Here is a 72,089-nt window from a genome sequence, read left to right as displayed (position 1 = left end):
TCAAATGTCAAACGGAAATTTTCGGGGGGGGGGGGGGGTTAACCCCAAAAACCCTCTCCCCCTTTTATACGACTGTGCTATTTTGTAAAAGCTGCAATTAAAATTTTTTTCTCGATTTCATTAGTTATGCTAAAACTAGATTAATAATTTTATTTAATTTTTACTTTTACTCGCAATTTAAAACAAAAGCCTAACCCGTTCTCCATCTCTGTACCTAAGGTACGTTTGAAACAAAAAAGGGCTATCAATTCTATGCATGGGAGGCGAAAAAAAATCAGAAATGCTTGAATAAAAATACTCTGTTCGCATGCAATTTATAATGTACCTTACAAACGCTTTTGTGAGTAGTCAATTTTCTGTCTTCTAATTAATAAATGAAATGTATTGAAAGTTATTCGTAAACACAGAGGAAGATTTAAAGCATTTATGGTGTTCCTCAGTTGTTACAATCAGGGTGAAATCGTTAAAAAAATTTATTTTAACTGCAGCTAGTTTCAATTTTTTTCTTGTCAAAAGTCATATTATAATCAGAAAATAAATAGCACCATGTTGTTTTTGACACAGCAGAAAATTACTCTCAACGAAAGAGTAGGTTTTGGTGTACCATGGTTCAGAAGACAGTTGCATACAAACAATGTCTTTCACTGCTCGCGGGAGTGCCAAATCAGTACAATGCACAGTCATCAACCAAAGGAAGCTGATTTCGAAGGAGTGTTTACCACGAAACCATACGATAGTGTAATGATGAAAAGAAATAACTAAGGAACAATTAAAAGCACATAGCAAAACATGTTTATGGACGTATGAATTTTTTTCCGCGTGTCCCCGTAGTTGAAACATGAACTCAAAGGCTGCCGAAAGTTTAAGAAAAGCTATCAAATGGAGCGAGTTTCAATGAGCATTAAAAGACATCTTTTACGCGCTTTGCAGATGGATGTTCTGCCACATGCAGACGGTGAAGTTGGGTCCTTTCAATTTGTCGCCCAATTCTTTAAATTTGTCGCTTCTTAGCAGTTCGGCAGATATTCAAGACATTTTTTTCCCTCGGTAACTGGAGCCCAAGGGCAAGTAATTTTTGCATCGAAAATGCTTCTATCTGAATATGCGTTTTAATTACTACCTATTTAAACTTTTTTCATTCTTACATTAATCGTGTAGCTCCCTGGTTAGTACTGTAGGAACTGAGAGGATTACTATGTGGGAGTGAAAGTAAGTTCAAGTGATGGATGAGGCAATAAGTAAGCAAAGGTATACTAATTATATTTTTTTCAACCCGTGACATGCACATGTGGCGACAAAAGTGTCCCAAACAGTACGAAGCAGCTTACGTGCTTGTAATTTAAAAATTTTAATCGTAAAAGTAATAAACGTGAACAGTATTAAAAAAATCGTCACTGTTTATGTAATTAGTTCGAATTTCATTAACGACCTACCGCCAGATATACTTCACTTTCTACCCAGCGTGACGCGAGTGCTCATTAATGCCATACATCTCATAGAATCAATTGGATAATTATATACACATGAACAAAAAAATATATCAACTCCAACTTCCCTTACTAATGTTACATTTGTTTAAAAAGCTTCGAACTTTTTTTTTCTTTTGAATATAACGTCTATAACCTCTCCTCTGTATGGCTATTTAACTACAAACTAGCAAAAAAAGGTAGCCGCCCGTAATCATTTTATACTTTCGTTATTTATTTTCAGACACTTTTTTGTGACTTCTTGGTGCGATTTCAAATTTTACCAAGTTAGTGATAATCGTTTTGGGATATCTCGAATAATGTTCTCCGTCTCTGAAAACTGGTTTGTCACTAATGTTTCCCAAAGAGATTGTCTCCAAATGCTAAGATGCTTTTGGTGGCCATAAACTCATGCTAAAAGTTTTCATCCGAAATGTTTCTGAAGTAAATAGTAAAAATTTGGAGACTGAAATTGTTGAAATGATCATTTAGTGCAAGATATGACCGGGAAACCCGAGAAACAATTTCTTGCAGTCATTTGCTTCAAAAACAGACAGTTGGAAAAACTGTTAAGTGCTTCAGTCATTTAATTATTTTTGCAAAACATTTGACGAGATTTCTGGTCGATTGGATAATAATTGTCCAATCAGCGCAAATAAATAAAAAAGCTATTAAATTGCATTATTAAAGTTCCATTGCATTCAAGTTCCAAGTCCATATATTATTTTCCAACGTTATCGAGCGACTACGTTAACGTAACCCTGAAACATTTACCTAACTTGCGGAAATGAAGCAGAGAAAAATATTCTAGAAAATATTTATTGCCTGCCGTACAAAACGTGTTTTTAAAAAAGCAAAAACAAAGAAAAAAAGGTCGCTTAGGAAATATTAATGTACTTGCAAATAGGAATAAGCTATTATACCGTTTAAAGCACAAAATTTTAAAAGCTCTTATAAATTTGGGAAAATGTTACTTCAAGATTTGGCTGGAGACGCCGCTTGACAGTCAGACGAAAAGCAGAAATGATCTACGCAATTTTAGCCATCGACATGGAGTTGAGATGATACACTAAATACTGAAATGGGTTGATAAAAGCCTTCAAACAAGAAACTAAGCAGTTTATAACTCTTAATTCATTTACTAGCTGCATCGCCCGGCTTTGCACGGTCTACCTCGAAAATAAAAGTTGTCAATTTACTTATGTTGATCAATCATGCTTCAGTTTGAGAAAAAGAATACTGTAACATTTCCCGTCAAAATAATCATCCTCAAAGAAAACTGCAAATCAAAAATTCCCGAACAAATTAAACACAACCCTCCGTAAATACAACTAAAATCCTTAAAAAAAAGGAAAATAAAACGCTAAATAAGAGAAATTTTTAGATTAAAACAAAATTATAATTAATGACAGCCGAGAAAAAAATGGGGCAACTTTCTGAAAGCTAATTTAAAATGAGTTCGCGCACGATAGTTTTCCGATATGAAAATGGAGTTCCATTAGGCTTAAAAGTGCTTTTGAATTTCCCGGTGATTTTACAGTTTTTTTTTTTTTATTCGAAAGAAATGCAGGAACGCTATGGGTGTTTTTCGCGAGGTTTCGAATGGCGCCAAAATTTAACTGATCGGATAACTATTTCGGCCAGAAAGAGCCATTTAATGCCATTTTCGGGCTTTAAAATTAAAATTCGAACGGTTCGGTTCTATTTTGGCGTTTGAAAAATCCCGTACGTTCCTTCTCTGGTACTCAAGTACATTTCTGCTAAATTTGGTTGAGATCCGACTTAAACTGTGGACTTATATAGGAAACATACACACACTTAATATGTTCTCTATTTATATGGATTTTTTCAACTTAAACATTTCGAACGGATGCCATCTTCAGCAGAAAAAATAGCGCTTCCGTTGAGCATGATGCAGTGAGAAGCAAAGGGATGTAAGTGGATATTTTCAACTTTTGAGTAAAACTCATTTAAAGCTACGGCCCAAGGTAGGCTTTCATTGAATTTTTCTAAACCAGGCTGTATAGCAGCACCAACCAGGATCACTAGTACTGTCTCTTGCCCCAAGACAGGTTCACCTACCATTTCGATTGGTTATCTCCATTTTTTTTATTATTTTGGCACTTGCATCCCTTTGCAGCTCACTGCCTCAGATAATGTTAAATATTCAAGTACTCTACCTCCAGATAAGGGAATTTGTGAAAATTGTGTTGCAGCTCACCTATGCCTCTTCCCTCCACATGACGGAACGAAAACTACCGTATGTAAATTTCTGAGCATCAAAGGACCTGTGAAAAGTTCGGAAAACAAATCGACGTAAACGTCAGCACGGAGAATAACTACCAACTTGCTAAAAGTAGGTAAAGCTCGGAAAACGGAATAGCTGTAAAATTATTCATTTAAATAAACCTCAGCTTTTTCTTTCCAAATATCATGCTACAGAAGGAAATTTCTCATTTATTATAACTTTTTTGGCGAAAAGAGAACGGAATTTCTGCCGCTGTTTGTACGAACTGATACTCTTTTGGGAAAGTGGCCAAAATTTTGCATTGGTTTCTTAATATTAAAGAACACCATTTTAATTAAAGCATAAAATATTGTACACAATTAAATACAATACAAAAAATTAGAGAAATAGCTATCAGAAGTATTACTTTGGTCCGACTTCTTCACTTTTTTCTCCAGGACGGTGTTCCTCCTTTTTATCTCCTTCATGTCCTTTTTCATTTCTTTATTTTCGTTTTGAAGGGTCATGTTTTCCCCTTCAAGGCTCATCAAGCGGGCGTCCTTCTCCTTTTTGTCGGCTTCTAAATCAACAATGCGGGCACCTGGGGTATTTTCAAAAATTAAAAAATCAGAAAACAGGAATAATTTATATTAAATATACTACTTAAAAGTAAAATAATTGCTCATTTAATATGTCATTGATATTTGAAGGTATGATCAATTAGGCACTTTTGCTTTTTTTGCACTTTCTGTGAAAGGTTATAAAATTTGTGGGTCAATTTTTCAAGTCAGTTACTAGACATTCTATTGATATTAGATGCACAATTTAGTTTAAAAAACGAAACTCAGAACCCTCGTCTGCGTGTTGTATTCTTTTAACAAGGAGCATACTAATTCAAAACTTGATGGTTGTTTGATTTCGAATAAAAAACAATTGCCTTTAAGATATATGGCGAACCGTCAAATTCGTTAGCAGTAGCATAGTAACAGTCTTGCCTAGAAACAGATTTGACCGAAACAGCAAAATACCTTGCAAGGCTTACATGCGAATCTATATCAAATAAATGAAGGAACATTGAAAAATTAAAGGATTATGTCAAAGCAAAATAAAGGTTAGGTATATTTTTCACATAAAATAAGAAAATCCATCCAGAACTAATGGAACCTACTTTCTCATATACCAACAACCTTTTAGTATCGAATCAGTATTCTCTAAACAGCTAACACTGCCAATTAGGTTAACACACCTTTAATATTTTAAGTTGATTTCTACAAAACAAAATATGCTTAGCCCATGATGATATACGAACATACGTAAAAAATGAATAAGCGACAAGTTCAGTAGTGGTCTTCTTAAACAAGGCAGCTGGCAGAATCCATGTCAATTCAACAAGAGGCGTAACATGGTCTCGGATTTTTTGAATTTAACATACGTTAAAATTCATAAAAAAAATTTAAAAAAGCTTTTTTCGCCCAAGAAAATTCCTGGGCCGAGATATAAGCCGCCAAAGATTGCGGTCCTGTCAGGATTTTTCACTTGGCATTTTCGTCAAAATTTTAAAGTCCATTATCTCAGGAACGGTGGAACATATTTTGTTGCTGTTTGTTTCATTTAAAAATATGTTTTTTCTTGTTTAAAAACACATGCAACATTTTGAAATGTGCTTTAGGTTTTTTTTTCACAGTCTTTTGAAAAAAGTTGAAAGTTTTGATTTCTCAAAAATATAAATTTTAAAAATACATTTTTACAGTTTATTAGTACCACTGAGCACTACGTCCCCTGAAAAGCAGAGCTTCCAATTCTTCGTTTAACAGATTTTAAAGTCATTAGAAAGAATGAGGGTTTTTAACTGGAAGGCAGACGGAATTTTACGTGAAGGCAGACCTAAAAATTCAATTTTTTCCCGCAGCAAGTGGCCAGAAAACACTTTTAACTCTGACATATAGCGAAACTTTCATTTTGTGTCGCAATTTTATCCAGGGCATTGAATTTAGTGAGAACAAGATGGCATAGCGTTTTATGATTCTTTCGTCGCTACGCTGAAAGATTGCGTGGGGAAATGCAGCGAATCGGCTGGAAGCTGTTGTATTTTATGAACGTTTATTAAAAGCACAACATAAACAGTCACGAGCCTGAGCAAGAGTCTGCAGTTAAACCTGATATGCTAACCACGTAAAGCACCTTCCTTTTTCAGAATTTAAACATTAACACTATATACACAAACCAAATCAAGTACTTACAGTTCAAACTATTTTACCGTTGCAACATACCTATCTGTTTTTAATAATTCTTTTAAAGGCGCAATAGTTTTAGACATATTAGGAATACATTTTGTTGCGTAATTAGTCATACCTAAAATTCGCTGTAACTCTTTATTAGTGGGTATTTGCAAATTCAATACGGCTTTTACCTGGTCGGGATCAGGTTTCATACCAAACTTATTAAACACATGTCTAAGGTACTTAACCTTATTTACTCTAAATTGCAATTTATTTTTATTAAATTTGATATTTAACTTTTCTAGCTCTTTCAATAACTATTTAAAATCTCATATTTTGTCATTTTCCGCATAAATTAACAAATCATCAAAATATATTAATACACCAGGAATGTCACCAAAGTTAATTTTATTACAATTTTGAAACAGCTCGGGGGCTACGGAAATCCCGAAAGGTAATCGATTAAATTTATAAACACAACCAAATGGAGTACTAAACTGACAAAGTTTACTAGATGCGCTATCAAGTTTTATTTGATAAAACCCATCTTTTAAATCAAGTTCACTATAAACACTTTTATTGCACAACTTAGGTGCAACATTCATCAACAGTCGGTATTAAATGATATTCTCATTTTATTACTTTATTTAAGTCCTGAGGATCTAAACAAACCCTAATAGTACCGTCTGGTTTTTCGACAATTACTAAATTATTTATCCAACCATCTGGATTACTTTACTTACTACACCATCTTTTTCAAACATATTTAACTTATCTTTTAGCTTTAACTTAACTGATTCTGGAACTCTTCTTGTCTTTTAACAAAACCGAATTCCTCACAGCCGGACACCCCAAGTATCGTTAAAGAACTTCGTTCACAATTCACAATAACGAACTCTAAACATTTAACGATATTTCCTACTTTACATTCTAACTTAAAATGACCTATTGGCTTAATTTGACTTCCACCAAATGCCTCCAACATTAAATTAGTAGGTCTAACATAATTAGTACAATTCAAGGAATTAAAAACCATTATTTTGGATAACGTTTACACTAGAACCTGTATCTAACTTACATATCAAAATTTTATTTCCTACTTCTATTTTATGCATCCAACATGAATTACGAGCACCATCATTAAAAACAACATCAACAATGAAATTCTCTTGAATCGAATTCACAGCTTTTGACTTATATTTACAGCATATCCCGAAATGATTTAGTTCCTTACATAAATTGCACCGTTTCCCGTACGCAAAGCACTGTCCTTTTGAAGGTTGCCTGCCACATTTCTTGCACAAATAACTAGAGTCACTCTTTTTACGCAACAAGTCAGATTTTGCCGATTCGTTTATTTCGCAAGGCACCGAGGATTGAAATTTCGTATTTCTTCCTTCTTTTTCTGTACAGTCTTTTCTAGTTAGGAGATTAATGTCTTCTTTCCGTTGTATAATATCAGACTGCTGCTTGCTCAGTTCTGCAGCTCTGCATATCTCTATGGCTTTTTGCAGGGATAAATCAGTTTCTCGCAGCAATCTTTCCTGAATGCTTCTATCAGTTATTCCCAAAACAATATGGTCGCGTAATATACTGTCCGCTAAAGTTCCATATTCACAATGCTTGATTAATTTTAGTAAATCTGTTATAAATTCCTCACATTTCTCATCACGTTCTTGTTTACGACAATTGAAAATGTATCTTTCCACTACAATGATCCGTCTTGGGTTTGCATAATTCTCGAAGGCAGCTAAACATCTTCATATTTACTTTGTTGGACGTCAGTAAGCTGAAATGTATTGAACAATTCCACTGCTTCCTCACCAACGCAATTCAGCAATATTGCGACTTGAATATCGTCACTTTTTTCTCAGCATAGCCTGCGGCTTTCAGAAAATTTCAAAGTTCTGACGAAACCTGCACCATTCTTCGGCCAAATTTCCACCTAAGTTTCAGCTTCTTGATTGTTTTATGGACGACTCTATTGCTTAAACTTAAACAAATTAATTTGTTCTATGCTCGTAAGTTCAAGTACGATGGCCCCATGTTGTATTTTATGAACATTTATTAAAAACACAACATAAACAGTTACAAGCCTGAGCAAGAGTCTGCAGTTAAACCTGATATGCAAATCACATAAAACAGAAGCTGCGTTCTTGTTTTCATAAATAAAACTCCTGGATTAAGTAAAGACTCAAAATTAAAATTTCGCAACATAACTTAAAAGTTTTCTCTGGCCACTTGTTGCGAAATTTGTTTTTGAATTTTCAGGTCTGTCATTACCTAAAGAGTTCCTTAAAAACACTCATTTTTTCAAATGCCTCTAAAATCTGTTTAGCAAAAAAGTGGAAGCTGTCATTTTCATGGAGTGCTCAGTGGTACTAATAAACTGTAAAAAAATTTACATTTTAAATTATTTGATTTTTTTCAACTTTTTTTTCTAAGACTGCGGAAAAAAACTAAAGCACATATTTCAAAATGTTGCAAATGGTTTTTAAACAAAAATTTAAAAAAAAAAATCCTTTCACATAAAACAAACCACTACAAAATATGTTCTATTGTGCAAGATAATATACTTCAAAAATTTTGACGAAAATCCCAAGTGCGAAATCATGACAGGACTGTTATCTTTGGTGGCTTGTATCTCGGATCAGGAATTTGTTTTGGTCAAAAGAAAAAAAACATATTTCTTAATTTATGAATTTTAACATATGTTAAATTCACAAGAAAAATCTGAGACCACGTTACGCCCCTTGTTGCAATGACATGCGTTCTACCAGCTAATATTTTTTCCTACGAAAGATCCTTACTCACGTTTAATTAAAATAGAATCAAAATTTAAAATGCTCATCAAAACAAATAAAGAAATATATTTCGGGTAAAAAGAAAGGCCTTTGATTTTATTTTTCCCTTGTTGCCAAAAAATAATTAAAAAATAAAAATACCACCTAAATAAATTCATGATAAAAAAAGAAGTCTGCACAGTTCTTCCTGTTAAAATATATAGGGCTCCGAATTTCGCTATTTCCCGTTGCTTAGATTAGAAAAATACATCATGTCATTATGTTACAGTAGAGATCAAGGCTACGGAGTCTGAATTAACTGATTTTGTCGTAAAAGAGTAGAGAATCGAAAGTTTTAAATTCCAAGACTCCGAGTCTCGGTCGGTCATTTCCCCCTTGTGGCTCACTTTGTAAACCAAGCAGTATACTGTCAGTCTCTGTCAAGTTGAGCTCCGCTGCCCGACCGATTCAACGATTCCATTACTTGAAAGAGGGGCGAGAAAAAAACGGCTTAAGAACTTGCGGATTTAGTTGGCAGTGTATTCCCATTTAGCGAACAATATTACTATACCAAACTATTAACAAGCGGTACAGGATTTTCTCGCCAATAGAAGGGTTGCAATGGTAGCCCTTCCACGCTCAACAATGCCTCTTCTTACTGATTTCTCTCCCTTGAAAGAAATGGACTTGTTCAATGCCATAGCTCAACTTGTCGGAGCTGAACAGCACATGTTCAGCAAAAACTGCATGAAATATGTTTTAGTTTTTAAGTTATCACGCACATAATTAAAAAATAAAAAACACATTTTAAGAAAAGCGGCTTTTAAAGTATTTTTAAGATAAATTACAAAGTTGTTTTCATTATTCAGGACTGGAAAACAGTTTGTGTTTTTTTTTATTGAGAATTTTGGATAAAGTATCCTAAGTCGTATATTCCATAAATATACATAGTCATCTTCCTCACTTAATAAAAATCATGGACATTATTTTGTTGCAGAAGTTTACTTTCAAAGAAGTATCAATACTAAAGTCAGTTACACTAAGTTAAGAAATTGCTATTCATACCATAGGTGCCCGGTGCCTTAGACCGAAATAAAAAAACCGATCATGAAGCAATTCTAATTGTGCCACTAACAGCAACTCAGTCACAATCCAGTTTGTCTTCCGGTTTCGAAAAGTACTCTTTAGTAACACTTCAAAAAATCTTGGAAGGAGTATGCAGAATCAATAAAGGGTGAATTCAAACCAAATTTCCCTCCAGTGGTAAACTGGACCAGTGAACTGCTCCGTAAAATCTTTAGCTGTAGAAAATTTTATTAATTACCCATACTTTTATCTGGGGATTGTGTTAATATCTTTAAAGCGCCAAAAGTGACTGCTAGATCTTCAGAAAGGGCAACTAATGCTACACATATTTTACTGAAAGAATGGAATGTCACTGAATTTGCTCAAGCAATACACTTGGACACAATGTGCGTAAACACTGGCTTTTTAAATGGTGCCGGTGTTGCACTTAAAAGAATACTTAAACCTAAATTTTCGGCTCGTTTGTCGGAATGGAATAGCTCTCGCAAAAATATTTAGTTCATGTTTTGGTACTTGAATTTTTTAGACAACTCTTCTACAAGATAAAATATTGTAGAGGCTAGTCTACACGGTGTTGCCATACAGGTTAACTAAAACAACTTTTCATTTTCCGTATTTAAGATACAGGAAAAATCGTGGGACATATGTATTATTAATATTTTGAAAATGACTCACCTAAACTATTAATTTTCTCAGTGAATTCTCTGTTGACAATCTGCAAACATTCGCCCAAGTATTGCTTCTTTACGTAATCAGCTATGGAAAGGGGAAAAAAAGGACATTAAAATGGAGAACATGTGAGTAAACATTTTAACAAATTGAAATATAAACGCTTAAGATTTAAAAATAAAACATTTTTTAAAGACATTGTGTGGATGAATATTTAAAAAAGCACTAAGGACAACGTTTCAGTAAAAGCAAAAAATTCTTCAGACAATTGTTGACACGAAATACAATAAACGAGCTTAACTACTTAAAACAGTTTTTTCGGAAAAACGTTTGACTTTTCTTCGAGAGCAACAAAAAAAAAAAAAAAAAATCGTAGGTAGTGTGAATTTTTAACGCTTTCAGTTGTGAGAAGGGGATGACTTTGGAGTGGAGAGTATTACCAAGTGTATGCAAACAAACTGTAAACCATTTCATTACATGTCTATTCTGAATTTTAAGATGTTAAAATCAAATGATCACACTTAATAATATTTGATAACAAAAGTTGATAACGTGATTTACTTTGGGAAATACTGCATGGCTGTATCATTCATTGTCCAGGGACACCCCCGAACTTGAGTGTTTGGGAGAACGGAAGTTCTCAACCTGCCGAATGGAACTAAAACAAAATTTCGAATAATAATTTTTCCGAATGAAAGTCCCGCCGAAATGTTAAAAATTGGCCGAATCGTCCGACAAAATTTGTCTAATAAGGAAATTTTTGGATTTACAGAGTGACCTCCCATCGATGTCTCTATGTCCATGATCCAACAACAATTTTGCCCATCTATTTTTACCAGATTGGAACTAAGACGGGCATTAGAAATAAAATCATGCGGTACGTGAACGCACGTGTCAAACATGGGTAAATTCACTAAGTGGTTAAAGTGCTTCCAAAGAAAACAATGAACCGTTCTAAAGCTCATATTATGAAATTCATAAAGCTCAGGTATATGCATTCGTTAAAAATTCGAACTATTGCAGTGTATTACGTATGTTTCCACTTTGTAATGTGTCACTCGTATTTAAGGAATTGTGTGTAAAATTTAAAAATTCAGGCCTCTTGCAGATCGAAAAAAATTAAGTCGCAAGCTTGAAATTTTACGCTGTAACTTGTGTTAGGAAGTTATAAAATTTTCCCTTACTAAGGCTCGAAGTTCAGTGGAATTTAAAATATTTTGTGAATACTCTCTATTTGGTATTTTTTCTAAAAATCTCAAATTCAAGTACTTTGCCACAGCAGAAGACACTAACTCAGAGTCACGAAATTTTGCACAATGTTAGAGAGTCTCAAATTTTCCGCACTAAGGCTAAGTGCTTTGCGGAATTTCGGCCCACTATCGTACAATAAGCAAGCCTGTACAGTAAATATGTACAACTATTGTCCGTTTTTTAGGAGAAGGAACTTGACTCCTCCCTCGTCACTTGGTATCCGATGATCCTATTTTGCCGTTTTCGGCAGAAGGTATGTTTAGATCACAGCATTTTGTTGTAAAAGTAGCAGTTTTTAAATTGTAAGAATAACTAAAATGACAACACACAAGTGAAGCAAGTTATGTAAAGGACACTAAGACTTTTTTTACGCATTAAAATGCACGCTCAAGTTAAATATGTCTGGTTTCGTCTCCTTTAGAAGCGCGTGGACTGTTTACCGATCACCCCCGCGTAAAATGGAATTCTGCGTTCGAGGAGGCGTGGCGGAGTGCCCTCTCGTAAAAACTGAGAATAGAGTTGCAAAGGAAACTAAAACCAGGATTTTAGGGAAAGATTTAGAAAATTCCAGGGAATTCAAGAATTTAAAGAAAGGAAAACTTTGTTTATGTTAACCCTTTTCTTACAAGATTTATAAATTAAACTTTGTTAACACTGTAGATTAAATAATGTTTTATTAGAAAAAATTTGCCAAATAGACTGCTTATGTTTACACTACACTGAAGATTTTTTCATTGGTTAACAATTCTGATTGCTTTAAATGTTTAATACGTTTATAAACACTTCTAATCTGTATTTAACCATTTAAATTATTTGTTTCTTTAGCACCCTTTAATAATAGCACTGAGATAGTCATATCATTTATAATTATCGCGCCAGCAAGAGTTGCTTAGGAGCAGTAAACTCCCGATTATCGACGGGCGGATTATCCGCCAAACACATGTTCAATTAAAGGAAGACAAACAACGTTAGAAGAAGCACAAATTTGTCACTTCATTTGTCATTGCTTCTTCTAACGTTGTCTTACTTTACTGTTCAGCACAAAGGTATATTTATCTTACATGTTCAATTCTTTTTACGTCGATGATTAGCTGAATCTAGATAAGTGCACACATTTTCAAACAAGTGCAAAATCCATTTTTAGACATTCCAATTTATTTCCTTTCCATGGCATCAAACCTTTACGTATGTGTTATCCATTTGCAAAAAGAGATTTTTATAACATTCAAGGGCAAATTTATCAAAAGGGAACATTCATTTTCTAAAAATGATCAGGAGGTGAGAAAACGAATTAGGGTAAGAGCAAAATAGTTTTATCAACTTCTATGGATACAGAATTCAGCACGAAAGCTCAGCAAATCATAGCCCAGAGTACGAAAGATCTGGAAAAAACAAATAAGGAGATATCTCCGTCTTAATTTTGGATATGCACCTTTTGAACGAAAACCTCAATGTTGAGAATTCCAATTTCACCTAAACCCTAATAATTCACCTTCGCATATTCCTTTATCGAAGTACTGTAGTGGATTAAAATTTGAGGAAATTTGGACATCTGTTCCTTTGGATCTAAAAGTCTTCGTACTACAGATTCTTTCAGGATATGTCCCCTTTTGCTCAAAACAAAACGTGCAGAGGACGGATTTGTTACCTTTTTATCAAAAAGTCACACTTTACCCTTAAATAAAACAGGATTTTCTCCGTTTGGATTTCTTGAGAGTAAGTGATTTGAAAAATGTCATCTGAAAGATTTAGAAAATGCCATAAAATGATTTTTTCTGCAAAGTGGATATGTTCTCTTTTGATAAATTACTCATTTAATACATTTTTATGCAATGGAGTCATTTTTGCTATTGTTTAAATTGATCGGATAGTTATTGAACTTCCTAAAGCCATTGCATGCACTAGCATTGTTTACTTTGCGGACTATCCGCGAATTCGATTATCCGCGGTTACCATGCAACTCGATTCCGCGGATAATCTGGAGTTTATTGTAGGATAATTCCATGGTAACGGGTGTGACGTTCAGACACTTTTTCCTGGTAAATCAACATTTTGAGCACTAAATCAGTTACCAAATACTATCGAAGTATTTTTATCATGTTTAACAATGCATTTGCTTGATTAATCGAGTTGAAGCAAAACTGTAGGACTATTCAATTTTTTCAAAGATTTTTTTAAATCTTATGATGTGTGTGACGCTTGCTAGACATTAGTTTTCACTTGAACTCCTATTTCTAGAAATTACTGTGAGTTTAATTTTTTGTGACTATAGCATTTTCCATTAAAAGACGCTCAAATGGAACTTAACACAAGATATTTATGATGAATTTATTTTTTACTAAACAGGAATTTTTGTGTCGTGACGGGTGTGACAAAATTGGTGACGGGTGTGACACTGTGCAAATCTGCTTTTTGGATGAGCAATTTCTAAAATAATAGTGATCAGTACAGATGACAAACTTGACAGTTGTGAATATAAATTACATTTCATAAAAAAAGGCTAGTACTAAGTGTACATTTCGTTTAGCAGGTCTTTAATGGCTGCTAACGAAATTAGGTCAAGTGTAGCTTTTTTTTGGTACTTGTAATTTATTGCTTTAAATATCACCTTTTGCGGGGGAAAAATCAACAGGGTCATCCGTTAATTTGCTTATCTTTACTGATTTTTTTTTCTTTTTGAAGTTAATATGTAAAACAGTAACAATACTAATAATGTAGTGCTTTGTACTACATTGCCTTTGGTGGTTAGTGAAAAATAAAAGCTACATCAAGTGTTAATATAATCTGACTGGGAGTATGATACAGCATTTGAGTTTCGGTGACAGCTGTCTTTTATAATGCAAACTTTGCAGTCTGTTCAGCTTAAACATCAAAGCTGCTTTCCCTAAAGTTGTCACTTCTCTGAACTTCATTAATTCTAACTTCAGAAGATATTCACTCAGTGTTTGCTTCAATATACAAATCAATTGTCATCTTCACTGCACAATTAAAATAAATGAAAAGCAGTTTGATTTGACTTAACTGAATTTGACAATGTTGACTGAATTTACCCCCCCCCCCCTCCCACACACAAAATACCATTACTGTCGCATTTTATACAAAAAGGTAAAAAAATCTAATCTCATGTCAGTTGAACATCCCGTCATGGAAAAAAGCATTACTTTTATTGTTATATACATCATTTTTGATTGAGCTCCACTGCAATCGGAACATTTTTTCACTTTTCAAGGTAAAGACAATTCCGTTTTCAGATCAGTTACGCTAGGATTTTAAAATGTCCCATGGAGCATTCGTCATGATGCAGTAACTTACTTCCATAAGGGAGCAAATTGCATTATCTTTCAATCATGCACAACTTGTTAATGTGATCATTGGTTAGTGAGACTTTATATTTGATTTTGAGAACCTGAGTCATAATTTTGGCTAAAGTTTACTTGTTTTATGATTCCAGCGTCTCAGATGTTACTTTTTATCTCGTGAAAAAAATTTGACTAAGATATTTTCAAAAAACAGTTACGGAAATGTGCAACTGATTATTAACTTTCATTAAAGCCATTTTATTCCTTTAAAGTGTGAAGAATTAAATAAAAAACTCCCTTAATAACCACTAAATTATTGAAATACAAACTAATTCAAATATGTCATGCTATAAGATTCAGATTTCTTTTTAAACTATAATGCTAATTTGTTAAGAAATAGAATGGTTTAATCTTCTATTTCATTTAGAAAGTTTTTAAAAGCTATTTTAAATGCTGTCACACCTACACCAATGATTTTGTCAAACCTGTCGCAAGCGTTTGTCACACCGGTCACGCAAATTTTCCCAAAGAATAAATATTTGATCAAAGTTAAACATTATACTCCTATTCAGACCTGCAAACACCAGGACTTTGGAAAGTCTTGATTTTCCATGAATGAAATACATTTGCATTTATTAACTTAAGCACTTTTTTTTTGTAACTGTTGTGAAAGCAAGACCTTATAACTTTATTTATACTAAAAATCCAATTAAATATTTTTTTATGAAAAATGTAGTGTTCCAAAATATAGACAAATGTCCCAAATGGTAATATATGTTAAGGTTTTTTTTTTCATGTGATAAATTCGGCGATTTTGTACAATCCCCGGTGACTGTTCACAATCCCCACTAAAATAGGTAAATGTGATAAATTATTGACTATTTATCAATATTTATCACATTTACCGGTTAATTTATACAATCCACCTCGTAATGGGGAACGTAATAAAAGTTGATACTTAGCTTTTTTTTTTATTTGTTCAAATACTTTGCTTTTCTTGAGACGTATCACGGGACGTGGGAGTGTCCCGCCGCCAAAGAAACCAAACGTCAGCAGCCAACAAAAGCAAATCCACCACCAATGACGAAAGAAAATATAAGCGGCCAAGAACGGTTTACACGACAGAAGTTGGGGGTTTTCTGGGTTTTTCACCCCTCTGTATCTCAGCCACATGAAGTTGAATTTCTGTACACTCAATCTCTAGTGGCCCCTGACGCCCGCAAACCAAAATACATTCCCCTGGATCACCAGGGGGAGGAATTTAACTTAGAAAATCTCTGATCAAAAGAGTTCTCTTTCTTTAACAGGGCTACAACATAGACGAAAAAAGGAATTAAGCTGAAATTTCGTACACACATTCCTTGTATCCTACTGATGTGTCTTTTGTGCCATTTGATCCCCCTCCCCCTTCGTTTTTACCCCACAAATCGTACCTTCTCGGGATTCTGCAGCAGCCCCCGAGGGGCTATGATAATTATTTTTTGATCCATATTCTGGGGGGGGGGGGGCATTGAGAACATACAAAAATTCAAGTCCCAGGGACATCGTGTGCCGAAGTAATTAAAGTTTGAAAATCACTAATTTCCCTTAAATTCATATGTACTTTCAATCAGCTTATAGGGTTTGTTAATCTGACTGCATTTGCAAGGGTAAAACAGATTTAAAATCTAACGATTATTCAAAAGTTGTCTTTGGAAATGAAATTTAATCAAGGGTTAATAAAACAGATAAAACTGCTGCAACTAGACGTTAAATCGCGGATAACACAAATTTGCCACAGCGACTGCGCACACACTTAAAACAGAAAAGCTAATGAGCTGAGCTAAGATTATATACAGTTTGTTTATATTTAAGCAGAGAAACATTAATGAATAAGATTAGGATACAGTCCCTTTCGCTCTCCTCCCCCCCCCCCCCCCCCCCAATTTCACCGATACGGAATTTTTCTTCCTGTTTCAGTTTTGATATATTTAAGGGGGAAGAAATTTTAACTGACGGCGAAACAGGGGCAAAACCATGAAAATATTTTGCGTGATAATGTAACTATACGCATACGGATGTGATACATCTAACTTTAGTTGAAAGCAAAATTGTCTGAAAAATTGGCAAAATTGAATGAAATCTTGTTTGGCGGGAAGCTTTTCTAGTTGAGAGCTTCCCGCCAAACAAGATAAATAATTTAAAGGATCCATCCATATTTCTGAGGAGTTGAAGGAGGGAGGAGAATCCAAAGGAAGTAGGTGTGATGAAAGGGAACAGGGAGGATGATAGTTTGGCAGATACTTGGCGGGCAACTAGATATCATGACTTTTTAAGGCTAAGGTTTTCTTGGTTTATGATGAAGGCTTTTTTTCTTTGTGGGGAAGAGTTAAAGGTTTTCCTGGCGGGGAAATTTTTACGACAGGGTTGTTTTTGCTGAGATAGTATATCTACCTGGCGAAGGCTTTTTTTCAGATGCACTTGTCTTCGCATTTTAAGATTTCAATTTAAATTCAATACTTTAACCCCCCCCCCACTAATCCAAAAACTATTAAACTGGATTTTGATTAATCCGGATAGCCATTCAATGTACACTATTAATTAAACGCAATTTAGCGTAATAATGAATCTTTGTTGGCCACATTGTTTTCTTGTTCTGCATTTTTAAAATTTTCTTTTCCGCTTTGTTTTTCTCTCTTTAATTCAAAGCACAATTTTTACTGTGTACAGTAATTCGTTTATGTACATTGGCTCAATTTTACATATGTACATTGGCTCGGTTATTTTGTTTAACCGTACTTTCATTAATTCGCACAACCTGGCTCCCCAATTTGTACAGATTAATGAGGTTCTACTGTATTTCTGATGCGCTCGCAAAACTTTTTTTCGGGATTGTTGCTTTCTCCCTTTTATAGGGTTTCTAATAATGGCCGATATGCTTCAGCGTTTCAATTTCAAGTTTTAGTAACTGTCATGTACTGGAAAAAAAAGTACACAGGTTTTTGTTGACAAAAGAAAACTATGACGGTTCGTTAATAAATGTGAATGTTAGTAAAAGAAAATTATTGGGGAAACAAATAGTGGAAAAAATTCTGAAGGGTATAGAAAACTAAAAAGATGGCGTAATGACAGTTCTTTCAATGTTCAAAGACTAATCTATCCCGTAAACAAGACATTTACAATGTTAAATATTGCGTGTATTTTGAAGAAATATTAACCGTAATTCATGAAGTACATTTATCAGTCGGCCACGGTGGCAGAAACAATATTAAACGAGCCCTTAAGAAGAGGTCCATAAGTAATATTACTAAAGCAGTTTACATTTTTCAATATAATTTACAATACATATTGTACACAAGAAAGTGTTTCATGAAATATCTATTGAAAGTGAAGTAAAAGAGTATTTCTTTTACTCATTTATTTAGTTTGAAACATTACTGTATATTTTAACAGCCATCACGACGTCTTTCTAATTAACTACACATTTTCAGAAAAGAAGAAAAATTTTTTCCCTTCTTTGGAATTAAGTTATTCGAAAAATTCAACGGAATTTATTATATTCCCCATTACGAATCTGCAATTGTAGAGAAATAAAACAGTAGACTTGAACACTTTTGGTTTAATGGTGATTATGTCTTCCGGGATGGCAATATGCAGTACAACCCCACCCCACCGCCTGAACGCTCGAAAAAATAAAAGTTTATGCAAACATTAAGTTCATACAATTGTCAGAAATAAATTTTAATTTTTGTGGTTAATCGAAAATTCCTTTAAGGACAAGTAAAGTTATGGACGCATTTTGTAAAATTGCCCCACGCAATATTATAATCAATTTTCTTTAAAACCGCTTATCCTACCCCTTCTGTAGTGACGCTTCCGATTTTATTTTTTCTGATACATAATCTTTCTAAGATATTTAATTAAAATAAAAGTGTTGACAATATTTTTTGGAATTAAACCCTCGTTACTCTGCAGAATTATTCAAATTCATTACAATCCCATCACGAGTCGGGGATTGTATAAATAAACCGGTAAATATGATAAATATTGAATAATTCATCACATTTACCAAATTTATCGGCAATTGTGTATAATCACCGGTATTTATATACAATCGCCAATTTATCACATTTACCGTAACATATACACAAAATTCTCCTGCGTGAAACCGTAATTTTGGACAAATGAAAGTACTATGTTTTTCTAAAATGCAAATTTGTTATATTACGTTAAATTTAGGCTCAAAAAATTAATAATAAGGTTACTTTTATGAAAATGCTCTTTATAATTTCATAAACCTCATGTTAGTAGCTTTAATTTGATGTATTACTTGTAACGATAAAACGATTTTTAAATTTCAACACTCATGTCCACTTTTTCATGGAATTGCCCTGTAGTCATTTTGGTCATAAACCAAAAATTTTAATTAAAAAAAACTTGTTCGACAACCGCATCTTTAGATTTCAATGTTAATTAGCATGTCCAATACTTAGAACATAGAAGATTCTTTAGCAATGATATCATCGAAAGAATATTACGTAATCGTGTTTTTAAGCCTTTAATCAACGTGAAACACAAAAATTTATTTACGCCCAAAATTCACCAAAGTTCGTGGCAGATTCCTCAAAATTACTGGGGCTATTCCTGTTGCTCAAAAACTAGGTTTTTTACACTTCTACAAACAAATGAGGCAATTAGAAGCAAAGGGGTTACTGGTTTATACTGGTTATCTCCAAATTTTTTATTTTGCCACTTACATCCCTTTGCTTCTCATTGCCTCAAATGATAAAAACGCAAAAAGGAAAAAAAAGGAGTAATTTGCCTCTTGCTTGCTAACTGATAATACTGTCGTGGGTGAGTAAACGGTAGTATCCATTCAGATTTCAAGACATTTGAAGAAACGCGTTTCGGATTTAGTGCTAACAATATGGAAATGACATTTTTGGATTTTTTTTTCTATAGAGGCAACCAAATAAGCATGCTAGTACATCAAACTCAAGCGCAATACATGAAAAAATGCAAAAAAATAGTAAATTAAAACCTGCAGTTACTGCTGTTTTGGCGCCCACTGCAGAACAAATCTTATCTTAAAAGACCGTAACACACGCTGTAATAAAAAAAACATGAACAACGCAGAGAGAAATGCCCGCAATGTAAGACAAGATAAATACAAAATTTTTAATTCTAAAAAACTGAATTTTAAATTAATCAAAATTGATATGAAAAACAAATTCTAAATAAATCAATTTCACTGTTTTTGTTATAAGAAATTCGTTAGTTAGGATTTCAAGAATATTTCACAAATAACGTATCTCAGAGTTTCAATTTATATAAATTACCAATTCAAGCACTGTCCAATCCCATTAAAATTTTATAATAGAAAAAAGAAATAACTTTTAAAAGAGAACAATTTTACTTGCGGTAGTAGATAATCTTTATTACTAAAAAGTGGATTTTATTTTTCTTCAAGAATTTAATTTTCAGAAACTATTTGTTCCCTTCGAATGGCAATAATTCACGTGACTAGTGATTACCAATCATAAAGCGAATCAAATTAATGTAAAACTACCGCAAAGTGAAATATATAAGCAATCGTGACTGCATAAAAAATGTTTTTCGACCGATTTTACGCCATTCTACTCTGAGTGTTTTCGGAACTTGATACAAAGCTTTTTTTTTTAATGACAGAAAGTTAACCTACGGAAATTATAGGTGTTCTAATAAGAAACTAGTATGTTGTGGCCATCACGAAACTTTCTTCTATATTTTTCCTTTTTCTGATCCCTCCCCATGCTTGACGAGGAAGCAATATTCCTAACAGAAACAAAATTACACATGCAAAAACTTGACGACCATCCCAATGTCTGAATTATTGTAAAAACAAAACAAAGAGCGAAAATTGAAAGTTACTTTAAAAGCCTTACTTGAATTAATTACAAATATTTTATTTATTAAAAAACATAAGATGGCAACAGTTAAAAATTTTAAATCATTGAGATAATATTTCCGATCATTTCCATACAATTAAAATCACGAGAAATACGCAGACGACAATCTATTACGATTTATCTTTCTTATTGTTGCATTAATAAAACTATTTTTATTCGCAAAAAAAAAAAAAAAAAATCAACACCTCTTGGAGCGATTGGAGTCAAAATTGAACCAAAGCCTGTTTACGTATGGATTCACATATATTCCAAATTTCAACCAGAACGTAGCATTACTTCTTGAGATAGGGCACTCACAATGGAAAAAAAGAACGGGCGATTGCGCTACCCCCTTTTTAGCTGTTGACACCAAAATAAAATCAGCTCTTATACCCACTAAGGGCTACTTGTCAAAAAAATTTTGTTTGATTCCGTTCGTTATTTCTTGAGATACAGCAGTCACAATTGACGACAAAAAACGTTCTATAGCTCTACCCCCCTTTGAGTTATTGACACCAAAATTGAATCAGCACCTGCTTCTGTTAGTGGCAACATATGGACCAAATTTTGTTTGATTCCGCAAGTTACTTCCTGAGGAATAGCAAGCACGCGTAACTCAAAAAACGTCCCATTGCTCCACCCCCCTTGGAGGAATTCGCGCCAAAAACTAATGGGCACAAGTTCACATACGGGCACATATGTGTACCAAATTTCGTTCGATTTCATGCGGTAGTTTTTGCTGTAGAGCGGCCACAAAAAACTGGTCACACACAGACGTGACACACATACATACACACACACATACATACACACACACACATACATACATACACACACACACACAGACAGACAGACAGACATTTTCCAAAAATAGTCGAAATGGACTCAGCACACCTCAAAACGTTCGAATCCGTCAAAATTCGAAATTCGAAAATTTGCACGAATCCAATACTTTCTTCTATATATTATATATAGAAGAAAGTAAAAAGTAAAACAACAAAAGATTCAAGAAAACCAAAAGCACATTTAACAGTACCTGTATGTAAATAAGTAATAATAGGAAGTTTTTCAATGAATTGGTTGCTGCCTTTGCAGCAACTTCAGTGAACAAACTAGAATTATTTTCGTATATACAAGCACAACTACAGAGCAGTACTCGAATTCTTAAATGCCTTGATACGCATTAGGGGACTTTGCTTTGAAGGGTTTTTCAGCAAAATGTAATACACGCCAGAAGTTGCCAATCCTCATAGACATTACGGATAAAACTTTTCAAATCTAATAATACCTTCTGTGAAAAGTACAACTTCATAACTTGAAATTTTGAGCAAAAACCGAAATGTTGACTAAATCTAGCTACTGTAAAAATTTTATAACTTTGCCAAATGCAAAATGTCAACTGCGATGAAATTTGATATTCAAATTTCTAGAGGTCAGTCAAGTGTTCTTAAAGAGAGAAAAATGCCTCCTGTGGTGCTTGAAATGGGGTATCATTTCAGTATAAACTTTTTTATATTTTGATACTTGGATTATAAGCGTAATCAGGGTAAACGGTCAGTTTTGTTAATAAGCATGACTTAATTGACATTTAGGTTTGAACACCAAACTTTCTCACAGTTGATATCCTCTATGTCAAAAATACAACCTGTAACTAAAACTAGTTAAAATGTGTAGTAAAGATACGCCAATTTATTGGCAGTACCGTTAAGTCGGCCACATGATCATGACATGACCCATTTGAAGTTTGAACACTAAATTTCCTTACAGTTAATATCTCTTAACGCAAAAGTACAACCTGTTACTAAAGTTAGTGAACATTTGTAGTAAGAATGCGCCAATTAATCGGCAGTGCCGATGAATCGACCACTTTGCCGATTATTCGGTGGAAAACATTTAACTTTCTTCAGGTCTACCTTCAACAAGATATTTATAATTTTGTTAACAATAAATTCCAGCATTTTTAAACTCGATTGCAAAAAAAACAATCTTTTTTTTTAAACCGACCTAATTTTGCATAACAACCAGAGGAAAAAATATTTTTTATTGAAATTCTTTTACGTATCTCTTTAGCAAGAGATATATTTAAAAATTTATTAACTACGGATAAATTATATTTTCTGTAACATAAGTACAATATGTAGCATAAAAAATACTAACAAAATACAAAACAAACAGTCCATAAAACTGGATTTATATCGAAAATTAATCCTCATAGCTGACATTCACCTAACATTATTGTGAATGATTAAATCCAGTACTTTTAAGTTGTATTGCAAAAATATGAGCATTTCATCATTGTCAAGGAATAAACTTATTTCTAGTTAGTTCTTATAAATGTCCTTCATACTCTAAACAATCTTTCAGTTTCCACAGATTATGCAGGGTTGCTGATGAATTTCATCGCTATTTATTAAGATGTGGCACTTTATATCATGAATTATCTTTCCATTATTGGAAGGCTTTACTAAACTTTTATACACGTTTCAGACAGGCGTACTTTAGTAAGAGTTGAAGAATAATTTAAAAAACAAACTTGATAGCAACGCTTTTGTGCAGCGATACAATAAGAAATGGGAACATTTGAAACAGACTGATGAAACCGATTCGCTTACCCATATTTACAGCCATTCTTGAGTAATAATCCAAAACTTGAAAACACCAAAACTCATTCGAAAATTGGACAAACAGAGCGTCTTCCAGTAAGCGGAATGAGGATTCGTTCCAAAAAGCTAAGTTGGAAACCTTGCAATTCAGTTGCTGAGTGGTTTCAATGCTGGGAGCTCATTAGAATAAGGACTGAAATCAAGAAGGTGCTTTCGCCGGTTGATAGGACATAGAATTTGGAAACTGTCATTCTGATAATAGGGTGTTTATAAACTGACCCGTTATTTAGGGGGTTCAAGAGGGGGGCAATTGATCGGGCCTAAAGTCTTACACTGCTAAAGGAAATTTCTTCAAAAAAACTCCTTCAGATTAAACCATAACTATTTTATATAATTTTGATCCTTATATTTTTTTTTTTTACAACGTTAATGCGGGTGAACCTTTCGTATTTAGCGAAGATTTTGGAGTTTATTCAACTGTAACAGAATTCGATCGGGTAGAATACGAACAAATGTTTTTACCATTCGCGCAACCTGAAATGTTCTTTGTGACGGGCCAAGCGACAGAAAGCGCTTAATCTGACAGCTGCCTGACCGCAGTCGAGCAGGTCTTGTATTCGATTCCCATCGGTGCGCATGGTGTTAGTACTTTCTGTAACATGTGCAACAGTCACTTAATTTCATTTTTCTTTTATAAGCACTCCTGTATCAGCGTTGATTGTTACCCTAAACTTACGATCCATTGCGGTATTCCTAGTTATTAGGACAAAATAATTTAATAAAAAGTTCAGAATTAAAAATGATTTGATGGGAAATAAAAGCGTGTTTGCGTCACCGGTTAGGGAAGATGTTAGTGCAGATGGGGGGGGGGGATGGCAGTTCTGTGGTTGAAGATGTGTTTTCTAAGCGAGAAACTGTGGGTTCCTTCCAATGTATACTAAATCCTTCATGTGAATTGTCTTGAGAATAAACTTTGGAGAAACGTTAGACTGGGGGCGGACTTTCGGAGGCATAAGCTTCTCCGTTGAGAACAACCTAAGACGTGAATTAGTGCTATTAAATCAAAAAGTACAGAAAGAGACAATAACTACTAAGGGCTATAATAAACTGTCCTGCAATGGTTTTAACAAGTCATAAGATTCTTTAGATAGTTAGATATAACTCATGAATTTGATAAATTAAACTAAGCTTCAAATTTTAGTTTTATTCTTTGCTTTAAATCAACCGACTTAGAAATGATTTTCAATCAGATAATGTCAAGTGGTGATAATTCTACAGTATAACCGCACAGATGACCTGTCACATAATCAAATGAATAACTTTGTGAACTCACCCACATTTGGGCACTTGTGTTTATTCACTCTTTCAGGATTTTAAATCGTCTCTTAACCTATAAATGTACCCTGCTTGGAAAAGATTGATTGAGGTACCGTAGACACGTTTAACGCATCGTACTGTTTGTTATGCGTGATACGTTTGGAATAGTTTTAAAAAATATGATTTTTTGGAAGACTTTAAAAAAAATTCCATTTTTTGGAAACTGTTATTTTTGTTATTCCTGGCAGATTTTAAAAGTTAGAAATCTCAGTACCTTTTTACTTACTTTTTTGAGAATTTATTTTTAGCAAACGTTGACACAAAGCGATGTTCCACATATCAATTAAATGATTCACTGCTATATTCATCAATTATCAATTCAGTGCTCACTCGGTTTTCGGAAAGAAAAAAATCTTGCTATAAAAATCCGTTGATAGAGAAAGCAACTGATACCATGTGGAAAGGCTGTGGTATGAACAGGTTAACTTGGCGAAGTAGAAAGATTCTACCAACCTGTTCCATACAGCAGAGGTTCTCAAACTTGTGAGCACTGCCCCCCCCCCCCCCCCACTCCGCTCAACAGACGGGGTCATGATCGGAATTTGAAACTGAAGTTGATTTGAATAGATGAAACTAAGTATTACATGAAAATTGGGACAATTTCGCACAGACATTTTACTTATTGCTACACTTTACGGTTTTTTTTTTCTTTAATGAAACATAGAACACATTAAATCAACGAATCATAAAACTATTCCAAAACATTTGAAGCATATTTGGGATGTAAGCATATAATACCTGTCACTTACATAACATTAAAGGCCGAATACAACGTTCAGCTCGATATTATGCCTTTAGATTCAAATGCTGAAAATTCAGATGCTCACAGCTCAAAAGAAGTCAATAATGTTAAAAACATCACAACTGACTGCAAACTTGAGCAAATAATAGTTACCTTTATTCTTTTACTTTTTCTTTTATATGTTCATGAATCTCTTGAGATTCTTGACACCCCTCCCCCCCCCCCCTGGCTGCGAAAAGGGGCGTCTTAATGGGAGGTGAACTTCCGAAAATTACCTTATTCCTAAAATTTTGTCTGACGATACTGCAAAATTACCATCATTTGGTGAAACTTGGAAATCCATTCGGCAAATTTAGAATTCCCGCTACCTCCTCAAAACAATAATTGATTCGGAGCACCCTTGGTTGAGAACTGCCCCTATATAGGGTGATCGAAACATGTGCTCTTTTGTTAGTTGTAATGGAAGTTTTTTCCCTACTTAGCTAATACAGTAAAACCCCTCGAATGCGGACACTAACGGGACATTTTTTTTGGTCCGCAGAACAGGGGTTTAATAATGTTATTTGCCTTGGAATCGGGGAATTAAAAATTGACCGCAGTAGAGGAATATTCGCATTTGAGCGGTGTCCGTTAGGAGGGGTTTTACTGTAATTATCAACTGACACCACTGCCTTTCCATGGGATATCAGTTGCTTTTGCTTATATCTGCATGGAACATGAAAACAAGTTGTTTTTCTTTCCTGAAACTAAGACTCATTATTACATAACTTCTTTCCTGTTTTCAAATGCTTCTTCTGATTTTTGTATTTAAAAAAAATGAAAACATGTTTCAAATACTTTGTTGTGGGAAGATAAATTGCAGTATCTGCAAAAGTGAAATTTTGAGACAGTTGAAGGAAGACCTTTTATATAATCCATACTAACGATAGAAAAATGTTGGAATTTCACGCCCCCCCCCCCCCCCACCTTTTTTTAACTTTATTTTCAGGAAAAACCGAATGAGCAAGTTTATACAATAAAGCTTAAGTCCAATAGATTATAAAAATGCAAAAAATTTAAAAAATTGCACTTTACCTTCCCACGGCTGTACAATGCTTTACAAAATTTTAAAGACGGTGAAAAAAAAAAACATTTTCAGCATAAAGAATTGCTTGTTCACTGCATGTTTTTGTCAAGCCCGTCATTTAAAATTTTTCCAGGGGGGGCGCAAAGGGTAAAGGTACGTAATCTGTACATTTTGCACGGTAAAAAAAGCAATTCTATTATGTTTTTAAAATCGAAAGGGGGGGGGGGGCGATCGGCCAAATGACGGGCCTGGTTTTTGTTTCAAAATTGAATTTACCTAGCTCTTCGTAATAGTTCCTAATGCCTTTTTTTGTTCAGTGTATTTTTTTTCAATTTTTTTCTGTTCGCTGCAATGGTTATGTGATATCTTTTGCTTTTAGGAACAGTGTAATTTTTTTCATAACTTCCTTGATTGGTGTAACTTCAAAAAAAAAAACATGATAATATTCACCATATACTAGAAACCTTTAAGCTACTGTAGATTTACCAGCCACAGTTTTTCAATTGCTACGAAAATATTTCAGGTTTTCCTCTGGGAGGAATCACAAAAGGGAGTGATTGAAATAATTCAAAAACTGCAATCTCAGTTACAGACTTGCAACAACAGTAAAACCGAAAAAACTACAACAAGAATTAAGAGTACAAGAACTATTGGCAACTGTTTTTGCGACACCATGAACGGCAAAACTAATTTTTTACGTTGTAGATGGGTGTATATAAGGTAAGTAATTTCGTTTTATGTCCCCAAAGAAAAATTCATCTGTTTCATTTAATATTCATTATTTCACTAGTTGCCGTTATGTTTGAGTTTGTAAAGATGAAGACCGGAAGATTTTTTAATTTTTTTTTCTGTGTCATAGGCAGCAGGGGAAATTGCTGCCAGGGGAGTGACACTATGGCCGAATTATCTATGTTATTCTCTTGGATATTTTCCCCTTTTCCTTACTTATCTGGTATAGTTCCGCTTTTCTTTCTCTTCTAAGTCAGAATTTTTATCCGCATCATTTTTAATTTTTTTGGAAAAGTAATATTTCAGCTTAACGCTTTTTCCCAATCTATCTCTCGCTGTTTTCTTCTTTTTAATGTCCGTCATGATACATGAGTTGGAATGAGCAGTTAGAACAATAAATAAATAAATAAATAAAGCTTCATAATCTTAACATAAATATGTATTCCCAGTGGCGCAAAAAACGCCGTAAGAGTGATGTCAGAGAAGAGACAAAATCACGCATAACCTGTCAAAACAACATCACGCAATCTTTTTACTAGAACTTAAACGTAATCCATGATATCTACCCACAATAAACATTTCATTGCAAAAACTTACATTTGTGTAACGATAAAATGTAAAAACATATACAGTCGAACCTCCATATATCGAACTTCCATGTATCGAAATTTTCTATATATCGAAATCCCAGCAAATTTCAATGTTCATTACATAGAAAAATTGTTTCTATGTATCGAAAATATCTCTCTATATCGAAATTTTTTTCGAGGCATTCGTAGATTTTTTTTTCTCCATTTTTAACTGTTTGTCCCATGAAAACTGAAGGTGAGGGGAGAAAATGATGTTCACTAAAGGTTACTACGAAACTCAAATGGAATCTGGGATTGAGGGTGTGTAGATAGGGCGTTGTTCCGTTCTGGAGTTCTTACATTCCCTCAAGTTTATTTCAAATCTCAGTTGTAACCGGTAACATTGTAAAATCAGTTTCAAGTTATCCTTTTTGTCTGTTGATTATCATTCCTCGTCTTTTTAGCTGCAGTAAAAATCATTCAAGTGAAGCAGATTGGTCTTTTACTTTTCTCTCGATTACATTGTCAAAACGAAAATCCCCTCATGTTGTGGATCAAGTTGAATTGCTGTAAAATGAAGATGTAGGAAAGCGCAAAAATGTCATTTCTGTTAATTTTTTCATTATTAATTTTCATTTAATCCGATGCTTGTATAAATTAGAAATAGGGTTTCATACACAAAAATTAGCTTTAATTTTAATGTTTTAGGCGTTTTATAGGATAAAATAAGATCGTTTCTATATATCGAAATTTCTATATATCGAATTTTTTTCCGGCAATTTGCTACTTCGATATGTAGAGGTCCGACTGTACATACCAGGGGAAATACTGCAACGACTTTAGCAAGCACGCTTCGTGAAACTTATAATGATGATCTTGAGTGAAACACGCATACGAGTCACTGTTTTTCTATTTATACTGCTGCCCCCCCCCCCCCCCTTTTTTTCCATTTAACTTCATGGGCAACTTACTCGCGCTAGTGGTTTGAAATTGAACTGAAAATTATCTTTGAAGAGTACATGGTAGGAGCAACGCAGCGCTTGCAGATTATTACTAAATCAATGAGTTTCGAAAGAACGTACTTTCTTTATTCATCTTGCATGAAGCAAGTAAGCAATAGTTAACAAAAAAAGGGGGGGGGGGAACGAAAAGCGTCCAGCCCACGGATTCTGTTGAGTTTTGCCGTCTTGAATTCAAATTATGTTCTTTGCAATCACGAATTGCGATAGGACCCAACTCGTTGGGTTTCTTGTTTCTGCAAATGGCTCCTATGGAATCATAATTGTTAAAAACCATAATTTGAATCAGTGGCCTTCGAAAAGCGGTGGTCCCCGGGTCTGGACCCCTCCCTTTAATCCTTAAACTTAAATTGATTTATGCTTTTCATCATATGTTCTATTCTATAAATGTATGACCACCGATTTTAATATAAAATCAAAATATGTTTGCTTCATCTTGCATTTTCAAGTATCAGTAGGTTTTTTTTAGGATGGACACGCCCGTGAGGAATTTATTGCTACGTGTCTGATTCGAGAATTCAGGTCGTCAAAATTCAAATAATGTTTTTTGCCTCAAGGGGAGGGGGGGGGGCATTATTGCGTCAAGTCGAGAGGTTCGTCCCATAAAGCAACCACGTTACCATAACCCTGCCCGTCTTCTTGTCAATGTATCCCATAACTGTGGCTGCAGTTTCATCTATTTTTTCCCCTCAGACGTGTCATATGTTTCAAATTTCTATGCTCCATGGATAGTAATAAAATATTATGGTTTTTGATTGAAAAAAACGAGCGGATGTGTGCATCACATGACTTCCTTTTACTCCAATTTAATGTCATTTTTAGATTATTGGCAATTTTTAATGTGATTCAATTGTTTACTCTCTAAATGTCATCAACAATGGACAAGTTGAAACCAAATTAAAAAAAATATAAAAAAAAATAAAAATAAAAAAAGAAAAGAAAAAAAAAACGTCAAATTTGTCACCAAGTTGGCGACAAAGCTTGGCGAAAAAAAGACTAGCGATATATTGCCAAGTGTCCGACAAATTATTTCACAACTCGAGTTTACATCGAAATTAACAATGATTTCCCCAAAAAAAAGGGGCAAAAGACCCCCTTAGGAACATCCGAATGCAACCAAGATGGAAAAGTGCACAAGTAGACCCCACTAGGAGTATTCGTACCAAATTTCAACTTTCTAGGACACACCGTTTTTTAGTTATGCGAGATACATACACACATACGCACATACATACACTGTAAAAAATCTCGGAAAACTCTCTGAATATACAAAAAAGTTTTCCGTAATACACAGATTCGTACGCCCTCCGCAGTTTTCTGCTATAATCAGAAACGTTTCCCGTTTAGCAAGAAAGTAAGAGTCGACGCATGCGCAGATTACACGGCAATTTTATAGTCCAGCAGCAAATCTAAACTGAAACTTTCGAAAGCACGCAATGAAAACAAGTGCTGACTCATGTATGCGAAGTAACACTCATCAAGGGGATTAGTAGAAGTTTTGTTCCTCGCATGAATTCACTGAAGATAATTTTAAAGTCTTATATTTTCTTGCATATGTATCGTCATGAGATTGAATTTGAAGCTATGTCACTTATTTTTAAGTACGAAGTGCAAATTCTCGACGCATGCTCGCGGAAGGAATACAAACTGAAATTAAAAACCAAATAACTGCCGAGAGGACGCCATCTAAATTCATTGCGTCGCATAACTTGTGTAGGTAATTCACTTTTTTCTTGGATACTTTTCTTCTTTCTACCAAATGGGTAATTTTTGTTGGCAGAATTTTATTCTGTCATAAAAATCACCTTTTTGGTGACCAAAGCCTGCAAAAGACCACCACCGACGAATAGGTAAGTCGCTTTGCAACTCTATTACTTTAAAGAGATTTAGTTCATGTAAAAAAATTTAAATAAGTGTTATTGTGTACTTTGTTTTTATGTGTCAATCTCAGTTAATATTTGGCTGAACATTTATGTATCAAGCATTATGAATTAAATGTTATAATATGCAAATTGTCAGGTTTGATAGTTCGTCTTTAAGGTTATTCTCTTGTAAACAGTGTAGCTAGATTGTATGAAGTAAAAAAAAAACTATCTCTTGCAATTAGGAACATAGTGCTTCAGTATTATCTAAATGACGATATCTCTTTAAATATTTGCATTAGCGAAACGCTTTAAATTAGTTAAATGTGTATTAATTTATTTAACAAATAAATACATGTATGTATTTAAAAGTGTCTTCATTTTCTTCGTTTTACGAGCCCCAATTTTACCAAAAGCAAAAAAAAAAAAAAAAAAAAAAAAAAGACTTAATAAAATAATTTTGTATTTTTACACCATATTAAAGTATTTGACTTATAATTAATATGATACTTTGATTTATAATGTATATGATGTTGCTTTTTCGAGGGGGGGGGGTGCTTCATAGCATTTTATGGGTGCACCATCACTCTTATGGTGGGGGGGGGTATTCTCGTATATATGAAATGGAATAATCATGTAATAGAGTTCAATGTTTTAATAAATAAAATATATAATGCATTTTGCGCACACTGTAAAAAGAAAATCAGTAACCTATTTTGAATAAGTATTTATATTTGTGATGAGCTGGAAAGGGCAAGAACAGAAGAATATACCCGAATGGTTCCAGCAGGGGGACTTGGTGTCATATTTAAATTCATCAATTTCTCTGTTGGTACTTTTCGGTACACTTTGTTCGTCAGAGAAATTGATTTGAGGTGAACGAATTCCGGAACGCGAAGGGTAGGTAAGTCCTGTCAAATTTTATCCGAAGATAAAAGCTATCAAGTTTGATACAAGATATGTTTTTAAGTTTTGCATTAAAAATACAATATGTTGATAGTTTTGTCTTGAAAATATTGAGAGAAAAACTGAAGTTTAAGATTGTTTAACAAACAATCCCCACTTTTCAGAAGGTACCCCCCACTCCAATTCCCCGACGATTTTGTGATTAGGAGTGAAACTAGTAGATTATTTCATAATTTTTCAAAAATTTATAACTGTGCATATGTTATGCTGTTAACCATGCTATTTGTCATTAGAAATTCCAAAAAAAAAAAAATCCACGAATGATTCTAAAATTGCTTGTATTATTGCTCTTAGATATGAAAGAATTGAAACTGATATGGTATGCAATACTATAATAAAGAATTATATTTTAGAAAAAATCACGGAAAAAGGATTCCGAAATTCTCGGAAACGTTTTTGAAAATTGTTTGAAGAATTCCGAAATACTCGGAAACGTTTTCGAAACTTTCATGAACCACAGCTGCACGGAATACTCAGAAACATTTCTGGAAATTACGGAAAGAGGATTCCGAAATACTCAGAAACGTTTCTGAAAATTACGGAAAGAGGATTCCGAAATACTCAGATACGTTTCTGGACATTACAGAAAGAGGATTCCGGAATACTCAGACACGTTTCCGGACATTACAGAAAGAGAATTCCGAAATACTCAGAAACGTTTTCGAAAATTTCATGAACCGCAGCTGCACGATATACTCAGAAACGTTTCCGAATTTTTTTACAGTGTACGTACGTACGGACGTCACGAGAAAATTCGTTGTAATTAACTCGGGGGTCGTCAAAATGGATATTTCGGGTGTCTGTTCGTTCCTAGGCATATATCCACGTGTGATCGGGTCAAAAAAAAAAAAAAAAACCTCAACATTCATTCGGGGGTGAGAAAAATGGAAATTAAGGCCGATTTTTGAGTGAAAATTTTTTTGCGAATACAATACTTCCTTTTTTGTAAAAGAAAGTAAAAAAGAAAGAAAGGAAAATTTAAAAAATCCTGCTTTCTTTTGAATTTTGACGTCATGAATTCAAAGTATTTTTTTTGCGCACACAAATTGCGATAAGGATCGTTGAGATGATTGTGACTACTAATGGAATAGAATGGAAATGGCTAAGAAATTTGCACACGTCGTACTATGACTGGTGATTTTCTAGAACGGGTAGTTCGAGGCATATTCCTAAAAAATGAAATAGTGTTAGGATGTGCTAATAAAGATAACGATTTTATATCCAATATTCACCAGTGCACTTATCGTAAAGATTATTTACAGCGAATAACGTTATGTATTTTTATTTCTTTTAAATATTAAATGATGGGAATTAGTAATCTGGAAATGTTGTAATTGGATGAAATTTTTCTTTTTCACATGATGATTTCATCTTTGTTGAGGTTTTTTCCTAAAAGAACGTCAATTTACACCCGCTCCTTTTTTAAAAGTGAAATCTGCTTAAATTAAACCTAGAATGAAACAAACGAGTTGTATCCATGGCGACGAAAATTTGTCCGCTTAATAAATAGTATCAAAACAACGAGTAGGTTGATTCTCGTCGTCATGGCAATCTGAGAAATCAGAACTTCATCAACTTTGGTGAAGTGAGGATACTTAGCAATTTGTGACTGCTAAAAAAAAATATTAATAATAATACTAAAAATTTTAAAAAATGCGTGTTTATATTCGATTATTTACTAAATGTAAATGATTATTAAAAAAATTTGAATGAAAAATATTGATTCAGACGTGATTGCTTTGTTTAAACAGTCAAGCTTGCAACTACAAAGCTGCTTCTTAGTTGAATATAAATTTCAGTATTCGAACTAATTAATATGATTTGGTTCATCCTGCGTTTGGTTTCCCCGCCATCGTTTAGTCATTTTTACAATTTACTGCAAGTTTCGCCGCTTCCACTTTCGCCATCTCTTTCCCTAAGAACTGAAATGAAGTGAATGTAAGACTTTGAGAAGTGGGCTGTGGTTGATTGTTTACCGACTGAGGTCGCATCGTTTGGTGTAGAGATACGAACAATTCCCATCGATGCTGCAGAATGTGTCCAGGGTTTGAGATGAAGGGTAAGCAAATTTTCATTTCTTGATTCTGTTTTTATGATTCAGAAACTCCTTAGATGAACATCAGTTTGATGGATGTGGTCCCTGTAGCAGAAAAAGTGCGGCTTGTGCTATAAATTCTTCATCAAATCTGCAGACTATTTCTTAGTTGGGGGAGAAAAGAAAGCCTTTTTTTTTTTTTTTTTTAAAGAAATAATAACTTTAAATTTCAGCTAAGAAATGCTTGCACCAGGGATATAATCTAGCAGCATGTACTTGTATTGGCATCCTACTTCTAAGCAAGTTTTTGGTGCCAGTACAGACCTGACGACTATTTTAATGTCGGTTTATCTTGTAGATTATTTTTCAGTTTTTGATAGACGTCGCAGACTCTTGGGGGAAAAAGTCCTGCTACTGGGGATGTGGCAATGATACTAATTTTTAATAACAGTCATTTTTCAGAGAAAGTTAGAGCCACTATATGAATTTATTTTACCCATTCATATTTTGACATTTCTCTTACGTTTGTTGTTACCAAACAAAATACCCCTAAAGTGTTTTATAGCTGTCCAAAAGTAAGAAATAATAATTATTAAATCCGCTTAAAATAAATGATTAGCTTGGTTAATCCTCAACTGGTGAGATGAGTCCAGAAGAGTTGGACTTCGGCATTCAGAGTTTCGTATTTTTTTTTTATATATGCAGTGTCGGATTTATCGATAAGCTGAAAAAGCTATAGTTTAGGGCCCTCGCTTTGTTGGGGTACACCCCCCCCCCAACAGAAAAAGGACACGATTCGTTGATAAAAATATGAAAAGGGATCGAAAAAGTTAGTTTAATTTCCAAGTGCTTAAAAATTTGAGAAAATGTAGTGTTACAAAATTTAATTTTAAAATTTCTAACAAAGTGGGGGGGGGGGAGCAAAATATGCCCGTTTAACTCTTTGAGGCAACCTGCTTAAAAACTGCAAAATTCACGATCTTAGAGATCACGATCTGTAAGATATTGCATAAGATATTTTTTGATGCCTCACATTTTCTATATCTTCATATTTATTTAATCCCGAATTCAGTATTTTGAAACTTTATTATTACTTATTTTCACCTTATTTCTACTGTATACTGTTAATATGTATCGCATCAGGAAAAAATATTTAATTGCGTCTATTAATTTTTGGTTTATGCACTACTTGTAATTTAAAAAAAATGTAAAGAAGTCTATAGTTTATTTCATTTTAACAAAAAGGGGTCTATGCAATCGAGTGTTAAAATAACAGAACCGGTAAAGTATAAATAAAATGCTTTAAAAAATTTTAATTGTTTTAGAGTCCTTGAAAATTATTTTAAAAAAGTCTCTGAAACTCCTAGTAAAGTGATTCCATTTCATTTTTTATCAAGTGCTACGAATTACCCACATATCCAGGATGTTACTCCCTCGTAACCTTTTTTCTAAATCTCGACAGATACTATTCCTTTTCTCAAACTAATTTTTTTATTATTGACGATTTTGCATTAAATTCGGTGTTGTGTTTGGATTAGGGAACTGAGGTCACGCGTCGCATACTTGAAACTTTCCCCTGAAAAAGTAAGGAGAAATATAACCGAAATTGTGACATTAAAATAAAGACAAGTCTCTAACTATCATCCCCATTACCTATAAATCATCATTGGAAAGAAGCAAGGACGTCCATATGGGGGGGGAGCAAGTGGGGCTCAAGCAACCCCCCCCCCCCTTTGAAATAAGAACTTCCTTGCTTTTAGTACTTTTTCTTTGCAAAAATGTAGAAAACATTTCTTCTCCAGCAATTAATGAATAAGTTTTTAAAAATGTCAAATTTTAATCACTCTATTCTGTACTGAAATCGCTTTCTATGGGGAAAATATCCTGCTAAATCATAGGGAAAACATCTGAGCCCCCCCCCCCCTTAAAATTTTGCGTATGGGCGTCCTTGGAAAGAAGGACAAGTTATTAATACGAGGAACCCCCAAAAATTCTCATCTTCTTCTTTATCTTTAGTAATAATAAAACTGAATGTCCCTCTGTCTGTACGGATCTCTGTCTGTCGGGATCTCTGTGACGCGCCTAGAGCCTAGACCGGTCGGCCGATTTTTATGAAATTTGGCACAGAATTAATTAATTTGTAGCATGGGTGTGTGCACCTCGAAGCGATTTTTCTAAAATTCGATGTGGTTCTTTTTTTCAATCCAATTTTAAGAACAAAAATATCATAAGATGGACTAGTAAATTACGAAATTATCATAACGTGGAACCGTAACATGGGTACAAGTCAATTGGCGAGAAAACTCACCATACATTATTTGTAAATATACAGGTGAACCAAAAGACCTTTTAATTTTCTATTACGGGCAAAGCCGTACGGGTACCACTAGTAAACAATATTAGCCTCATGGGAAAGAAAAAACTCTTCAGCGTGTAAACAACAATCCCTGTAAACCACAATTAGATTGAGGGCAATGATTCATAAAACCAACGGTTCAGTTAACTTTCGTCAGAATAAAGACAACACTTTTTGAAAAATCCAATTAGAATGGGGACAATAGTTCCCAATATTCTCCTTCAGAAAATACAAATACCTTTCATGACAGTCTTCATCGTAATAAGGAAATCCGTTTCTATGAGCCCCCTGAGAGAATAAGGGTCTCATTTTTCCCAAGAACGTTAACAGTCGGTTGAAAATCTTTACCTAAATAAGGAAAGTAGTTCCAAAAACGACATTCAAAATAAACAAAAATTCCGAACTGATATCAATTATCTAAAAAGTTTTTAGGATTGAAAAAAGGTTGCACCAAAAATAATTTTGAATTGAGACAATATTCCCCGAAGATTCCCTATGGCTAAAAAGACATTAGTTCCTCCAAATCCAACAGCAGCTTCGACTATTCTTAAATAACGTTAAAAGTAAATTTTAGATCCCGATTACATTAAATACAACAGTAATGAAGATTTCAGTTATAAATTCAATATAAAAGTTATAATGATCGATTCTAGGCTGCACAAAAAAATAAATACACGTTAAATAATAATAAAAAATAATCGAAAGGGGAAAATTTTAATTCCCCCATGATCGGAGAAGCCTAAAAACATTTTGTAGTAAGTTACAGTTGAACAGTTTTATCTGTCCATATTTGAGTACACAATTGGAGCTATTCTTTTATTTATGTAACGAAGATAAAATCAGAAATTGACTTATTATTCAGCTAGCTGTCTAGTAATATATTACGAAAAATGTCATCTGATAATTGGAAGTCATTTTATTAAACAAAAGTAAATTAAATGGTATTATTCCTTTAATACATTTTTAATACATCCCCTGTCACAGTTTGTTGGTGTTTAACCATATGTTATTTCATGGCTACGTGTTGACAACTAGAAGTTTTGGATTTTTGATTTTTGAACAGGGAAACGATAAATAAAGTTGAATAACATTCTATATCTGAAATGCGTTTTTCGCTAACGCAACGTTTAAACGTTTATTGATAATTATGCAGAATATTGTTAAGTTATAATTATCAATCTTGAATGTGTTATGACCAAACTCCCCCCCTCCCCTCTTCAAAGAAGGAAAATCCTTGCTATGCTAGTCAATGGGCCACGGCATTCGTTGGTCCAAATCATTGAACACTGCTTAGATGAGCGCGATTGGCGCCAAAAGAGCGATAAAAAATTTCAGTCTTGGTGGCGAATTTGGAAAGGCAAGAAAGGAACGGGTGATAAAAAGGATCGTAAAGTGCTTGAATTCAAAATAAAATTGTTGAAATCAGTGGTTCTCAACCGGAGAAGAGGGGGGGGGGGGGAGACGTGAATGTTTTTTAAAACTAAAATGAAAAATTAAACTTGGTATAACTTGCTCTATTTCGTGTTAGCTATTTTCGACACTATCGACTTTTTTTTATTCTGAAGTTTCTAGCACAGTTTTCCTTCACTCAGCTCAGAATTTAGATTTTCAGCGCTTGAGTATATGGGGTCAAAACATCGAACAAGGCATTGTCAGTATCCAGAGGTCGCTTTGTCACACTGTCTTACAATCTGTTATTCAAAAGCTTATCAAAGACAAACAGTGGAAGCGCATGATTTTGTGAAAGTGACTGGCATTACATACTAACTTCACCTAGGTCCTAGAATATCTCAAATGAATTGTAGTTGTTAATTCTTTGAACTCATGTGCTGTGTTATGTTCAAAAAAAAAAATTATGTGTTACTAGTTTTTCTGTAATTTAGAGTATATTTCCATTTAATAACCAGCTCCTGTTTCAAATTCTCCGGTAAAATCAAGCATTGGGAAAATGAAAGTTTCTTCTCGCTCCATGTTATTTTTTTTTTCTTGAACCTTTGGTGAAACAAATAGTTTAGCAAAATGAGCAATAGAAAGAATAACCACAGGTTTAAGGCTCATTGAAATTATTTGAGCTAACGTAATTCTTGCAGTATTACATCAAAATGCTTTACAATGGGAATGTTTATTTATTGCTGATTAAATACTAACTGCAATTAGATCATTTGTTTTATCAATTTCATCAACAGATCATGATTCGATTTTTTTTTTAAACCGATAAATAACCAGGTAATGACAAGTTGAGTATTAGAACTTATGTTCCAAACGCAACAACGGACTGAATTTACAATGTGTTTTCAACCCTGTTTTTGAGAATTCTAAACTAAAATTCAACATTCGAAGCATCAAAATGATGAAACGACTCTTTTTGTCCAAAAAAGTTAATGTCCAAAATTAAAACATTTTCTTTTAAAGACATGACATTAGAAAGGGAATTTTTACTCAAAGCAGCTAAATTGTCGCTGTGTCAATACTTTATTTTAATTACTATTTCATGAACATTAGGAAATCCATATGAAGTACGCGGTCGATTACTGGGTAGCTCAACCAACCAAAAATAAAGAACCAGTGGTCAATCTGCCATGACCGACTATTGGAAATGTGTAAGAGTTCAGTAACCAGTGGTCGGCCACCCCCTCTAAAAATAATTGTCTAAGGTGGAGTTTTTCTTGAATTGAAACGTTATGTTGTACAATCTATTAAAACATAAGTAAAATAAAATTTACAGTAGAACGAAAAAAATAAGGGTAATTAACATTTAAAGATGATCTCTTCTAAAAAAAAAAAATTAAGAAGAATCGCAAACTAGGATGGTGGGTACACTATCTTTATCTTTATTAAAAATAACGCTGAAAGTCTCTCTGTCTGGATCTCTCTCTGTCCGGATATGTCTGTCTGTGTCATCAGGATTTCTGTGACGCGCATAGCGCCTAGACCGTTCGGCCAATTTTCATGAAATTTGGCACAAAGTTAGTTTGTAGCATGGGAGTGTGCGCCTCGAAGCGATTTTTCAAAAATTCGATGTGGTTCTTTTTCTATTCCAATTTTAAGAACAAAACTATCATAAGATGGACAAGTAAATTACGAAATTATCATAACGTGGAACCGTAACATGGGAACAAGCCAATTGGCGATATACGAAATTATCGTAATGTGGAACCGTAACATGGGTACAAGCCAATTGGCGAGAAAATTCACCACACATTATTTGTAAGTATACAGGCGAACCAAAAGACCTTTTAATTTTTCTATTACGGGCAAAGCCGTGCGGGTACCACTAGTTTAAAATAAAATGACTCATTATTACTTAATAAAATGTACTTACAATTTTAATGTTATTTAATGATAATTGGGGACAGACAAAGGAATGTGGGAATGCATCATATCCGATTTTGAGCCACACCTCCTTGTGGCCGGCTCCTTGTGGCCGACTACTGGATCACTTACCCTATTTGGTTTTAAACAAGTTTCTAAATTTCAATCAAGGTTTGAAGCTGGACTTGTGACTCATTTTTTGCATGTATCTCTCACGCCGTTGCACAAAAAAGTGTACAGTAGCAAGGGTAATTTAAAATCATTATTGATGGATGATAGACATACTTCCATTCAAAATTAATACGAAGAAAATGTTCTGAATTTACATGCACCCAACTTTTATAAACTTCAGTTTAATTTTCGCATCCGTGTTCTAAAAGTAATAGGATGAAAATGTGTGTTTCCCATACGTAATTTTGAAATAATTACAGTAAATTTGGTAGACGATAAAATTTAAAGAAAAGTAAGTAGAACTTCTATTTAATTTATTAGTAATGTTAAGTTTTAACTAGCAGCAGGTATTTTCAAAATACATTACCAGGCTGTAGACAGCTTAATTTTTCGTTACAAATGGACAGGATTGTTCAGTAACATAATCATTTGCACTCAATCTACGGTCCATGGCCAAAGTCCGAGTATCATTTTCACTGTATTAAAGGCTAGGGACCTACGCTGGTCTCATGGGAGTGCCGTGGTAAACAGAATGTTGAAAAAAATATAAAAAATCCGACTCTCCGAGTAGCAAGACTGCGCGTTGTAGTAGTTACTTCCGATTCAGTAAGCAAGTCCGAACAAGGAAAATTACTTTTCAGTTACGGAATGTTAGAGTAAATAGACAGGCTTGTCATTTCAAAAGTTTTACGGGATTTGGGGGAGGGGGGGTGGTATATAGAGTAGGCCGACCAGTGAATGGACAGTTCGTAACTGTTCCGAAAAAATAAGTCCTTAAAGTTTTTCTTCGATGTCAGTAGCAACTTCCACCTCTGCATTTCCAGAAAGAAAATAACTAGATAATGCTGTGTTTGTCCACTTGGTTGAGGCGTTCATTCACTGGCTTGGGGTCCTTTTTTTCGTTTCACCCCCCCCCCCCCCCCCAAATCCTGAGTCGGAAGTATAGAAGTTCTTTCAAATTTTAAAAAATATTTACAAAAGTTATCCAAAATTTTATTTCTATTATGTGTTAAAAACAACTATTTTTTTTTCGTATAGCTGTGTTTTTTTTTTAAAACGAATACTGCACTTAAGTGTTCCGTCACTGGTCGGTCCACCCTACACAAAGCATTTTCTAGGAGGGGGGGAAGTCAAAACACATGCAATAATTCGTAGCATTAATAACGAATAAATACCTTTGTGCTGAAAATTCAAAAAATCAGTAATCCAACGTCAGAAAGCACAAATATTTGAAGATATTGCAGACACGTGTTTCGGTGTTACAAGGAACACCTTTTTCAATGCAAAGAAATGTGAGCTTCTGGATGACTTTTCTCGGATGACTTTTCATCCAGAAGCTCACATTTCTTTGCATTGAAAAAGGTGTTCCTTGTAACACCGAAACACGTGTCTGCAATATCTTCAAATATTTGTGCTTTCTGACGTTGGATTACTGATTTTTTGAATTCGTAGCATTGTTAAAAAAATCCAAGAGGAAACTGATCCCTCTCTCTCAATACCCCGAATGAGCCTGAGTAGAGAGCCAGAGACGATGTCACTCTCGTCGAAGTAGAATTAAGAGAAATATTCAAAAGTGACCAAGTTTACTTAAAAGGACACCCTTCACGTACACGACACAAAACGAGCTGGTGTGTGCATCACATGACTTCCTCTTACTCCAATTTAATGTCATTTCCCCATTATTGGCAATTTTAATGTGATTCAATTGTTTACTCTCTAAATATCACCAACAGTAGCCAAATTGAAACCAAATTTAAAAAAAAAAAAATCGCCAAATTTGTCGCCAAGTTACCAAAAGACTGGCGATATATCGCCAAGCGCCTGACAAATTATAACACAACTTGAGTTTACATCGAAACTAACAATAATTTCCCCTCAAAAAGGAGCAAAGATCCCCTTAGAAACATCCGAATGCAACCAAAAGGGAAGGCGCATAACTAGACCTCACTAGGAGTCTGTGTACCAAATTTCATCTTTCTAGGACATACCGTTTTTGAGTTATGCGAGATACATACACACATACGTACATACGGGCGTCACGAGAAAATTCGTTGTAATGAACTCGGGGGTCGTCAAAATGGATATTTCGGGTGTCTGTACGTTAATAGGCATATATCCACATATGATCGGGTCGAAAAAAAACTCAACATTCATTCGGGGGTGAGAAAAATGGAAATTAAGGCCGATTTTTGAAGGAAAATTTTTTTGCGAATACAATACTTCCTTTTTTGAAAAAAGGAAGTAAAAATGATTTGATTCTTCTACGCAAGGTATCAAATCTCAGAAATGCTTTCAAACGTTATCCACTCCTTACATGAGCAGGAATAAATATAGTAGATAATAGTAATAATACAATTATTTTACTGTGGAGGAATACGGTTAGGAAACAGAAATGAAAGATTTCAGTTTCGATAGTCTTAGTCGGGAAATAAAATTTAATTCTTAATTGGCAAGCGAACGTCGCCAAGAGAGCGATAAAAAAATTGAGTCTCGGCGCCGAATTTGGGAAGGAAAGAAATGAACGCATGAGAAAAAAACCGCGATCGTTTTGGGGTTGAAATGTTAGGATGAGAAAGTTGATAACTGTAAAATAAAGTGATGATGAAATGCTTCAATCACTAGAGCGGTTCGAAATTTCTTCTGAAATAGAATCTGATAGGGACAAATAACTTGCTAAAAGAAACTGAAAATGAATGAGATTTTTTTTTTTAATTAAAGAACGATATACAATGGTTATGAGTTTTGGGGGGGGGGCTTTTTCAATTTAAGGAATTGAAAGCAAATGTTGCTCAGATAATGGGAGCACGCAAAAATCTGAGATAAACTACTAAAACTAAGAAACCTTGATTAGTAAAGATCACTACTGACGGATAATTCAAAAAGCGTATTTAAACCTGTGATGTGAATCTAAGTAAAATAATTGTAGAGCAAAAAGGGGGACTGCTTCTTGTGTCAGAAACGGATACTACAAGATTCGCAGACGTAGTTTAGATTGCGTTTTTCATTTCAAGGTAATGTGTGATCTGGGTTTAGAGGACTTTGGTGTGAACAGGATAGTGTTCATTGCGAAGAAATCTTTGAATCAAATATTCGTAAATGAATCTTCGATTTATAATTTGGTAGCAGATAGTTGTATTGACGTTTTTATGCTTGCTACCGTTCAAATCACGCCTTTGCGGAATTTTTATAAGAACGCATGATCGTAATATCATTTCACTGTCGTATGCAAAGTGATTTTTTAAGTAATCGGGGGTAGGGGGGGGAGGGGGTAAAAGGCGCAGTATCGCAAAATTTCCCTTTTTTGCATTTTTGTCAGCTATTGTACTCTTATTGCCACGGTTGCTTATTTGGTTACCGACGAGGGAGGAGGGGGGACGAAACAAAACGCGTTTTTTTCAAATATCTCGAAAGTTCGTTTCTGCAGATATTTCGCTTTACTTACTAACGGCAGTACTCGTCGCATCAGTCATACACGAAAAAGAGCAATCGCAAACAGTTACACAATTCGCTTGAAATGAATGCTGTGATCGAACACTTTAATTTTGCGTATAAATAAGAAATTTCTTTTATGATTTTCCTTTTTGTAATTTTCTTCTAATATTTTGTGTATTATTTTCCGGAGGATGCAACTTGTTACGTAAAATCTCTTTTGCTTTCTATTAACAAAAAACTGAATAACGTTAATTCAAACACTAATAAGAATGATAAAATAAACTTTCGACCAACAGCTGCTGTGTAACATGTGCTTTCACAAACAACGCTTATTATGATTTTTCGCTGCACCATTTTGAATTAGCGGCGTTGTGAATAATAAGCAGCTGACTCTTAGTTTTTCACACACTTTAAAAAAATTTTATATTTATCATCATATTTTATTGCTGTTTTATATTATCTGTTGTTGCAGCAATCGAGTATCGACTTTTCATGGTAATTGAATAGCAAATTTGGAAAAGAGTTTAAGGCTAAACATTAAATTTGACCTTTTAAATTTAAATTATGTTTTTACAAACTTTGCTAGTGATTTTCTAGAATAGGTAATACGAGCCTAATATAATAATAATTTGAATTTTGACATCTTGAATTCAAAGTATGTTTTTCGCAATAGTTTTTCGCACGAGTGTGTGTGTGTGTGTGTGTATGTAGGCGTGTGTGTTTATGTGTGTGTGTTTGTGTCTGCGTGCATGTATGAGTGTGTGGGTAGTTGTGTGTATGAGTGTTTGTGTATGGAGGGGGAATGTGTATGTGTGTGTAGGCATATGTGTTTGTGTCTGTGTGCAGGCATGAGTGTGTGGGTGGTTGTGTGTTGGCGTGTGTGTAGGTGTCTGTATGTATGCGCGTGTGTATATGTGTTTGAGTATGTGTTTGTGTGTGTGTACGTGCGTATATGTATGCGCGAGTGTGTAGGATATGGACGCAACCTGGAGATGGCTTTCGCTTGAGGAGCAGCATCGTGAGGACACGGTCGACGGTGGTGCTGCAGAGTGTGCTGACGGGAAAATAAAATGATAGCACACCAAAACAGTCAAGTGAAAGCAATAAGCAATCATGATTGCTCAAAAAAAAAGAAAGAAAGAAAGAAAGAAATAATTGATGTTAGGATTCGGTAATAAAGATTTTATGGCCAATACCCAATAGTACACTTTTCATAAAGATCATTTACAGCCTCATAACGTTATGTATTTTTATCTTTTATCAATCTTAAATGGTGGTGTTAGTAAGCGCAAAATTTAGTATTTCGATGAAGTTGTGTTTTTCAAGTTCAATTATGTTGATGTTTTTCCCCTCAAAAAAAAAATGTAATCCTCCCTTCTTTTTAAAAATAAAATCTACTTAAGTGAGATGAGCCTTGAATGAACGCAAAAGATTTGTAACCATGGCGATGAAAATTTGTCCCCTTAATAAATATTAAAGCAACGAGTAAGCTTATTCTCGTCGTCATGACAATCTAAAAAATTAGAAAAACATCAACTTTGGTCAAGTGAGGATAATAAACAATTCGTGATTGCTCAAAAAAAAAAAAAAATTGAATTCTGAAATTTTGAATTCAAATTATGTTTTTCGCAATCACGAACTGAGACAGGAGCCTACTCATTGGAGTTATTGTTTCTAGAAACGGCTCCTGTCCCCTCCCCCCCCCCCCCAAGTCTGCCTCTCCTCCTGGGCAGTTACTTGTGTATAGTTGCGTGTGTGCGTAGACCTGTGTGTATGCACGTAGGAGTGTATGAGTGTGAAGTCGTGTGTGTGTATGTGTGTGAACGTGCGTGTGTGTAGGACATGGACGCCTCCGACCAGGAGAAGCGGGTAGCTCAAAACCGGAGCAGCCGCGCCGCGCCGCCAGCAGAGGACGGTGAGCGGTGGTGCTGCAAAGGCTTCTGGTCCAAGTTGAAAAAGGCACGGACACCAAAAACGGTGAAATGAGAACAATAAGCAATCGTGATTGCTCAAAAAAAAAGTCGAAAACAGTGTTCGTCATAAACCAGGAATTATTCATCTTCCCCACAACTTGCTTTTACTCGTAAATAGCCTGAATTTCACCTGAAATATTAAAGATTGCATAACATCGAAAAGAAGTGTAGGAGCTCGGCTCCCGTGAGCTCCTGTGTACATTAAACCCTGATTAACAAGGCAAAATAGTATCCCTGAAGGAAAATTCGAGGGAGAAAGTAAACATTGCAATTTTCTGAAACGAGTATTTGCCGAAATTAATCGTAGATTTGGGTGATTTTCACGGCAATATTTTATAGCCCACGTTTTTTCCAGAGAATAAAAGTACAAGTTTTATTTCTCATGTAAATATTTTGTATTGATTATAATATTGATATTGCATGCTCATACAAAAAATATCCCCCGTAATGTTTTAATTGAAAATCTTCTTCGACGTCCGTCTCTGTGATGCTCAATCTGTTGAACACTGCTAGATACCTTCATGGAAGACTTCAAAAGTCTTCACAAAGGACCCGTATAAAATGTTAAATTTTGTATTTTTTGACTTATTTTTATTTTTACTTCAAACTTTCAATATCTTAATTCTGCATCTGATTTTGAACATATTTGCAGTTGGAAGTATACATAGGACTAACGGTTGCGAAAAAAAAGGTCTTGCAGGTTTAAACGGAATACCCTGTATTTTTAGATACATGTGAATATCTACAAACAAAATGACCCTTTCATTACAGATATCTGTAACAACATATAACAAAGGCGGACAAGTTTAGCTGCAAAAAAATAAATAAATAAATAAATAAATAAATAAATAAAAATAAAAATAAACAAATAAAAATAAAAAGATCAGAGAGATAGTTGCCAAATCATTTATTTATTTAAGCTCGACATTTTGCAAGAAAGATTCCCCAATCCACATACAAGCTTCTAATGATAGAGACCGAAAAGCACGTGTATGTTTGCGACTTTAAAATGTCGTCTGCCGAGTGAATAGGGTTGAAATCAGTCGTCTGAAATTGTTGCAAGAATGAAAAAAAAAATAATAATCATTTGAATTTTGACTTCTGAAATTCAAATTATGTTTTTCGCAATCACGAGTGTGTGTGTGTGTGTGTGTGTGTGTGTGTGTGTAGGCGTGTGTGTTTGTGCCTGTATGCAGGCATGAGTGTGTGGGTAGTTGTGTGTAGGTGTGTATGTGTAGGTCTCTGTATGTATGCGTGTGTGTATATGTGTGTAGGTGTATGTATGTGTGTGTATGTGTTTTTTTGTACGTGCGTGTATGTATGCGTGTAAGTGTAGGACATGGATGCAACTTGGAGACTACTTTCGCTGTAGGAGCAGCATCGTGAGGAGCCGGTCGACGGTGATGGTGCGGAGGTTGGCGGGGAGAAAATAAAATGATAGGACATCAAAACAGTCAAATTAAAGCAATAAGCAATCGTGATTGCTCAAAAAAAAAAAATAAATAAATAATAATAATAATAATAATAATCTTAAATATAAGGGGGAGACGTATTTCAAAGTTTTTTGAAACTATATACACATTTTAAAATGAACATGAAACGATTTTAAAGTCAGATACACTTTTATTAATCTGTGTTTTATATAAATGTTTATTTAAAACTTTTTTTGCGCGGAAACATGACAGCCTACTTTAGAATATGTTATTATTATGTTTACTACCGATAAGTTGCCTGAAGCTTTACTTCTGAAATAGTCTAACCAACCCCCCCCCCCATCAACATCACAATCAAATAAAATAAAATGATCTCTAGGGTTTGAAAATAAACGAAAATTAGACACTGAAAATGATAGAATAAGCAAAAAAATAATCATGGAGCGGAAAAAAATCTTTTATTTTCAAAACGTTTAATTTTAATTATTTTTTTAAATGTCTGATTTTTCAAGCAAGGCGTGGTGACGTCACCACGCAGACTGTTTACGCTTGCCGTCTACCGCATTTCCTGGTTATGATAATTCAGAAGCGAGTTAAATATTGCACTCTACGCTTGCTATCAACCGTAATGTTGCCACTACATATGAGTAAAGAAGCGAATTAAATATTATGCTCTGCGCTAATGGCATCAGTGAATAGAATTTCATCACTTGTGATGTCATGTGCAGAAGCGTAAAAAATGAAATTGAATCTGTACACCGATTAAAATAATTGCTAAAAAATACTAAACTTTGTCAAATTATTTTAAAAAATGGTCAAATCCTATGTTTTTAAGCATACTATTTCTGAAAAAAAAAAAAAAAAAACTTTTAAAATTTCGGAAACGACTCCATTAAATATTAAAGAATCTCTATATTCATCGAAGTTTGATTCAAATAAAATTATTTTTCATCTCAAAAGAGCTATCAAACGGACTTTCATTTTCAACCGATAACTTTATAACTAACTGCGTTGCCCAGTGTGGCACGGTCTACCACGAAAAAAAATTGTGTCAAGTGGCGTATGTTCAACAATCAGGCTCAAATAAAAGAAACGAAATGGTGTAACATTTCCCGTCAACGTGAAAAAAACAGGAATTTTGGGACTAAAAATTTTAACTTAGACCTCTTTGGGTTCAAAATTGCTGCAAGTTAATCATCAGTACTAATAGGCGTAAACATTTCGTTTCGTGGATTTTCAAAAAAAAAAATCGCCGCCAGAGGGAAAAAAATCTTATGGGGTAGTGAACGCTCCCCATGTGAGTTCCTGAGCATCGAAGGACCTGTGTCCCAATTTTGGTGAAGATGCGACGGAAACTAGATTTGTATAAAGCAAACCCCTCTGTTTACTCCTGAGCACCAAAGGACCTATGGGCCAAATTTGAAAAAAAAAAAAAAAAAGAAAATATATCCGACATAAACTGGATTTGTGTATGGAACTACAATCACACACACACACACACACGCGCAATGTCGTTACCTCAAAGCAAGTCATCTTCGCCTAGAAATAGGGGCTGTCCATAAATATCACATTTTTATTAAAACATGTTGACTCCCCTCCCCCCATTATCACCAAGCGTCACACTTTACCTTAATCCCCCCCCCCCCACCTTCGTCACAAACTTCTTATTTCCCCCTACCTTCCTCTTGTCACAAACAGTAACAATTTCACGACTCCCCCGCCCCCCGCTCTCGAAGCGTGACAACATTGGTGAACAGCCCCTACGATACACTACTGTTGTTCTAAGGTGACGATAAATTAATACATAAATAAAGAAATGAAAAGTACTAGTAATAAATGATTCAAAAGTAGCTCAAATCAAGGCTGCAGAGTCGGAGTCAGATTGATATTGGGGTAAAGAGTCGGAATCAGGAATAGTAGGTTTAAAAATCCAAGAGTCGCAAGCTTTCACTTTTCCTCCGACGCCGCAGGACCGGCAGGGCTTGTTTAAATGCATATTGATGATGCGGATTTGTATCTGCAACGGATGAATGAATAAACAAATAAATAAAAATGCGTCATTGTGCGAAAAGTGAAGTTTGCTCCTTCGTCTCATTTTTTCACCTGCATTAATAACGGGTCAGAAAAGAAATACCTTTCTGTTTTTAAACTGAAGAGGAAATCGAAATGCGAATCCTGAAAAGCGTGCGAAGTCATTTTTTGCCTTCCCTGCCGATTTTCATTGCTGTTTATTAGGCCAGGTTTATGACTCCTTCCCTCTTCTCTCTCGAGCACATAAAATTTTCTTATCTCCACCACTTCGAATTTCCAATCGCAACCTTTCCACTAAAAAGCTGCGAAGTAATTAACATAAGACACCAGAGACCAACCGCAGAGCTCCGAAGTACGCGCATGCGTGCATCATGTTTCTGGCTTCGAAGCGAAATTCAATTTTCATTCGACGATTCTCCGGTTACCTAGAACGTCGGGATCTCAAGTAATTGCGGCGAATGGTTTCATCAAAAATACGGTAAGAAATACCATTTAAGAATTTTATCCTTTGGTTTGGCATTTTCGTACTTTAAAAGAACTTATCTTCGCTAACCCGTCGTAAGCGTGAAAAATTAAGCCTCTCGAAATATTTCAATATTATGTATGTATCGACTTGTGGCTCCGTTTATTTAAAATTCTCAAAATCACAAATTTCTTCATTTCGTGAAAATAAGTACTTTTACAATAGTCTTGATGGGAGTGAACTCTTTTTTTTTTTTCTAACTTCGAGAGTAAATGCCTTTCAGGGCAATGAGGGGCAGCTGTCCCCTTATTTTTGAGAAATATTTGTTTGTTTTTTTACTGTTTTAATGCCACGCACATTCGCATCCCGGCAAGGTATAAGGGACCGAACTCAAAGCACTGGCGTTGGAGGAAACGCAATAGCATTTTTAAGCAATTTTGTCTCAAATATTAAATACGCTTAAAAAATTTGTTTTATGATGTTTACTTGTTATTTCTTGTTATTTAAATTAGTATTGCATCTTATTTTTTCTTAATTACAAAATTTTGATAGTGTGTCACTATTGATTACAGCAAAGTCCCGATTTTCGGCGGTCGGATTATTCGCGGGTCTTTTCAGATTTTTTTTTTTTTTTTTTGAACTTATGATTGTGTTATTGTTTGCTTTTAGATTTCAGGGGTGCCCACCCAAGGTAGGGGGGGTCATGGCGCAGACTGCGCCATTGAAATTTTAGCGGGATTTGTTCTGAGGGGTAATTTTTTCCTTTGGGGGGAGGACACTTGCTTTTGGGGGACGAGGACTTTGCAGTGTATAGGGGGTACGCCATTGTTCTTAAAGGGGTGAGCAGCTCTGTAGATTTTATACACATTTTGTTTTATATTCAATGTTAATAGATGAAATGTTTTTAGTAATAATTTAAATGTATGTGTGAGTGGTAATCATTTTCTTTAGCTATTGTATACAGTAGTATTTTTAACCTATTATTCGGATTATCTACCATTCTCGCATAACCCGCTGCACGGTTAGGGGTCGATCATTAATTACGTAATAGTCCAGAGGGGGGGGGGGAATCTATACATACCTTTACTTGGGGAGGGGGGCAGAATTTTATTTATTTGCATTTTATGAATTTGAATCTATGGTTGTTTATGGCTTTTTTAAGCGTGCATTAGGGTGGTTCAAAAACTTTTTTCCATTTCGAGTCCAGGACAGTATTATTCTTTAAAAATTTTAGATTCTTACTCACATTTTAAGACGGTGCTTAATGACCCCTTCATTTAACATTAGCCGTTTTATAGAAAATGCCACAAATTGAGAAACATTTAACTTCCCCAGCTGTTTTTTTTTTTTTTTTGTAAGTTGTTTTATTGCAATGCATATGCATATTTCTAGTGCATATTATAATATGTAGCATTGTTTTTTTCAGTTCGAAGTATTTTTTAACCCTCCCTCCCCATACTATTGAAGTTTGGGGAAGGGGGTTGAGCACCCTCTCTCAGTTGAAACAGGAAGCTAAAATTCTTCCAGTATATTGCTATCTACAAGTCTAAAAATATTGAAAGGTGTCCCAGTATCTTGGAGAATTTTTTTTTATTTTTTACATGCATTTTTGAACCACCCTAGCGTGCATGTAAATATAAATCTTATGTATTCTTCTTTTAAATTATTTTTAAATAACTTGAAGGCTTTTCCCAAAAGTGTTCGTAACATTTTATTTATTGTTACTTTTTTTAATGCTCGCTAAAACAAAATTTAAAATGTTTTTAAAAATTAAGTTACCAAGCTTTTAAAGACCATTAGGATATTTTAGACGAAATTATAACCTGCAGTTGGGGCAAACCTAACCTGGCAGCGTTGTAATGCAGTGATTAGGATCTGCGAAGCCTTCACAATGTTGCCAGGTTAGGTTTGCCCCAACAATGGAGACTTTATTTCTCTTGTGAAACATATAAACAGTGAAAGTGGGCTTCATTTTGTTCGAAATAAATATATCTTAGTGTCGAACTATTGATTGACAGTTGTCGGATTTAAAAATCCGGATGCAGAGCATATTAATGTTCAATTACTTTCAAACAAGGAGGGGGGGGATTGGAGCAAATTTCTCTAAACTTTGCATCAAATTTTGATATTTTGCGCATCATTGCGAAATGTTGAATTTTATAATATATTTTTATTTTTCTTGTATTTCTTCATGATATATACGCGAAATGCTTCACAAATAAATATTTAAAAATATTTCTACTTTATTATTTTTATTTTAAGTGGTAAAAAATCAGTTACTTTCTATTAATATCTGTGCGCATCTATTTGTTCGTGTGTGTCTGCAACCCTATCGCTTCCGGACTGATAATTTGTACCATCTCAAACACCTGTATTGTTAGATACAGGAAATCCAGGAAAAGTCATTCCGTCCTATCTCATCATTCTAATCCTTAAGATGCGGGTCATCTAAGAAAATTAAAATCATCATTTGTCACCCGCTGCAGGTGATGAACGGGGGTTAGCGAACGAAACGAGCTGGGGTCGGAGCTCCCCAGTTTAATATGTAATAACTGCTTGAAATACTTGGCGAGGCAAAGGTTTTCGCTATTACGAGTCTCTCAAAAGTTAAACCCTCACGAAAGCAAGTTTCTTTCCCCCTCTCTATTGAAAATTTTTATGTTAAATCTTTAACGAATAATAAAACTGAAAGTCTGGATGTTTGAATCTCTCTCTGTCAGAATTTCTGTGACGCGCATAGCGCCTAGACCGTGTGACCAATTTTCATGAGATTTGGCCCAGAGTTTATAGGATGGGGGGGGGGGGTGCACCTCGAAGCGAATTTTCGAAAATTCGATTTTGTTCTTTTTTTTATTGCAATTTTAAGAACATTTTACAGAGCAAATTATTACAACGTGGAGGAGTAAATTACAAAATTATCATAATGTGGAACCATAACATGGGCAAGCCAATTGGCGAAAAATTCATCTATTTTATTTTCTATTTGTGTAGAATGCTTGTTTGGCAAAAAAGTATGTTTAATACAGGAACTATTGCATATTACATATTATATTCTTTGAAAACAATTGTCTGGAAAAATTTAAAAGGATATTTGTAAATAGAAATAGTTAAAAAGTGCAGATATGAAATACATCTTTTGGTAAAATTAATTTAACGCAATATTTTGTTGAATAATTATGAAATATACCTACTTATAATGTATAGTATACGACTGCTTAGAATTTTGCTTTGTAATTATTGAGATATAAGAGAAAATTTTTTCAAAAAAATTACTTGGGGTACGTAGGTCCGGTCCAACGTACCCCACGTTCTTGATCTGAAAAAATGATTCATCGTTTTTGTTTTTTATGACAAAAAATATTACTGCAAATAATTGTGAACTAAACATCCTTACTTTAAGAAAGGAGTACATTTTTTTCCCCTGAAATCTGATGAAACCCATTGAAAAAAATGAAGTTGCAGTTTTTTAAAATTACTCGGCACTGCTAAAATAACACTTTTTGGAATAAAATTTGTTCAATATAACTGTAGAAGGTGGTTTTATTGTAGGATTTGTAGGACCATAGATCTATTTGTTAGTCATAAATTAAAGCAAAAATTATAAGTATTAAATTAAGTGAGACCGGTCCAACGTGCCCAGCAATAAAACGTACCCCATCTCCCCCTAAAAGATAATACCGAGACATACAAATGCTTCAAAATATGAACTATTGTACTAGGAATGCTTTTGGTGCTCCTTTAGTTATGGACGCCGGCTGAATCATATGCTGGTGAATGCACCCGCATGTAAATACATAAAACAAACAGAGTTTGCTCTATTTTTAAAATTTTACTTTAAATTTTAGTTTATTAAGTTCATTTTGAACCTAATACTGAGACGTATTTTCATACTTGTTACAATTACTTAATTTATCTGTTTTTTATTTCTCTATTCACAATATTTTTAAATTTTTATAGTTCGTCTTTTGCTTAAAAGCAATTTTATTTTACTTATTTAAAATTTGTTATGTGGTATTTGTTATTTGGTATGTGTGTGTAAGCATGTGTGTTTATATGTGTGTAGGGATGAGTGTCTGGGTAGTTGTGTGTATGTGTCTGTATGTTTGTGTAGGTGTGTGTATGTATGTGTTTGTGTATGTGTGTATAGGTGTATGTATTTGTGTGTGTGTGGTTGTGTATTAAAAATGAAATGTTGGGAAAATGAAAGTATTTTCAGAGTCCATATTGTTGTTTTTGTTCATTCTTTCAACTAAAATGACTAAAAGTAGTACTTTTGACTGAAGGAAACAACCCCATTGTTTCAAGTGAATTGAAATAATTTTGTCATAATGCTGATTTCGCGATTGGTTCTTTTTGAAAAAAAGAGGGAGGAAGATGAATTTCCCGTTCTAGTTAAGAACAGTTGATATTTAAATCTTATGTTTCATTATGACTCGTTGATTGAAATTTGTTTTAATGCGCGCTTATTTATTAAAAGGTACAACAAGGGAAATTCAGCAATGAAAGTCACGAGTTTTTAATGCAGTTTAGTCTTCCAAGAAAGTCTTCTATGAAGAATCGCTCAAGGTAAGTCATTGTTTTTCGAAAATTTTAGCACAACTTTTTGTTCCTGTAAACAAGTTTCTTACATGTAATTCCAATATTGATTTGAAACTGCGATCTTGACTGTGTGTTAAGAAATATTATTTTCATAGATACAAACCAATTTTGAAAATATACTATAAATTATAAACTAAGAAATAACAACGTCAAATAGCACAAATTGTAGATTGCTACAGACGCGTGTTTCGGCGTTAGCACGAACTCCTTTTGAAAAAGGCGTTCCTTGTAACGTCGAAACACGTGTCTGCGGTCATCTGCAATTTGTGATGTTTGACGTTATTTCTTGTTTTACTTTTTATGCACAAAGGTATTTATTTAACTTACATTATAAATTGCATACATTGCATATAGTTTGCAAAAGTCCTTTATTTCTAGATTTGTGATAGTCAAATTAAACTTAACATCTAATGCAGTTTGTGAAGTGATTTAGTTTTGCTTGAACGTGTTCAATCGATTTGGCGATTGATAAAGCTTGACCACGGAGAGAGGGCGAGTGGAGTCAAAGCGGATACGAACCATTTTATTTTGTAATGGGTGGGGTCAGCGAGAACGCTCGAGTTTACTGCTTAGTGTTTCCGCCGATTCATATTATAAAAATGAAGTGGTCCGTTTTTGCGTCAAGTTCACCCGCCGTCTCTCCGTGGTCAAGCTTTAGTAGTGTTAGGTAGGGTAATAATACGGACAGGTAAGGGTTAAAACTCAGGGCTGGTTTCGCAATTGTCTCTCGGATATCTCAGTTAGAAACCAAAAGTCTCGTCAGATATTTTCCTTCCATTATACAACTAGAGATATACGCAATATTTTCATGTATGTTGTCACACATTGACATGTATTCTGATGTTTTTTAAAACCACTTACACTCGTGTTAAAAAAATACTTGAAAAATCATATTAGTCTGTTAGGTCTTTATTTAAAAAAAATTCAAATGTAATTGTGTTGTTTTTTATATTTTTTCTACAACTATCGTAGACTGAAATTTTCAACTTTGAATGCTTTACTTTTAAACCGCATTAATTATTTCTCAAAACAATTTCCACTATTTTCAAAAAAAAAATAATGGTTAATATATTGTTTTAAGTTCGCGCTTATTTACTTAATGGTATTATTTTAATTTCTCAACTCAACCCTTAGTTTTTTGCGTTGATGTTAATTACAAACTTAGAATTGTTATTGGAATTAAGGAATAGTATAGATGCTTGCAATTTCAACAAGAATGTCATTTAGAACTAAACAAGCCTATTTTCTCCCATGCCAAAATCAATTTTTAACATTGGATATATTTATTTCATTTAGCATGAGACCAAAGTCATTTCAAATACTTCCATACTGCTACACCAATTTTGCATAAAGCCATGCCTTGTTTTTAGGCAAAAATTATTTGTTTTTTTAAAAATATTTATTCTTTTAGAGTCGTTTACGTTATATTTCAGTAATTTATATCTTATAAGTATAGTTGAAAAGCGCATATAATCACGCATTTATCTATATATATCAAAATGGAGTTCGGTAAATTTGTTCTCTAAGATCTCAGAAACTACCCGGCAGATTTGGCTGAAACTTTCACCGTTTGTTCAGTTTAATACTGGGAAGGTTTATAGACCAGTTCGAAAAAAATCCGATTGATAGTTCCCTTTTTATTCCAATTTTAGTCCCAATTTTCGCATAAATGCCCCAATATGGGGGTGGAAAAAAAATGTGCACATACTAACATTATATGTCCATCGAAAGCGCCAATTTTTCTGCTGAAGATAGCATCTGTTCGAAGTTTCTAAGTTGTATAAAAAACGAGTTATGAGCTTTTTTGTTCCCTGTTCGAAGGCTTTCATCAACCCAAGTCATTATTTAGTGTGCCATCTCAACTCCCAAGAATTGTTGTATTGTTGAATATTTCTGCGTTTCGTCTGATTTTTTGAGGCTTTTCTCAAGTCAAATCTTAAAGTAACGTTTTTTCCACAAGATTGGATAAAAATAAATGGATTTGGCTGATCATTTTACTTTTAAACGGAACTTATGTAATTAATGGTTTATTATTATTATTTATGCTGATTGGACACTTGCTCACTATATCCAACCAACCAGCAGAAATATCGCCAGAATTTTTTCAGAAAGATTTCAGTAGCTGATGCATTTGGCAGTTTTTTCCACTGTCGCTGTTTTTGAGCCCAAAGACTACGTAATAATGTTTCTCAGCTTTAACCATATAAACAAAATATCGCCAATCAAATATACTTAAAAAATAATAATAAATAATGTGCAAAATAATTCAACAACTAAATTAGGCAAATCCATAAACCGCACAAAAACTTCCATTAATTTTTCTTTTCGCACGATTTCAAACAATCGCCAAGTTTTACTATTTATTTTGGAAACATTTCGGATGAAACCGTTTAGCGCCTTTTTTTTTTTTTTTTTTTTTTTTGACCAAAAGTATCTCAGCATCTGGCAACAATATTTCTATAATAAAAATTAGTAAGGAGTGGGAGTATTATCGAAAGTGTCCCAAAATGATTCTCGCAAATTTGGTAAGATTTTAAGCCGCACCAAGTGTTCACAAAAACTGAAATTTCCCAAAATAACTAAAGCAAGTGCAAGGGGGACACGGGCGGCTACATTTTTTAAAACAGTTCGTACATCATTAGCCATACAGAGAAGGTTTTAGATTAAAAAAAAAAGTACTGACAGATAATTTTTTTAAACATGTAAAGTTTAATTTCATATTTCGGAAACTCTTCAAATTTTTATATGCTTAAATGTCGTGCTTTCGTTTATAATTGAATACTATTTTGTTCTTTATACGTATTGCTATTTTAGTTCAATGAGTAAGGAAGAAGATCGATTTTTAATCACGTCAAAAAGGTTTGTTTTAAATTCTTTCGCTTAAAACAGAAAACAAGGGTAAGCAACGATTGTTTCTCATAATTATTACTGACCCAGGCAACGCCGGGTATTTTTGATAGTATCTATTAAAATTATAACTATGCCTCATTGACAAGGGACACAATTCTGCCTTTGCATTAAAAAAAAACATTAGTTTCTATACCCAGTGAGTTCCTGGTGAACTACCTGAAATGTAGTATTTTGGTAAAGGAAGGACAACAAATTGTCACCTTAGAAATCGGCTAATTTCACGGTTTAAAAAAAAAAGAAATTTTAAATTACTTAGCAAAACGTTTAACCAGACATTCAAAAGATAAGTTACCCTAAATAATAAATTCTGATAACAAGTGTATTGAAATTACAGTATGTAATAAAAAAGAGATTCTTTTGCTGTATGAAAACAAAAAGAGAAAACTTGTTTGTCCTTGATTTTCTGAAAGTCAGCAAACTATGTGAGAAAAACAGGTTAAGATTCAAGAAATTCATTTATTTCTGACGAGAATGGTATATGGCTAGTTTAGTATGAAGTTGCATAATCGTAAGAACAATGACGTGCAGCTCAAGCACAGCAAATTTTCTTGTCGATTTTAGGTTTGAAAACTGAATAAGGAAAACAGACAGACATTAACACAACCAACAGAATGTTAAAGGCTCGTTCATTTTAAGAATGTATTGAAGTTGCTGTTGCATCCATTATAAATTAATTATTTTTTTATTGTTGCCTAGGAAAAATAATAAAATAGCGAAAGTATAGATATTCTCGGTAATAAATGATATTAAAAATAAAAGCTTCTGCAGCTTTGAGTGAAAAATGATGCGCTTTAAGCTAAAAAGTAGGTTCATCTAAGTTAAATTCTAAACTGCTGCTGGTCTGGGAGTATTTTTCCCTTAATGCAACAGTTTGACACTTCCATGTTTTAAACCTTCTTTCGGTTTCAGAGGAGAATCTGTTAAAAAGAAATACTTCTTTCTTTGACTTTTTACACCCAGTTTTATTTCGAAGCTGTTTCATATGAATGAATAAAAGTTAATATTGATATCATTTTTTACTCTTTTTGATATTATTGTAGTATTTTAAGGGGAGACTTAATAAACGTACTTAACGGAGTAAGACTTCAATGGGACATAGTTTTTTTTTTTTTTTGCCTGCATACATTTTCAAATATTGTTAACATATAACCTCGAAATACATCTAATTAACATTTGGCTTCAGTTTTAAAGCATTTCTATTCTTAAAATAAAATTTCAATCAAAAATAAAGGAAGTTTGGAACAAGGGAAACATGAGAATGACTTTCACAAATATTTAATTTTGTTAAACATTGAAGTTGAAACAACTGCAGAGCAAAGTTTATGAAAATAATTGTTGCTAAAAGATTTAGGCATTTGTTTGCACTTTTGCTTGACATTAAATTCCGCTGCAATTCTGAGGCTAAATTGATCTAATATATATGTACGCTGTTCATCTGGAACTAAACGAGCCTGTTTTTCCATATGTGAATATCATATTTATAACAACAGCCATATCTCTCAGTTGATTGTCTTAGATTCCAAGTTATTTCAAATGAGACTTTTTAAGGGGAGAAAAAATAAAAAAAATCACTTAAAACTATTTAATATAAAATGTTAACCACATTCATAATCTCAAACTCTTAATCATCATACATTAATAAAAGCTAACTATTACTCGTGCCGAATAGGAACAGTTTAAATTCAAACATCCCCTCCCCCTATATTTAGTGGGAAGAGGTAGGAAAAACAAACTCTAAAAGTGAATTTCAAAAAAATAAATAAATAAATAAATAAAATAAAATGAAACAAAAAAAACAATCCTATTTCTTACTTAAATAAGTAAGAATATCAATGTACAAATAATGCGTGTTTAAAGCAATACAAAGGAGTCTTAATTTCAACAAGTAAATATGAAAGTTAAGTTCTTGAACACCTAAGCCCCTAAAGATCAATTAAATATTTTAATCGTCGCCAAAATATAAAAAAACGATTAAAACTTCAGCTTAATTCTAAAAAAAAAGTTTGTTTTTACGTTTTTAAAAAACGTTTTCAAGTTTCTTTTTTACAATAAAGTTCAACTCGTAAAAAACCCTATACCTGTAGTCATACTTCTATGAATATTCTTACTCTTCGGGGAGTTTTAGGTTTGTAAATTTCTAAATGCAGTGTCAATTTCGTAATTTTTTAAACTAAGCTATGAATTAAGCAACTTTTGAGCGTGTCTCTCCTCCATTCCTTGAATATCATGTAGCTATTTTCTCATGCGCTATACAGATATAATGACATGTGCCACACTTAATTATTCACAAAAGACTTATATAACTAAAAAATTAGCATGTATCGACCTATGTATGTCCAAGATACTTCTCCTGAACGCCAATGAACATAATATTCAGCCAGTATTCGATAGATTCCTAATTTTTCCGTCTTTATGTTTGGCTATTTAACATAATGCTCCGATAATAATTAGAGGAGATTTCAATTAAAGACTTAATTATGATGCTTAGATTTCGACATAAAATCCCTATTTTTCGAAGGCTTTCCTCCATTCAAATTATTATTCAGTGCTTTATCTCAACTTTTCTCAACAATGCTTTTATTAAAATTTGTATCGTAAAGAAAATCACTGAGAAAAAATATCTGTTGCCATTTTTTCATTGAATTTGAACAAATAAAAATTTTGACTTTTGTTTTGAGGCTTTTCCTGAAATCGGAAAATTTAAAATGTTTCCTTTTTGGTTGTTTTTCCGCAATCTACCCCAAAATGTTACTGTTTTTTCATTTTTTCGTTCAAGCCTGATTATTGAATACGCGTTACTTGCTATACATTTTACTTTCAAGGTAGACCGTGCAAAGCCGGGCGACATAGCTAGTTTTTAGTAAAATTTGTAGCACGTTGGTACATCTCACTCATTTATTTACACATTTCAAATTTTTGAATTTAATTAAGCATATAAGTTAATCACACATTAACAATTTTACCTGACCAAAATGTATATTTGCAAACATCATTCTCTCATGCATGAAAATCTTGCATATATCTTTGGTTGCTGCTGTAAGTTGCTAGTGCTGCAGAAAGGGTACTGAAGCAGCCTGACAGTTAGAAAGTGAAGTATTCTGCCGGGAAAAACCGATTTTTGCCAGTTCAAAGCTGTTTTGCAGCAATGGGATTCGGAGTGACTCTGGCTATGTGATCTGTGGTGCTTGCAAGAGGGTTAGAGGTTACAAGACGGGGTTCCTAAGGACAGAAATGCAGCCGTCGGATTGACGTTCGAGGGGTGTTGGTTCGGATGGAAAATGGCTATGTCGGGGGGGGGGGGAGATGTGTGTTTCCGGAGGATACCTTTTAAAGTGAATGCGAGTTCATGTTATTTGGGGGAAACTGATCATTCAAAAACCAGATGATGCTGAAAACGGAGGGGTGCGATTAGAGGCCCCGAACCTTAATTTCTGGGATGGGGAAAATTTCCAGTTTGCAGACTGAAACTTCGAATGTTACCGAATGATAAAATATTAGCGTACGCATAGATACCTGCCTCTAATAAAAGATATAGAATTATTATTTATAAAAAATTAAAAATGTAATTTTTTTAGATAAAAGCATTACCAATTAAGGCAGTGAGAAGCAAAGGGATGTAAGTGGACATTTTCAAGTTTTGAGTAAAACTCGTTTAAAGAAAGCATCCTAGGTAGGCTTTCATTGGTTTTTTTCTAAATCATGCTGTACAGCAGCACCTACCAGGGTTACTAATGCTACCTCTTGTCCCAAGACAGAGGAGAGGTTCCCCTACCATGCGTACTGGTTATCTCCAAAATTTTAGTTTTGCCACTTACATCCTTTGGTTCTCACTGCCCCAAATGTAATATTTTTTACTGCTGTCCCCAAATTTGCCTAGTTATCCAGCCAAATTTGCTGATTAAGAAATGACAGCGATCTCCTATCGGGGAGGGGGATGTGTGGGAAAGGTCATTTAGGCCAGAATAAGGCTGGGAAACGAAGGTTTAATCTATCCGATTTAGTCCGTGTTGCAAAAGTAATGTAAGTACTTATCTTATTGAAAGCAAAAAGGAATAACTTGTTGCTGTTGAGCTATGTGATGCAGTATAAAAATGGGGCTGTCTCGCCCTCTTCTACAATCACTGCAACCTTATTCTAAACAAAACTCGCCACGCAAGTAAACTCAAGAACATAATTATTTCAATCCCCTCGATTGCGGTATAAATCCTTTAAATATTTTGAGAACAGTAGAAGTTGCAAGATTAAGAATTGAAATGTTGTCGCTCCTCGCCTTTCGGGAAACCGTCAAGTTGTTAGCGGCAAGATTGCATGAAATATCAAGCCCCTTCTAATAAGTGCATCATGCAGTTTTTGAATGATCTATGAAGATTTCAGACCGAAATCTCCATCATGACTTGTCACAATGTCAGTGATGCTCTTTTGGAACATTCCACGGAAAATGTTCATTTTATCCCGCACGTGACGCCTCATTTATTCCCTTTAAAATGATAGTTTAAATCATTAATAAGCAGTTTTTTCGGTCTTACAAACTACGAACTTATGTGCAATTTCTTAAACAATTTCGTCAGTATCCTTTAAAATTATTACTTTTTAATAAGATATAAGAACTGTCACGTGCGATACAAAGGGTTGACTTTTTCGTGGAATTGCCCTTTTCCAGTTGCAGACTGAAGACTGCAAACCTGCTTTACACAGGGACGGATACAAGGGAGGGGTGGTGGGAGCTATCGCCCCTCCCTTGAGAGAGACTCCGTAATTTTTCGAAAATGAAGTTCGAAAAACGCAAGCTTAGATAAGTTTCATGTTGGGAGAAGGGGGGTTTGGGACCGTATCTTGGAACTGTTTCGGAATTAAAGCCCAAAACCTTTCTGATCAATGCTTTTAAAACAGTATACATAGTAAAATATAAATAATAAAAAATCAATCGCACCTCTCATAAAAAATTTCTGGATCCGTACTTAGCTTTACAGGCTCTAGTCCTTACTGTATGTGTTGCTATGAAATGGCTGAAGCATGTTCGTTGCTTGGACTTGAAGTGAGTTCACATTTCTGCTGTTATATAATGAATATAAGTTTCCGCTTTAATACGAAACCTTAATAAGCAGTATAGTGTCTCTGATAAGTTAGTTTAGTCTTGTTTACATCTTTTTAAGAAGTTCAGTGAAAAAGGAATGTGTTACTGGGCGGTCTGGAGTTGTAGTCCTTCTGAAAAACTGCTGGAAAAGTCACCATCCTCAACGAGGCGTCAACTAGCCTTTCCTATTACCTCCAAATGAAGTAAACATTGCCAAGGTCAAGCCTAAACTTATCTGAGCCACATTATAGGTAATTAGTAGATAATTATAAAAAAATCATTTACAAGCACAAGATAGACGAAAGGGATACATTTTTATGTGAACAAACCGTTGAATTGGGATGAAGTGCATTAGTGTAACTTACGAAGCTTACATTTCGAAAGTCGCCTGTCTTTTAATTTAAGAAAGAAAGTTTTGATAAATAACAATACAGCACATTTCGGTTTTGGAGCAATATTTTTGTCAAATTAAATATTTGAAAAAAGTGATCCCCCACCCCCCGTGAAGATAAACCCTTGAAGATTGCAATGGCGCCATCGATTCAAAAACTATGAACAAACCAGCATCGATTAATCGGATGAAGTCATTCTCTAAGATGACGTTGAACACAATTTATACACATCTCACTTTTATTTACTTTTATTTAGGAAAAAAACTCCAGGAAATTGACACGACTTTTTTCGTGAGCAAAACAATTTCTTTTCGTTGAGCTGACAAAAAAAAAAAAAAAAAAAAAAACGTCGATTAAAATAGATTTAAAGCTTGTGTTAGATATGGTACTGCCAAAAATTTTTAACTTGATGCGTGATCAGTTCTAGGTCTGAAAGAAAAATATATTTCAAAGCAAATAACATCTAGCGCCAAATTTCGATGAAAACACGAGAAAACTTACGTGCAAAACCCGAATTAGGTTGCTTACTCCGGCGTAACTCAATTTTATTCGGCTGTAATTGCCAAAGTGAAGTCATAAATTCTTGTAAATAAATAATGGGCTTTTATTATTCCCTTAATATTCGTAATTTTTATGTGTAATACGAATGATAATCCAGATACGCGCAGGAACTTTTCTAGGATATATTTTTTAAAAAGCGGTATGAAGCATAAAATTTGTGATCAATATTTTTAAATTAAGAAATAAAGATTGTGTTAATTCAGAGCTTCTCATATGTAAAATAATTTATTTTTTCCGAAACACTATTGTGAAAATATATTTACAAAACGCGTCAGTTTAATGCTCTCATGTTATTTTGCTTTATCATTAAAATCAAATATTTTATTAAACATACTCCATTTAAATATCTTAGGGTTGAGAAAAAAGGTTAGGAGAAGAAGAAAAGACTGAAAATGATTTTTATGCAAGTAACATAAATTCTAAAGTAATAAATTTCTGTAAATGTGGTTTTTGTGCAGTGTGAGATTCATTACAGTGAAGTCATCGACTTATTTTTATACGTTTTCATTTGTTACTTTTCCAAAATCGGTTCTTTTGGCTGAGAGCCAGGCTTTTTATTTTTATTTGTTTATTGCAACACGTATCCCACTTTTTATTATTTGAGGAGGAAAATGTCCCTTCTAGCTTTAAAACTTGCAATTTCAGCGAATTGCGAAATTTTGGTTTTTTTATGTTGTGAACGGTGTTCTTGCTCTACATAATTTTTTCTTTTTGTGTGTGTCTGTGCTTAAGGTATTGCATAAAATATGATTTAAGGGTCTTTTTAAATCCGTGGCTGTTTTTTTGTCTACGCATAAAATGGTAGGCCTTGTCTGTATTTATAAGTTCTGCAAGGAGTTTTGTGTTAAACGTACTCGACAACTGCACAACAATAAAATATTTTTCAAAATCTTTATTTTCAAAAACCCTAAGAATGTGTGCTTAAAATTAAGACTATTAGAATTTTGAAATATTTATGATCCATATTTTTGCTTTCCAATCGTGTACAATGCATGGCAGCAAATTACAAAAAGCACTATAATGCTTTCATAAATTCATGGAAAATTTTCAGAACCAAACAATGTGTAAGTCTTGTTTCTTATATGGATCACCAGAAATTAACATTCAAAAGCAGGGTTTCATTAGTTAGCCTTTTAACTAAACTTTCAATCGCAGATTTTATTTGTTTAAAGCGCAAGCGACCTTGGGGAACAATGTTTGTTCTTAAAATTAAAAAAAAAAAAATCCTTAAAAAAAAGTTGTTTTAATACTTCTCTAATCGCTATTATATATGAAGATTGAGAAAGGAATACTTTACTTTTGGAACTAAATGTGGCTCTGCGACACAAGGAAGATGTTTTGAGTGTGTTTATTAAAAATTATGCGAGAATATTACTGCTTCAATTTCGGTATCATAATTACAATTCCAAAATGTGTTCCAAATGTTGGCAATCTGACCTCTTTACATAAAGTAGAATTAAAAACTGAGACTAGGACATTGAAATCAAAATTGTCGAGTTGTGAGGTGTACTAGTTTTAATACGCCGTGCCTTTTGTCAAGGTCTCAATTTAAAAGAAAAAATCTAAATCTTTTCAGAGTCAAAAGTTTGTTTCTGATTAGGTGGAAATATATTCATTTTTATTCTAATGCATAACCAATTGAAAATGTCAGTCATTTTTTTTTTTTTTTCAGTTCAGTGCTTTAGTATGAAACTGAACTGATCATTTTTAATGTTGAAGCGGTTATAGAGCAAATTAACTTTTCCAAGTTCATTGGCATCTTTTTTAGCTGATGTACTGAATACATCGCCTCCTTTAGCACATATTCTACAGTACAGTAGACCCTCGTTTTACGCGGGGGTTACGTTCCACGGAAATACCGCTTAAAACGAAACTTCGTAAATTGAGACTTAATAATAGTGTTAACATAGGGGTTAAGTTCCGCAGAAGAAAAATCATTCTAGTGATATATAATTTCAATGTGTACTATTCCAATACATGTGCACAACGTATATGAAGAAAACATGAATTAACTTAGTGCTTATAAAAAAAGAGCTGTTAACGTAATTCATTTGGCACACACACACAAAAATCTCTTTTCTTTTGGGTTCTTTTTGGGGTTCTTTTGGGGTTCTTTTTGGGGCATTAATGCTTCCATCATCACTCGCATAATTTTCATGACGAGATCTTTCTTCACTAATAAATCAGAAAGATCATTTGCCATTATCAACGAATGGCTCAAAATTTTCAGTGTGAAAGCTTTTGGTTGTGTGCCATTGATGCCCTCATTGGAATTGTTCTCTCTTTGTCACTTCTCAAAGTTCTTCCTGTGAACTCTAAATTATGCGAGTTTAATAACTTTACTTCTGGACCGAGCTCAGGAACCAATCACAATCCATCACTGTCTTCAGTCAGCCCGAGCTCGATTATTAGCACGCCAAAATCTATTTAATTGCATGTAATCTGCAATCTTTAGGAGTTTGGATTTTAAAAGAGGAATATTTTATCTGTTTGCATTGCCCCCTCATCCACATAAAACCGAAACTCATCCGCGTAAAATAAGATAAAGGTGACAAATCTTCAGCCGCGTATAATCGAAACCGCGTAAAACGAGGGTCTACTGTATAGTCATAAATATTTTGAAAGACTGTATCCTTCCGGAAAACAATAAATAAAACGACTGAGGGACATGCCCATAACTAAGGACCAATAGCAAGGTTCCTGTCTTTCTTATTGTAAGCAAGATAGAAATTGGCAGTAAAGTTGAAAAAAGAGGATTATGCGCAAGAGACGAAGGGAGGTCTGCCACCTGCCCATAGAGATCTAAGAGTACTCTTAGTAAGATCTGTATGCGTCTAGCTATACTATTTTAAACTCCATCTCGATGAAAATAGAATTTCTCCCTTTAATTAAATTTGAACGACACTACATTGTTGGAAAACAACTTTGTTAAAAGATAGAGTATGCACTTAGTTCGCCAAAGGATCACCTAATCAGCTTAGCTGTAAGCTTTAGTTAGCTGTTTTACTGAGTACACCACAGTATTTACCGAATATTTTGCAGTCTAGACATAAATGCTCTGAATAAATAGTTATTTTAAACGAGCAATAAATTAAGTTCTGAGGGACGTGCCAATAACTGAAGACGAATCTTAAGATTCCCGCGTCTTTCATTGTGAGCAAGATAGAAACCAGCGATAAAGTTGAAAGAGTTCTGGATTCTTGATCTCCATCGCGATGAAATTAAATTTCCTTCGTTTAACTAAATTCGAACGAAGCAAGATTGTTGAAAAATCACTTCCATAAAAGGTGAATCATGCATCTAGTTAGCCAAATGGTCATGCATTTGTAGTCGGAAACATTCCTTGTTGATTTCCCCTGCGTTATTTTCATGTTCCGTGTAATTTAGTTATTGTAAACTTAACTTCGATTCACGTGAAGATACAGATGTCAATTTTATGGTGTTCGAGGTAGACTTTAGCGCGTGAACTCTTTAACGCTTGTTACCTCAATTGTTTCGATTTTCATTGTGTTTTTGCTTTTTATTGATTTGCGATTTCTCAATAAAATGCAGCAGAGAACGCATTGGTTTTCGTCATTCCATACCTTATAGAATGCTCGATTACTGTGAAAATCTTCAGAACAGTAAGGTTTGTGGAATGATGAAGATGTCTGTTTTTGTGCTGTAGTGGTTGAAGTCGGAAAATTAATTTCGTTTCCAACCGATGGAGAAAGTAAATGATTTTTTTACTGCAGTGCACGAGAAAACGTAGTTTTTCCCAGATCTTTCTAGCAATTGTCCAAAACCTTGGTAATTCTATACTAGAGGGAAAGAAACACGAAGGAAAACTAACTTTTACTAGTGGAAATATTCCATAAGATAAAAAATTTTCATACAAATTTAACGTACTAAAACTTGCACGCAGCGGATTTATTTAACTCAACAGAATTGATTCACTATGCTAACTGCAAAACCATGAAACACGAAAGTGAAATTAGAAATTAAGCAAAAACGCGCATGCGAATTTGGAAACTAATTGTTCATCTCGGGCGGTACATTATAAACAAGGAATTTCATAACAGTGGCAGCATAGATGGGTATGGCGTAAAATTTAAACGCAGAGCGGACTCATTCTGTTTGTGAACTTAATTGCATAAATTGCTTTCAAAATACATTATAAAATACTTTGCATAGAAGTTTTCCTTTTTTCTTAAATAGTAGGCTAGAAACAAAAAAAAAGTACGTTAGTGTCGTCTTTAGTGTAATACGTGTCGTAATACAAGTTTTGAGGAGCATTTTCTTTGCCATTTCTCTCAGAGCGATACGGTTCCTTACTAAAAGCTCAAGCTTCAGAATTTCAAGTTGAATGAACGCTTTTGCGACTATGAGCTATCTAACAGGATTGGCAGTTCAATCTCGGCATTTAAAAACTGTTGGGGGTCTGCCGATTTCATCAATTGGTAGATCCACAAAGGAAGCACTAACTAGGGTCAGACGGAGCAATTATGTGTCAAAATACCATAACATCTTCATATTTTCTTAAGTATAAAAGATAAAATGATTTAATTTGGCATGGAGTAAGCTTACACAATTTAGAAATTATTCAAATAATCCTTTTACCTAAAATTACATTATTATTTATTTTATTTTAATTAAATGGGTGACCAGGAATTACCCTGGAAAAGGGGGAGTTATGGTCACACATGGGGCAAATATGGGTTACCCCCTTTTTTTAAGTAATCCATGTCAAAAGTAACTAACTATTCTAAATTATCATTTCTTAGCCCACTAAGAGACTTTTTAATGACAAAAAGTTTTATATTAAAGAAATAACACATTATAATTGAAAAAATTTGATGTTACTCTTACTAGCCGACTACAATTGGCTATTGCTCTTTGCTCTAAGCCCACAATTCGATGAAGAAATTACTTTAATAGTTGTATGCTACCTTCATCATTCATGTTTCTATCAACTGCAAGGATTATTCTTTTCAATTTCAATTAACTAGACTGAAAAAAAAGCACTTATTTCAAATTACTTCTAGAAATACCTCGCTTGAACTAACTAAAGTTTCCAACCCCTTGTTCCAGAAAATTCATTTCTGCTTTTCTTTGTCCTTTCCCATTTAAGTTCCTTTCCCATTGTAGAATATGTTGCTTATCATCATACACAACCAAGTATATCTGATTTTCAAGTACAGAATGAATTCGGTTATAGCACCATCTTTTAACATTTTAAAAATAGGATTGTTTTTGTAATCGTGTTATTGCAAATTCTTCCCTTTTTTTTGTCGTTGTCGTAAACAATTCCAAAATAAGCTCATTTTGCATTTAAACGCTGTCTATATCAGCTTGTAGAGGTACTTTTATTTTTTTGCAAGCAGGGTTTTTCTCATTGACTACATTTGTGAATTTGACTTCTCTTGCAGTTACAATATAAACAAGCAAGTTTGATTTGTTATAACTATCGAATTTTTCTCCTTATTTGGTACTAAAGTGATTTGCATTAATTTGTTGCTTATTTTGCTTCTTGATGTGTGCCATAATTGCATGCTGACATAAATTATTTTCAAAGCTGAAATTTATTTGAATGGCATGATACCTAAGCTACAATTAAAGATGATAAAATATCTAATGTTGAAATTGGAGCATTAAAAATTTTTTTAAGAGAGAGTTTGGCATAGAAAAAGATAAGTTGAAGTTAATACTTATATTATTCACGTAGAAATAAGAAAAACATCTAAAATATCAGAAAATATACTGACCCAGAATTACCCCGGTGACCCAGAATTACCCCGCTAAACTGGGGTATTAATCAGCATACTTTTTTGCTAACTTTTTTAAAAAAGAAGAAAAAATGTATGTAGGTATGAAAAACTTAGACCATTTGCTATTAAAAAACAACACCAACAAAATTATTCCTTCAACAGTGTTTCATCAACACGAATCTTGAAAAAAAAAATCATGATTTTCCGAGGCAATCTTTTTGAAGATGTTTTTATAGAAGTGTGAAAACTATTTTTTCTCTTATTTACTTCGCCGTGGCATTGTTTTTGACCTTAGTATAGGAAAATTGAATATGAGGATTTGGCATAATTTAGTTTTTTTGCAAAAACATTTTTTAACAGAAACAAGTTGATGACCATTATTTACCCCGGAAAGACAGTGACCCATAATTGCCCCGTGTGACCCTACTAACTGTAACTGTGTTCATTCCAGTCAGCTGGAGCAAATCAGTTTAATCAGACCTATTTTGCTTTGTATTCGATGTCTGAAGTTTGATTTGTCTTCTGCTTTTTTTCACAGCTTCGAGTATAGATACGCGATAGATTGTAGAATGGTTCTGCAAAGGTTTTTGTAGGATCTGCAGAATGCAAAAAAGATTTCGTGAAATTAAAAAAAAAAAAAGATTGCATTTTAAAATTACTTCTACAAATTTTATCCTTAGGATCCATTATTTGTCTTAAGCGCAATGAGACGGAGAAGTGTTTCAATTTGAAATGACATTTTAGGCCTAAAATTATGATCCCTAGGGTTGGAAATCTAGGCTTCAAATCACTGTTTACTTGCAAAAATCTACCCTTTAGTAACAGTGACTACAAGAACACGTAACGTAAAAAATTTACTGTGACTGCGTAAGATTCAACATAACTGTAAACATGGATATTGACAAATTTCACTTGACTCATCGGCGTTTCTTTCAAGTTTTAATTAATTTCAATGAGTTTCGGCTGTAATAATAACAAATTATCCAAATTATACATGCCGCTTACTGAATACTATCTCTCGTACTTTAGTTTGAATTCCAGGTAAACTAGTGAATAAGATGCTTACAATTTCCGCTCCCATTCTCAGTTCGATAATTTTCTCCAAATGATCAATCTGTTAGAAAATTCCAATCAATTTTGCTGGAATTTAAAGGTCACTAGTTGCACCATCGTTCGATTTTCCCTTCGTTGTGGCGAGGGGCAAGGCCCGACTAACTGAAAGTGAGGTCGTAGGCCACAACAATTTGGAGGCCCCCTGAAGCTCTATAGCGGAGTGCAGTGGTTGATTTACAGGTTTGGGGACCATTTGAGTGCCTTTTTGGGGCCTCTTTGTCTATCTTAGAACTATGTGTAAATCATTTGTCATGTGTATTTATGAATCCCCTTCGCGGCCCCTTACAATTTTGATTGGCAAATTCGTTAGTAGCAGAATCAATAAAAATTATCCCATAAGGAAATTGATATAATTAAGTCATATCTTTTGATTATAAAAAAAATACATGTATTTTTCATATAATTGTAATGCTATGCATCATTCTTTATGTAATTTGGGGTAACTTTGGAAGATGGGGGCCCAACCCTTGTTGGCCTGCAGTGTAATCAAGCCCTTACGATGGGCAAGTGCGTTTGGTAAGCTTTGGCATTTGAGTATACACAAAAAATTTTTTTTTTTGAATTCTGAAATTTTGAATTTAAATTATGTTTTTCGCAATCACGAACTGCGACAGGGCCCTACTCATTGGAGTTATTGTTTCTAGAAACGGCTTCGGTCCCAAGCCTGCCCCTCCTCCTGGGCGGTTACGTGTGCATAGTTGTGTGTGCGCGTAGACCTGTGTGTATGCGTGTGTGAGTCGTGTTTGTATGTGTGTGAGCGTGCGTGAGTGTAGGACATGAACGCCTCCGACCAGGAGAAGTAGATCGGACCGGGGGACAGCTGCGCCTGCAGAGCACGGCGGGCGGTGGTGCTGCTGCAGAGGCCCCTGGTTCCAGCTGAAAAAGGAACCACAACATCAAGGACGGTCAAATGAAAGCAATAAGCTATCGTGATTACTAAAAAAAAACTACTTTATGACAAAATATAACTCTTTCAAGTCCTAGTTTATCAGCGAGTATGATTCATGATTGCTTTTTCTCTTTTACGACCGTTTATTTGGCAGATTTTAGGTAGCTAAACCTGAGGAAAATCAATAGGAACACATTAAATACACTTTCAGATTATGAAATGTGAATGAAATCGTAAGTACTTTAGGGTAATAAAAGTCGGGTATTAGGCACATTGTATGCAGGGAAACATTATTCAGGAAGTTTACTAATTTTCCTTGATTTCTAAATACTTTCATCTTACGGGAAACATTTATAACACTTATTTAATTTATTTATTGTTCGTTACATTGAAAATTGATTGCCTGTTATTCTATTCCCATTCATGATTACGTTTTTTAAGACAATGATATCTATAAAACCTTGCTTCGAATTCCATAACATTTTTTCTGAGTATGCACGATTAATTTTTTTAACTTAAATAACCATTTTAGTCGCTCTTGAATCAGCTTTGACTAATTTCTGTATTTTTTTTTTCGTGATCTCCGTGAGGCATTCAATTACAAACCTGAGTATTTGAAAATTTGCTTGGTTATTTTCAGATTCAAGGCTTTTTTTCAAGGCTTTTTTTCAAGGCTGCAATTTTAAGATTTTCATTTCTTGAGACATTTTTTCATCAGTGGAAAAAGTGCTAGAAAAGTCAAATGTTTACTTCGATACTTTTATTAATTATTTATAGAAGTTCATTCCGATAGTTGAAAATTTTAGCATAAAATGTTGACTGGGAAAATGTACTCCTTTTTATACTAGAGACATTGTAACATATGTTAGAAATTGTGCTTTTTTTACTTTATTTTTTATTTTATTTTTATTTATTATTTTTTTGAAAAAAAAAATCACAAAAACGAACTCAATGGTATTAGCAAAAAGTTTCTGAACTTAAAATTATGCATTGCAGTTTTGATTTTCCCATGTTTTGAAAGCTGAAAGGGAAAACAACGAATGAAAAGGGAAAAAATAGAGGGGGAGGGAGAAATGAAATATGTAAAAATAAGTCAAGTAAATTAAATCAATTTATTAAATCAATGAATCTGAAGTATATATATAATCATAGACGCTTCTCTCTTGTATGCATTCGTGAAATTAATCATTAATACTGCCGCGGAAACGTAAAGTGCAGTATCTGTAGAAATAGGTTTTGTGATATCTGAAGCAATGCGTTTTGCATTCCATACTAACAGTAAGGAAATGTTGGAATTTTTACGTTTTATATTTTGCTTTATTTTCTGCAGAAGTCGAATAAGCAAGCTTGCACAATGCAAGTTGAAAATCAGTAGATGAAAACATTTGCAGATACTGCCCTTTACCTTCCCGCAGCTGTATAAACTCGACTATTGATGTGGAGAGTTCAACTGAGCTCGAAATGTTATGAAATTATATATTTTGTTTGACGAAATCACACAGAAGACATATTTTATGAATTTTTATTCTCGTACTTTGCGTTTGTTTCAAAAAAAACCCGCTCATTTTGTATTTTAAATTGTTAGGAATTAACTCGTTTTTGTCAAGCATACATATAAAATATTGTCCAAAGGGGACAAGATAAAGATCCTTTTTAACGATGATTTTTTTTTCTAACCTCAAGAACTAATTTGTAAAGCTACAGAAGAGTTTCCCCAAAGCACACACTTTACACTAGTTATAGAGCCATTAGGCTCTTG

This window comes from Uloborus diversus, unplaced genomic scaffold (genome assembly GCF_026930045.1).
Source record: "Uloborus diversus isolate 005 unplaced genomic scaffold, Udiv.v.3.1 scaffold_12, whole genome shotgun sequence".
In the NCBI taxonomy this organism is placed as follows: Eukaryota; Metazoa; Arthropoda; class Arachnida; order Araneae; family Uloboridae; genus Uloborus; species Uloborus diversus.
This window is presented reverse-complemented; position numbering follows the sequence as displayed.